At 36.4% G+C, this 58446-nt stretch overlaps 2 protein-coding genes across 11 annotated transcripts in view; both read left to right on the top strand.

Annotated features, from left to right (window-relative positions):
- The first annotated feature begins 417 nt into the window (after positions 1-417).
- LOC132112924 (dystrobrevin beta-like) lies at positions 418-43739 on the top strand. 4 transcript variants are annotated; one of them, XM_059520685.1, is made up of 21 exons: positions 418-735; positions 3587-3639; positions 3873-3940; positions 5566-5646; positions 5829-6042; positions 7414-7499; positions 8808-8962; positions 9085-9190; positions 9292-9458; positions 10581-10705; positions 24608-24682; positions 34898-34988; positions 35222-35307; positions 36379-36492; positions 37324-37420; positions 37590-37610; positions 39994-40153; positions 41280-41369; positions 41452-41505; positions 42395-42428; positions 42540-43739. In XM_059520685.1, exons 3-20 carry the CDS (start codon positions 3874-3876, stop codon positions 42406-42408), a joined length of 1803 nt encoding a protein of 600 aa, XP_059376668.1. In that variant the 5' UTR covers positions 418-735; positions 3587-3639; position 3873; the 3' UTR covers positions 42409-42428; positions 42540-43739. The 4 variants fall into 4 exon arrangements, with proteins under 4 accessions (XP_059376668.1, XP_059376666.1, XP_059376665.1 ...); XM_059520683.1 differs by lacking the exon at positions 24608-24682 and having other exon boundaries at positions 9088-9190; XM_059520682.1 differs by lacking the exon at positions 24608-24682 and having other exon boundaries at positions 419-735.
- A 5854-nt stretch (positions 43740-49593) lies between these two features.
- The window catches only part of dnmt3ab (DNA (cytosine-5-)-methyltransferase 3 alpha b), a 77777-nt gene continuing 68924 nt past the window's right edge, over positions 49594-58446 (top strand). Inside the window, exons 1-3 of one of the 7 annotated variants that reach the window (XM_059520677.1) lie at positions 49594-49846; positions 51831-52020; positions 54805-54909. In XM_059520677.1, coding sequence (XP_059376660.1) covers positions 51943-52020; positions 54805-54909 — 183 coding nt within the window. In that variant the 5' untranslated portion in view covers positions 49594-49846; positions 51831-51942. The remainder of the gene's footprint in view (positions 49847-51830; positions 52021-54804; positions 54910-58446) is intronic. The other 6 variants (XM_059520679.1, XM_059520676.1, XM_059520675.1 and 3 more) reach the window with 6 other exon arrangements.

The following is a 58446-nucleotide window of genomic DNA, read 5'->3' as shown; positions in this document are numbered from 1 at the left end:
ATTGTATTATTTGTCTGATGATGTTCAATTATCCATGTTTCAACCATAAATAACCAAAAAAAAAATTATTATTCCACATGAATCATGGTGATTTTGGCCTTTTCAGTGTCCCACAGTAGGAAGCTACAGACTTTCTCAGACGATTTGCACTAATATGTCTATAATTTATTTTAAGAATGCGTTATCTGCATTTTCTCTTTTCACATCCTGGGGTTTTTAAAATGGTATTGCGTGTGATTTAATGTTTTGGCTGCACATTGCAATATTTTAAAAAATCTGAAATGCAAAAAATGTCCCACCCTATAATAAGCATACACAGTATAGTCACTCCGCATATTTGACCAAGCATATTGCACTGCATTACATAAAACAAACGGCTAATAGCTTAGTAATAATCGTGCACACGAAGAACACTAGTGCTGCTCAGTGATGGGAAGGCAGGGGTGCTCTGCTGTCCTCTGCTGTTGGCTGGTGCTCAGAGAAGCGCTCGTGCTGCAGTTCCTACAAGACCCAATCAAACGGAACGCTAAGCACGGCACAAACAGGACGATGGGGGAGCGCAGCGCGAGCAAATTGCGGATTATTGGGTCGGTATTTGTCAACTTATATTAAAAACAGGTGAAACGAAAGAGAGGGATGATGAAGACGATACGCCAGGGATCGAGCGCGAGACCGTTGATCGCTCTCCTCAGATGCTGATGATGGTCGCGCGACCTGCGTGATTTCCTCCCGCTGGTAAGACCATCCGCTAATGATGCTTTCACATTCAGATGCACATACAAACACACGCAGTCAAACAGACGTGTCCTCAGAATATCATCTCACGGATCCAGCTGTATCTCTGCACCATATAGCATCTTATTTATTTAACACGCCAGGTACACAGGGAGTTAAATAAAGATAACATGGCCGATAACATGCATTAAGCGTAGATGCTGCCATTTAAACCAATTTAATATACACAGTGTGTATTTCCGTTGGTTAGTGTAAAATCCTCACGTTGAGCGAGTCTAGAGGTGCGGTATGTTACTTCTACCTTAGTGGGCCTTAAATTCACTTAGAAGTAGCCCTGCAACATGCGATTAGATGAGCAAATCTAACGAAACGATTTGTTGAAGCAAGAAGTCATAACGTCAGCAGTGTCTTTAACGGTAAGGAATGACATAATGCTCTCTAGCGGTGAACGAATCAGTGCTTTTGAGCGAATCTTTAAAGTGAACGAATCTTGTTCACTGAGTCGAATGTTTTGATTCACTGAAGTGTCTCCCGCTGCCTTCCTGTCATTAGGATCCAGTAGTAGCCTATCTAGTGTTAAGAACAGTTCATTACTAAACAAATACGCTGTTTAGCTGCTAGCTGAATTCGGAATAGCACTGTAAAACCTGCATTTGTTACCTGTCCATCTAAATTAAACCCATTAAATGTAGGCCTAGCTTTGTTTGCATAAGTGGTTGATTCAGTAATGTGAAATAGGCCTAATATTTTTCACTATAATAAAACCAGTGATTTTAGAAGTGCAACAGTTGGGTTCTGGAAGTAAAACTCATTACTCATTTTCTCAGTTGGGAAATTTATTTTTTAAGGATAACTTGCAAATCTTTCTGAATGCCTACATTGTTTATCAATGGCATATGCATTTGTTGAAGCCATCTGTGCTTTTAATTTTAGCTAATTTTTTAAATAAATGTTTAGCAGCAGAAATCATGTTGGAAAAACTACACTTCCCAAGATGCTGTAGGAAAACTATGCCAACAAGAGAATCAAATTGCCTCTGCAGGGAACGCCCTCTCCCATGAAACACCCTGAATTATGTAATAAAGATGGTTTTCCTGTGATTGTAAAATTCATATAGGGATAGCTCACCTAAAAATGAAGATTCTGTCATAAATTACTCCTGTAAAACCTTAATTCATCTTCGGAACACAAATTAAGAAATCTGAGAGCTTTCTGGCCCTCCCAAAGACAGGATCCTCCTAACACGATCAAGGCTCAGAAACATAGCAACGTGATTGTTACAAATGTATTGCCACCAAAGTATTTTCGTAGCTTTGTAAAATGACGGTTAAACCACTGATGTCACATGGATTATTCCAACGAGCTCCTTGCTACATTTCTGAGCCTTTATCATGTTAGGATCCTTGCTGTCTATGAGAAGGCCAGAAAGCTCTCAGATTTCATCAAAAATATCTTAATTTGTGTTCTGAAGATGAACGAAGGCCTTACGGGTTTGGAACGACACGAGGATGAGTAAATAATGACAGAATTTTCATTTTTAGGTGATCTGTCCCTTTAAATATTTTTTTTTTGTGCTTTTCACTAAGTTTAACATACATACATCGATTTATTTCACTAATTCCATTCAAAAAGTGAAACTTGTATATTATATTAATTCATTACACACAGACTGATATATTTCAAATTTCTTTTAATTTTGATGATTATAACTGACAACTAAGGAAAATCACAAATTAATTATTCTGTGTGTAATATACAAGTTTCACTTTTTGAATGGAATTAGTGAAATAAATCAACTTTTTGATGATATTCTAATTATATGACCAGCACCTGTATATTGTTTCTATGGACATAATCAACAAATTCATTTTATATTTCACCATTTGATTGTCTTTCGCAATGCTTCATGGGATTGTAGTTCTTTTCTTTACTAACGCGCTATAGTTCACAAATACTTTTTTTAAGTCTTAAAAAAAAAGTCTTAAATACTTTTTTGCTAAAAGTAAAAGTTTGTATCTTATGATTCACTTTGTAGCTAGTTGGCTTGTTTCATGGCTTATAATGCTTTAATGAAGACTTTTTTTAAAATCCCTGATAAAAATGTATAGAAAAAAAAGTGGACAGGCACTAATGCACTCTTTTCCGAGTTGATCTGCTGTTTTGAGTCTGTCACTGAATCAGTCACTTGATTTTCATAAATGCTCGTCAGTTTTGAGAAAATAGATGTGTATTGTTACTGAATCAGTAGTGAATGAATCAGAACAGATCATTGACGAAGTGAATCAAAGGATTCAAGTCACTGGGATTCCTAAAAATCCTTTCTCCTAATGGAAGCAGCAAGTAAATATGAGTTGACGGCTGATGTAACATTTTATGGTGAGGATGTAAGAACTACAATTACACAACAGTAAACAAAACTCTACACTTTACTGTAATATCCAGTATTATGTATATATTTTTACACTCATTACATTCAGAATCCGTTGTCTTCATGTGACTCCTTAGCGGCTCGTTTCTCATCTCTCTTGTCTCTGCTCATTACTTTGACTCACAGCCACATGCATGCATCTCCTTTTCCCACAGTCATTACACCCACTGCCTCTATGATGTGTCCTCTTCTTGTCACTATTAAGTGGCTCCTTAGCGGCTCTTGTTTCATTAGCTAACAGGATGCAGTCTGTGCAGACACTATTGTCATACATAATCAGCACTAGCACAGATCAAGAGAACTCGCATGCCCTTTTGTGAACGGGGGATTTATTCCAGGGTTTATTTTTGTATGTGTGTTGGCTGGATTGGGGGGAGGGGTATTTTCCCAGATGTCAACATCAAAATGTTTTTCCTCACATAGGAGCTTCCTGGTTCCTTTGCATCACCTTATCTGAGTCCCAGCCAACCCGGCAGGTCAGTAACAGAGTCTTAAGGAGCTCTCCGTGGACTGACGGTATGCACTTTGTGTTTGCAAAAGGTCATACAGGAGAGCTCTGAAAGTCTTGTTATTGTTTCTGTTTCTTTACGAAATATTTATAACATATTCAAATGCTATCTTGTGAGTTTTGCTGCTATTGTAAGTCGTGTCTTCGTAAAGAGGCCGTGGTTAAGCTGTGGTATTAAATGGACCTTTTTGTGTTGTGTAGAATGATTGAAGAGGGGAGTAAAAGCAGCAAGTCCATGGTGGAGAAGAGACAGCTCTTCATGGAGATGAGTGAGTTGCTTTCAGAGTTAACAACACTTTCTGCACAATGCACCACACACATACAGAGAGGCCTTGTCGAAATCTATTCGCCTTTCACTGCCACAGGGCGATAGACTGGCACAAACTAGTGTCTCTGGTTGGAAGGCAAAACTGATTTTGAGAAAACGGTAGAACTGGGTTGATGATGGTCCAAGTAAAACTGCAGTATAAAATGTCACAGTTGCTTTGTATGTTAAAAGTATTTTTGTGCATGTCATAAATTGCATTATTTTTGAAGGCATAGTTCACTCGAAAATACCTCATGTCGTTCTGTATGCCTTTTTTTTCTTCTGTGGGACCCACTTATTGGGCTGCTTTTATGTAACTTTGATGGTCACATTTACAGATTCTCTACAAACTTTTCATTGGTGAAATCAATGCAACCAAGAGTTTTACACATGGGTGAAAATTCTTCCATGCAGATTTTGCATGTGTTAAAGTTGGTAACGTGCATTGAACAACAGAAAGCTGCTTGATTTGAAAGTGACGTCTGTGTGAACTATGCTTTATATATTGCTACACTATACTGACAATAGACAATGTATCTTTTTTTGCCCATCATTTTTTGCTAATGAGACTAGACAGTGCTTTTATGGTGGGTCATTATTCATCATTTTGAAGCTTGACAGCAGGGATCCCTTTTATGAATAAAAGTTCTTTATTGGAATGTACTGTTTGGTTCCATCAAAGAACCTTTAATATCTGTGGAAACTTCTCATTGTGCAAAAGGTTTTTTATAGTACAAAAAGGTTCTTTAGATTATTCAAATGTTGTTTACAGAAGTTCTTTTAATAACTGTTCACTGAAAAGTTCTTCAGAGCACCCAAAATTATTCTTTTATGGCACTGCTGCAAAAAAAAAACCTTTTGGAAGTTTCATTTTTATGTGTTTATTTACTTTCTTTATGTAGACAAAAGCAGCTAGTACATTTTTCAGCATATCTGTGTAACTTTTAAATAAGAAAGTTATACATGTTTGGAACAACATGACGGTGAGTAAATAATAGGGGTGGAAGAAAATCATTGCGATACTGTATTTAGGATATGCACTACCAGAAAAAGTTGCTTTGCTTGAAATTGTGCGGTTTCACTCACTGGTATTTCAGTTTTTCTGTTCCCAATGCTCTGCAAGGGCATATTTATTTGCCGTTTGGAATGCAATGTAAATGTGATACATAAAACTCACTGCACTAGCATGTCAAAAATGCTTTTATAATGCAAAATTAATGTAAACACAAAACATCTGATATGTTAAAATAACTTTTTTGCATTAGTGTGAATGCAAACTATTAAACCTGCCACTGTTTATGTCATTAGTAATAAATGGTTTATATTCCCTTGAATGTTTTAAAGATATATTTGAGTTGATTACAATTCTTGCCAGGCACTGATTAGTTATATTAAAAAGTACTAAGTACTAAGTAATTTAATAAAAGTGCACTCAAGAATCGTTTTGGAATCAGATTGGAATCGGATGCCTAATATTCCCAACCCTAGTAAATAATGGCAAAATGTGAATTTTGGGGCGAACTTTAAAATATTTTAGGGACTTTGGAATGTGAGAGTAACAAAACAGATGCATGTCTTTTTCACCAGGGGCACAAAACTTTGATGTTATTCGCCTCTCAACGTATAGGACGGCATGTAAGCTACGATTTGTTCAGAAACGATGCAACCGTAAGTCATGCCTCCATTTATTTTAAAATAGCATTTTACATATTTGACACATATTTACATGTACGTGGTACAAAGTCACTTTGGTTGTATATCATGTCAATTTGTACTTGGATATGAAAAACAACTAAACATATCCATTCCGTATTTTTAATGATCTCACTGGTGTGCTTTTCCTGTCGTAGTTCATCTAGTGGACGTGTGGAACATGATCGAAGCTTTCCGTGACAATGGGTTGAGCACGTTAGACCACAACGCGGAGATTAATGTGTCACGTCTGGAGACCATTTTGTCTTCCATCTTCTACCAGCTCAACAAGCGGCTGCCCACCACCCACCAGATAAACGTGGACCAGTCTATCGGCTTGCTGCTAAACTTCATCGTGGCCACTTATGACAGGTGTGTTGTTAGTGAGGGAGATTTGTTTTTCTCTCAGGGGGTCCCTTGTGGCAGTATGTCCCTGCAAACCTGATGGCCTGTGAGTCATACAGTATGCATCGTGACAGGAGTGAGTGTTTGGAAGGCATAGGCTCTGTTCCAGAGCATAGTGAGCTGCCTACGGAGGCAGCATTTCAAGACACTGAAAATAGACTAATAAGGCTGAGGCTATAAAGCAACCTAATTATATTGCAATCACATTTACCGATTTGCATGCAAGATCCTGTCAGTTAAAAAAAATAAAAAAATACATATGTATATATATATACCGGTATGTATTCATTTTATCCAAAGCAACTTACAAATGAGGACAATACAAGCTATCACAACTAACAAAAGAGCAATAATATTTAAATGCTGTGACAAGTCTCTGTAATAGTAGCGTATGAGTCTCTCAGTAGTCCTCAGTGTGAAAAGAAATCATACAGTCATTGTTGGAAAGGGTTCAAATATGAAAAAAGATGCTGGAAAACCAAAGAATTTGTGGGAGCTGAAATATTTTTCTGACTGTAAAGTGAGTGTCCCCACAATAACAGGCTGGTGTAAAACCAATAAATCATTCATTAAAGAACATCATGCATGTTTACTGCACCAATGTTTACTTCAACAATACAACAAAATTCTTTTGCATAAACTTCACATACTTCTGAAAATCCAGAAGGTGATCTTGATAAGCCATCATTGTCACAGATGGCACAAAGAAATCTCAATTATGGTTTGCGAATATTATGTATATTTTTTTAAATATACGCTAACAAATCAACACCTAATGAAAATCAAGAAGTAACAAACCGTTACACACACACACACAAAAGATGGTGCACTGGTGACTGAATGAATGAAATTAATTGGTGAGTCAATTTTGAACTGGTTCATTTACATGAGTTGTTCAAACGAACCAGTTCACTAAAATGAATCACTAAAAATTAGCTAGAGGACATTTTAGCTTCCTATGCACAGTGTGACAAAAATGGTGATGCTTTTTGTCATGCTACACTTCTGCCTGTTGCAAAAAGTATCTAGCAACTGAAAAATGTACACTGTATACTGTAAAGAAAACAGGTAGAGAAATACATAGTTAATGTTAATCTACTTACTTTCTAAAACGAATAAAAACCAGGGAATAATGATAAGCTTTGGCTATGAGGTTGTGGGCCTTGTAACAATATCAACATTATGTACATGTTCTGTTTAAACATACATTTACAAAAGATTGTCTATAAGAGTACAACATTTGGTGTAGTCCAAACATTAAATGTAATTTACTGAATTCTTTTGGCTTGGGATTGCTATGACACAGCGTCTTCTGATAATGTGTTGTTTGTGCTTCAGTGAAGGCCATGGGAAGCTCACAGTGTTTGCTATGAAGGCAATGCTAGCTACGATGTGTGGCGGTAAAATACTGGACAAATTACGTTGTAAGTATCATGCCTATAATACAGCTATTCAGCAGTTATTTTACAAAGACACAATATATGTTTTCTGTCATAAAGTGGAGTTCATATGCTGAATAAGGCTTAACTGTTGTTGATTAGCATTGGATCAATGGAAGTAGTCATTTTGCTGTCTTCATTTTGCATAATAGTTACATTTTTCTCTGCTAAACTGTCAGTATTACTCCGTTTTAAAGACTGTAAGCTCATACAGTGTTTTAGAATTTGGAAAGTGTATTTAAGTCTATTTTAAATAGACAGGCTTTTATTTTAAAATAATATACAAAATGGGCTTTTATGCCGAAAGGTTTCACTGTGAGTTTGGCTCCCCCTTCTGTACATAAAGTGTATTGATCTCAAAATTACATACGTTTTCTTAATACTCATTTAAAGTTATTAAAAGCATCTCAGAACTAATAATAATAATAGTAATGTGTTTTCATCCCACAAGAGTCTTTTACCTGTATATGTAGACAGTTTTGGTCAGAATGCTTAGCATCATTTGATGAAAATACACCAATCAAATGTCAATTCATCACATCAGTTAGAATTTTTGTGTGTGTGTGTGTGTGTGTGTGTGTGTGTGTGTGTGTGAAATATTAATGCATTTTACCCAGATGTTTTCCATTTCATGTATTGTATTTATTTATTTAGGTCTTTTTTTTATCGCTCCACAACACTGTCATAATTTTATCATTCTTATTAATATTTATTATATATCCTCATGCATCATAAATAATATGTAAATTAAGCATTCATTCTGAACTGCTTTTAAATATTTATCTATGACATCCCAATTGAAAAATAAATATACTAAAATATATTTGAAATGCATTTATTTCATGCTAAGTATAATAAAGATACATTTACATGTTTCTGTACTTAAAAACAAAAAACCCTGCAATTGTATTTTTGGTAAACTAAACTTGTAAATTTAAGTTCTGCTAAACTAATTTTGTACTTAATGAACTTTAATTGTGTGGAAGAAGTGCTGAAGTGCATCTAAAGATATACTGAAGTATATTTGATTGTGCTAAAGTGGAGTATACTTCAGGTACACTTTAAATATCTTGTATGTAAAAACCAATATTATACAGAGATCATACAGTCCTTATTAATAGTGATATTAATACACATTTCAGGCATAATATTAAGACATTTTTAATTATATTTTCCTCAAGTGGTATGTCAAAACATGTTAACAGATTTGAACTATACTTAATGTGAAATAAATGTATTTTTAATATATGACTTTTTTACTAGGGATGACATAATCTCTTCTGTCTCTTTCAGACATATTTTCCCAGATATCAGACTCAAATGGGGTGATGGTCTTTGCCAAATTTGACCAGTTCCTGAGGGAAGTGTTGAAGCTCCCCACGGCGGTGTTCGAGGGGCCGTCCTTTGGCTACACCGAGCACTATACGAGAACATGCTTTCCTCAGCAGGTGAGTATACTAATCTGCTTCAGAGAGCAGCGAGAGTCCCTTTAAAACGATCAGGATCTCATTCAACCTGTCTGGAAGTCTTAGAGGCTTTCACTAAGAGCGTCTTATCTGTGCTTTGCCAGAAGAAGATCTTGCTGAATACGTTTTTGGATGTGTTGATGGCTGATCCACCCCCGCAGTGCCTCGTATGGCTACCTCTCATGCACCGACTCGCTAATGTAGAGAATGGTACGTGTTTTTATTTTTTATTTCACTGCATCTGGACACCTCGCTCACAAAATATGGCTAATTTAAAACCCGGTTTGTGCTTTTGTGCTTGTATCCCACAGTCTTCCATCCAGTGGAATGTTCTTATTGCCGGAGCGAGAGCATGATGGGTTTCCGCTACCGCTGCCAGCAGTGCCATGGCTACCAGCTTTGTCAGAGCTGCTTCTGGCGTGGTCATGCCAGCGGCCCCCACAGCAACCAGCACCAGATGAAGGAGCACTCCTCGTGGGTATGTACTGTAGCTAGCGTTAGTTCACCCAAAAATGGAAATCCAGCCTTCATTTACTCACCCTCATTTCATTCCAAACCTGTATTCATTTCTCTCTTCCACGAAACACAAAAGGAGATGTTATGTCCAATATTCAAGCTCATCTTTAGCTTATAATGAAAGTTAATGGTGATTTAATAATGCCCTAAAATGACAAAAAAAAACATAAAGGTACATGATTAAAATACTTATGTATTCATGTTCCTATATTATATTTATGTGTTCAGTGGCTTTGTTAGAGCAGAAGACCAGAACTAAAGTCATTAATCACAGTAGATCTCAATTATGCAGTCTAACGTTTGACAGTAATTCTTGTGCGAAGGAATTTCTGGACATGCTTTTTAAATATGAAATAATATTATTATTAATGATACATTTTAATCATATTTAATATACTGTTTTAATGTAATAATATAATAATACTAGGTAGAAATATATATATATGTGTGTGTGTGTGTGTGTGTATAAAAGTAATTATTACCCTCCCCCCTCCCCCCAAAAACCGCAATCATAAGGATTTTGAACAGTAGTGTATGTGTTCAGTTTCAAAATAGTTTGGCCATGAGTGAGTGATGGATGAGCAGCAAGTTTGTTTCCTGTTAAATGCCATTCTTCGCTAATTCAAGATTTCAAGGGGTTCGTGTTTTTCAACGAGTGAGTTATATTGATTACATTTTTAATACTCAAGCATTGTTCCAATGCTCAGTCTTATTGCTGGAAATCACAGCTCGGGAAACGATTCGCACCGCCTCCCAAATCCAATTATACGTTTCTTACCCTGTCGATAACAATTTTTTTCTAGCCACAGAGCAAGGATTTTGCTGAATCAAAGGAATGTTTCCATTAACTTGAAATGAAATGCATCACATATATCTCTCCATTAAATTATATAAAATGCTCTAGCTTCACATGGGAAGTATTTGTATATTTTTATGTACAGAATAAATGTGCATTAATTCCATTTTTATGCATCAAAACTGCATATATTTGAATTGCGTTTGATATTGTTAGTTAAGTACATGTAAGGTATTGTATTTAGTATATATTTTTAACCTTGCAGGATTTTTTTCACTCATTTTACAGAAGTCTCCAGCAAAGAAGCTCAGCCATGCCATCAGTAAATCTCTGGGCTGCATGCCGATGGGAGAGCCGCCTCACCCTGTGTTCCCAGAGGCAGCGGAAAGACCTCAGGACCTCGCACACACCACGTAAGAATGCTTATCCAATCACATTTCTCTCTGCTATCGCAGCTCTGTTTGACATACACATCCCAAACCATTAATTCACTGCATCTCTGAGTAACTTTGAACAAACAAGCTCCTATTTACTACAGTATAAGAACGTAAAGTTGATTCAGACAGCTTTAAAGTGTTACTGTCTCTCAATACTGTTTCTTTACATTTATATAACAGTCAGGTTGTATTTGTAATCACGTCCTCTTGTCTGAAATTCCACAGTATTTGTTTCTTATTTCTATAGCGAGAGCCAATATTGATCTGCAGATCTGTCAGGGGAAAGAAATGTAATTAGGTAATGCCAGGAAGAAAGATATTGTGTGTAGAAATATATGGGTACAGTTTTCTCGTTTACTGAATTATAAATATCAGGGAGCTGAATCAATCTTGCCAGACCTTCGATCTAAGGAACAGGCCCTGTTCTATAAGTACTTTCATTAACTGACGCATGAACTTGGGGATTGATGAAGACCATAAACTGCTGAACGTATGTGCCCTCCTCTGGAGGGAAAGTGTAGCAGATTTACTGTGTTCATTTATTTTGCTGATAAAGTACCAGTGTTATTTGATTATGAGCCATATAAAGTATTAACAGCTCGGATAACAATCGCATGATTTTATAATATCATGCTTGTGGTTTTTGAACTGAGTGAGGAATTGGACAGCAGTAAAGCAAGACTGCACCTCATGATAATTCATTTTAGTCTTAGTTTATTTCTTTTAAAGGGAATGTGGTTTTAATTTAGTCAATATTTTGTTATTCATCAATTTAAGTCTATGTTTATCATGACATATATTTTAATCAATGAAAATGTGCTAAATACCTATACTAAAATGTATTTGAAATACATTAATTTTGCGCTAAGTATACTACAAATACATTTACATATTTAGGTGCTAAATAAAAATACCATGCAATTGCACTTAATATCATCATCATCATTTTAATAAATTGAATTCCTGGGCTTCAATATTGAGCATTGATGATCGGCATTAAAATCTGACCTTTAGGGAAGACATGGCGCCAACATCACAGCACTCCAAACAAAGTGTATGGCACTGTTTATGAAGAGAAAAAATCGTGAAGTAAAAAATAAGATTTACCGGTCCCATGATAGATCCCATGCAGGCAGACGGTTTCCCGTGGGGCCTAAAATAATAACTAAAGTGCACAGTCATGCTCCAGTGGCATTTCTGAGTTGGCAGAGAATATCTGCCCCAAAACTGATGGAGTTTTAAATTTAAATGGAGGCCGCTGATACCTGAGGCGCATCCCCTCGAGGATCCCGCTCTGTACCCGTATAGAGATATACAAGCTCAGACCTTCCCTGTGACCCTTTCTGTCTGAAGCAAAGGATGGTGGATGACTGCTAACAAGACAACTGAACATATTTTTGGACTTTTCTTTATTTTTGAGTCACCTTAATCAATACCAAAATTGATTACTTTTTTAATGCACATAACATTCCTGGTCTTATTGAACGAGGTTGCACATCATTTAATTTTTTTACAAATGTTTTTAAATCGACTTTTGAACCTTTTCCCCCCAGCCGTCAATCACCATTCTGGTATAAAATGCATATTTTTACAATCTAATCAATTTCTGGTGGAAAAAAATTAAGTGTAGGGTGTAATTTTGTCCTGTTTGACTTATTATGCTGCATTACAAAAATAAATATGTTTGTGAATAACGCAACACCTTGTCTGTAGGGTTTACTGTCAACATTACAATTGCAATAATTAATTTCTGCTTCATAAACAATGATCTTGGACTTCTAGTGGCTTGGATGTAGAATCATGCAAGTTTCTAGCTATCTGACCCTCCAAGACAGCAATGTAACTGAAATGATCCCAGGTACAGAAACATAGTAAATACATTGGTAAAACAGGCCATGTGACATCAGAGGCTCAACTTCAGTTTTGCGATGACACGAGAATGAAACTAAACATTCTTCTCCCCCGAGTTACGTCTTCCGCCATTTTAGAGAGCATTATAATGCATATGCACGCTTTCCCCCGTAAACAACACTTATTACACAAATTACGTTCATTCGCGCACTTTCCCCCGAACGTAAACACTGATTATGTCCAATACGTTCTTGGGTACTCTCTAAAATGGTGGAAGATGTAACTCGGTGGAGAAAAGTTGTTAAATAAACTATTTTTGTTTTCTTTGCGATTAAAAAAAAATGTATTCTTGAAGCATCGCAAAACTGAAGTTGAGCCACTGATGTCGCATGAACAGTTTTACCGATGCATTTACTACGTTTGTGGACATAGGAACATTTCAATTGCGTTGCTGTCTATGGAGAGTCCGATAGCTCTCCGATTTCTTCAAAAATATCTTAATTTGTGTTCTGAAGATGAATGAAGATCTTAAGGGTTTGGAACAACATGAGGGTGATTAATTAATGACAGAATTTTCATATCGTGGTGAACTAACCCTTTAAGGGACATTCACACTTACACAAAACTTATGAAGCAGCAATTTTAATGCCAATTAATGCCAGTTTTTAAGTTGTCTGTTATTATTATTCCTATTATTGGCAAAATCTGTAGCATGAAATTTTTTGTGTTGACTTTGATGTTTTTTTTTTTTTAAGTAAAGTTATAGATAGTTAGCCTATATATTTTCTAAAGATCTTTAAATTTCAAGGTTCAAAGGCTCCACACATTTAATCTGTGCTTTTAAATTTTGGTTTACGAATACATGCAGATCTTGTACTTCGTATTCAAAATCTAAACTCCATTTGTTTTAAAACATGCATCCTGTTTCGTGCAAAATGTGAGATCCCTTGAGGCATATTTAAGATCAAATATGTATTTCAAATTGTGCTTAGATCTGTTTTAAATTGAATTATAAATGCAATTTTGCGTGTAAGTCAATGATGAAATAATACACACTTAATGATGAAATTGCCTCTTAACTCACCCGAAGGGCACATTTGCCAGCTCGTGTTCAGCTGCCAGCGTCGTCTATTTTTAGTTCCCAAATTCATATTGCTAAGCAATTAAAACTGCTCTTGAAATATCCCTTTGTACCACTCGAATAGCATCAGCTTCAAATAGTCCTTGTGTGAAAGACTTGTAGAAATGTATTTTCAAATAATGCTTCCTATTTAGGGATAAAGAGAGTAAGAGACTTTTGTAATGCTTGCTTTTATTGGCCATGCAACAATTAGAGATATGAAAGTGTTGAATTAGAATAGATGAATATCAGACCTTGATTACAATGCGGAGCACATTTTCACACATTTAAAGACATGAAATGGCATTCGCAACCCATTTAACTTCTGTAATGTGACATATTTCAGAATCAATCAGGATTTAAATGAGAAAATTATGTAAGTGGCAAGGAAAATCATTTCAGAGGTTGAGCAAGTTATCACATTTTGATTAAAGACTACAAAGACATACATTTTTCCCCTGTAATGCGCACAGATAAGTCATTTACAATAAGAGCATTAACATATTAAAAAGTAAGAAAGAGGTTCATTCTGAAAGTAAACATGTACTCTGAATACTCGATTCCTCCCCTTCTGTCACAAAAAGTCCTCTCAACTTATCTAAATGTAGTTTGAGGTGCCTGTGGGCCAAACGATCTCTCTTTAGTGCTAAATCAATCTCAGGCCTCCAGTGTTTGGTGTTTACTATGACTCTGGAATGTAACAATTCCACTTTTATGGACTCCAACAGATATTATAGTCAGTTTCATTGAGCGCTCCAGCCTGATCTCACAATCAAAACGTACATATTTTGACGTAAATTAAAACAGTCCAATACGTATGTGCCTTTACGTATTTACAGTGTCGTTTACGTATTATCTGGACGTAATTACAGGTTCGATACGTATCTAAATTTACGTAAAAACAACCTCAAATACGTACATATAGAACATGTTCTCTGACCAGTCAGTTATCCATAGAAATTTGCTCATGAAGCTGCTTTTCAATGCGTCTGTTACGGATCACTCGGGAGGCTGAGGAGTAACAGACAGAATGGTTTATTGAACAGACACAAGCAGAGGAGCAGGTAGTGTAGGGTGGAGTGAGGGATGGATCCGTGCAGGCTGGGTGAAGACGTCAGAGGAGAAAGGTGAACCACACACACGCACACTGGGGATCTGGATCTTCGGAGAATCGCTGGAGAGAGGTAAGTAGAAGAAGAGTTAGTCCTTAGAGTTAGCATACAGGTAAGACCTTGTCGGGAACGAGACCGGACATCGATTGAGTGCGTGTGTGTGGTTTTTATGGTGCTGTGGTGATTGGGTGGTGATGAGGATCAGGTGGATGTGCTTAGTATTCCGGTGAGGGCGTGCGTAGTGATTGCGTGGAGGTGGAACCTGGCGTGTTTGTAACAGTACTCCCCTCCCCACGGCCCGCTCCTGAGGGCCGAGGACCCCGACGACGTGGTGGACGTCCTCTTCCCCTGGGAGCTGGTCGGTCAGGATGATTGGAGTGGAAGATGTCGAGTAAGTTAGGATCCAGGACGTTGTTGCGTGGGACCCAGGAATGTTCCTCTGGACCGTATCCTTCCCAGTCCACTAGATATTCCAGTTGTCCACCACTCTGCCGGGAGTCCAGGATGTCACTCACTGCATAGGCTGCGCCGTGGTCTAGGAGGAGTGGAGGGGGGGCTTCCGTTTCGCCAGGTTCTGTGGAGGGAGAGACAGAAGGATGGTGAGGTTTAAGGAGAGACACATGGAATGTGGGGTGAATCCGGTATTCAGGGGGTAACTGGAGTTTGTACGTGACCGGATTGATCTGCTGGATGATGGTGAATGGGCCAATGAATCTGGGACTTAGCTTGCGGCAGGGCAGACGCAGGCGGATGTCCCGGGTGGACAGCCAGACCTTCTGACCGGGTTGGTACGTTGGGGCCTCTGATCGGCGAAGGTCGGCTGTCGTTCTACGTCTGCGTAAAGCCCGCTGGAGTTGGTGGTGTGCCGTGTCCCAGACCCTCTCTCTCTCCCAGAACCAGTAGTAGATGGCGGGGACATTCGAGGGTTCACCTGACCAGGGGAATAGAGGTGGTTGGTAGCCGAGTACGCACTGGAATGGAGTGAGTCCGGTGGTAGGTTGACGAAGGGATTTTTATGCGTACTCGGCCCACCCAAGGAACTGGTTCCAGGAGTTCTGGTGGCCATGACAGAAGATACGGAGGAAGCGTCCAATCTCCTGAACCTTCCTCTCCGTCTGCCCGTTTGACTGGGGATGGTACCCAGAGAACAGGCTGATGGCCACACCTAGGAGTGAGTGGAAAGCCTTCCATACCCGGGAGATGAACTGGGGGCCTCGGTCCGAGACGATATCCTCTGGGATGCCGAAGTACCTGAAGACATGATTAAATAACAGTTCAGCCGTTTCCATTGGCCGTGGGCAGACCCTTCAAAGAAAGAAGACGACTTTAGAATTTAGAAAATCTATCCACTATGACAAGAATGCAGGTATTGTTATCTGAAGGAGGAAGATCAGTTATGAAGTCCACCCCTAGGTGTGACCATGGGCGATTGGGAACGGGCAGAGGATGGAGCTTGCCTGATGGAAGATGGCGAGGGCTTTTGGATATGGCACAGCTTGTACATCCATTCACATACCTCCTGACATCCGAGGCCATGTTAGGCCACCAGAAGCGTTCCTTCAGCAACTAGAGGGTTTCATTGACCCCCGGATGACCAGTGCCAAGCGATGTGTGAGTGGAGTACGCCGTGTCCTGGGAATATACTGAAGTTCCGGTGGGCAACCCGGCGGGGTGTTGGTGGTAGGCTCGGTAGGAGGAAGGGTCACAGCGGACCAGGTAATAGGAGAGACGATGACTCTTTCTGGAAGAATGGTTTCCGGAGTTTTGGGATTCTCTTCGGGGGCGTAACACCTGGAGAGGGCGTCAGCCTTCACATTTTTCACCCCTGGGCGGTATGAGATAGTGAAATGGAAGCGGGTGAAGAGTAACGCCCAGCGGGCTTGTCTCGGATTTAATCTTTTGGCCACTCGAAGATACTCTAAGTTCTTATGATCTGTTAGGACCAGAAAGGGGTGGAACCTGGCGTGTTTGTAACAGCGTATCTGATTAATTTTTTTAATATTTATGTATATTTTCCCTTTTTATAATTTTTTTTGATAAATTTAAGATCCCTATACCCCACCCAAACCTAAACCTACCCATTTTATACAGAATGTTAAAAGAATAAAACATATAACATTAAAAACGTTATTTTGTGCCACTAACGTTAATCCTACACCTACCCCTAAACCTACCCATAACCATTTCTTAAAACTACACATACACGTTAATCATTTATTTTTTGCATCATTTATTGTAAATGATAATGAGTTCCAGTCGCAGTCCTCTCTGGAGGTAATAGTTTTTATAGGGTACAGAGCAGAATTTAATTTAAAGTCTTCTCTCCGTGAAGGCGTACTGGCGCAGTACTGATTCCAGATGTTTCAAAAGACGACATGTTGCAATCTGTGACAAATTAGGTGAGAACCAATCAGCGTTCGATATCAGTGCCATAAACCAAGTCGTGGAGCACTGGCGCTATTTTCAAATTCAAATCATAACGAGCGCGGGCTTTGACTGTGACGGTCGCTGTTGCTGAGAATTAAGATGAAGATGGATTGATAAAGGGCTGAATTTGGATATGTTCCTTGCAAACATCTGGATTCTAAAGATATGGAGTACAGCAAACAAATAAAATGGATGTGATTTGTAATTTTATGCTGTGCTTTTGTGTATCTATGGTTGTATTGTCAGTCATTGGATAGGAGAAAATCGCACAGCAAAATATTACAAAATGGTTAAACAATTACATAAATTGAATTCATTTTAAGGTTTCAAAGTGTAGTCTCGTTTAACATTATGTAATCCCCCGAAATGAGTTTGCAGCATGCACAGAAATGTTATTTCCTATTAAGTAGATGAGTAAACTGCTTTCAATAAAAACATGTATTGATATGACAATTAAATACAACAGATTTAAATAATTAAAGCCACGATTTTAATATTAATACATGGGAATTCATATACATTCACACTTTACGTTAGATTATTTATGTTTTTTTCACTGCTAACACGTAAGTATTTGTACGTTTTACTGCTATAAATACGTCAGAATTGTACGTTTTTATGTGCATGAAAACGTAAGTAAATGTACGTGTGGTAGAACCACAATTAACGTAAAAATACACATGTATTCTCATGAGATCACGTTGTCCGCTCAGACAGAGATTTATGCATTCTTATGTTGAGTATTGAAGGAAGTCGTTCTGCTGAGATAAATCTCATTGGTGTTGTCATAAATGCTTAATACATTGCTAATACATGTATTACTAACCTAGGCTCATTGGAAATACATGCATCTGCCTGCATTTTTGCAGAAAATCTACCTACTGCATGCATACAATTCACTTGTTTCTAGCTGAGCAATAGAGGCAGTAAAACACCAGCACATTTTATTCCTTTTTTTTAAGCAGTTCTTTGCAAAATACTGTTATGACTTCAAAACACTTTTACCATAGTGCAGCATTTATGAACTAAATAATTTTGACATTTGCATCACATAACCAGCTCCATATGTATGATTTTTCTGATGTACCTGTAGTAAACATGCTCAGTAGCGGACCTGGTATATTATTGCTATGCAGAGTCACGAGTCACTAAAAAAAGAGCTAAAAAAAAGAGCTAAGAGATTTATAAAATAGATGGTTTCTTCAGCAAATGCATGCATTTTTTTTTTTTTTTACTCATGTTTGATTATGTTTTTAATGTAGAGGTGGTATGTTATTTTCAAGTGCAACAGAGCATTACCCTTTAAGCTCTATCAAACTAAATTGCTATGATGCATGCAGTACAACATCCAACATAATAAAACATTTTAGATTCATGTTCATCTGTTTAAAGATAAATCTGAAAAGGCTTTTAGCACCACTAATTAAACCGGATTTCATCTTGAAAGTGTTGCAAAATATGCAAGTATTATAATTTTGCAGATATGTCGCTAGAATCACATATTTCAAATGAGGTTGCATATTACTATTGGTCACACTTTATGTATTTATTTATGACTCCAAACACTTTGGCATATATCTAATTTTCCTGGCAGATAATTTTTTTTATTTAAATTTCTAATGATTTCTATTATTTGATACTGTGTTGAAGAGCTACCGTATTTTCCGGACTATAAGTCGCACTTTTTTTCACAATTTGGCTGGTCCTGCGACTTATAGTCAGGTGCGACCTATTTATCAAAATTAATTTGACATGAACCAAGAGAAATGAACCAATAGAAAACATTACCGTCTCCAGCCGCGAGAGGGCGCTCTATGTTGCTCAGTGCGCCTGTAGTCTACACTGAAATCATAGAGCGCCCTCTCGCGGCTGTAGACGGTAATGTTTTCTCTTGGTTCTTGGTTCTAAATAAATGTGACTTATAGTCCAGTGCGACTTCTATATGTTTTTTTCCTCATCATGACGTATTTTTGGACTGATGCGACTTATACTCAGGTGTGACTTATAGTCCGAAAAATACGGTATATGTCATCATTTGCTTCAGTTTTGGTTAGAAACCGAAAACAAATCAGGATCCTCATTATTAGAGCTCTGCCCCGTCATGACCATCTCTTGCTCTTTGGGTAGCTGGCAGATCACTGTAAACATGTCTGACTGCCCGTTACTGCCCCTCACAATTGGTCAGCATAGTGTTCTTGTTGGCTTTGACCTCAAGGTGACATCCATCAACATGATACTCCACATCCCACTGTCAAAAGCTGCAGGCCGCCTCGTTCTGATTGGTCGTGGCAGAGTCAGAGAAAAGGAAAATCATGTCTGCTCAGCCCCGTGAATCAGACAGACACAGGAACTCTGTGGACAGCCTTGTTGTTGTTGTTTTAAATGAGATGAATTTCTATGATGAACTGCTGGAGTGTTGTTTTTCTGACAGCTAATGGCATATGAAAGCATGCCTTTCAATTCTTCTCCTGTTGGACAGATGGAGTTCTTTAGGACATGCTGAACCATAGGCAGGGACAGATGTCTGTGACTAATTTGCAGTGGATATAAATGAATCAAAATGGCGCAAATCATATCGTTTCTTGAACCGCTGACAGAATGTTTGTGGGTTGTATGTATGGTAAATAGGTCAGTGATTGACGCTCACAGATCTATTAAATCATTAGAAAAACAATTCATGAAAAAAAGGCTTGATTACACCTCTCTTATGATGAAAATATTCTTGAGTTATGGATTAAAATTTATTATAATGTTTTTGGGAGCATGAAAAAAAAAATGTAAAAACCATTTTAATTCAAAAATGTGTCACAACTTTCTACTTTTTTCAGTAGAAAAACTGATATCATATTATCTTGTAAAACACTCCAATAATCATGTCAGAAGTTTGATACTGAATTAGGATATTGAAGAAAATGATCATTATGAAGAAAAAATTATTATTCTAAAAACTAGTGTGGCATCGTGTTTACTTACTCTTTAAATATGATTCAAACTAAATATTTTTAAAATACTTCTTAGTTTGGGGGAAGAAATGTTGTTCCTTTTTCAACTATGATGTAAAAATCTGAAAAATGAAATATACCAATATGTTTTAAATCTTCTTTGTAGCAAGGTACTGTAGAAAGTCAATAAGGTCGATTTGATTAAATGTTTATTATTTTATTAAACTTGGTAACCAAATGTGCATATGCCGCTCCTCATTCTTTTATTTGCTTAATCAGCATGAATTAATGTAAAGTAGCAGAAATAGACACTGATATATAAACAGCCAAGGTCATATAGCACTGATGTTTCTCTGCAGATGTGCAGCGTGGGCCCTGAACCAGAGGCATAAACCGGCTGCATTTATAACTTTCAGCTGAGACGGGATATAATATGCTCCATATTTCTCCAGCTCAGGCTCTGTGAAAGTACTCACTTCCCTGTAATTAACCAGAGGAGAAGAGCGCCTGTGAACGGCCCTTGATGTAATTCATTTGACCTCATAAAAAAGATGTGAGCGTGATTTTTGCCTTCCTCTCTGCTGAGGACAGAACATCGGGATGAATAAATCTACATTCATAGCACGTCTGACATCTAAGACTTGTCAGTCTCTGGCTTTGAATCTAGAGGAGTTTGCTAATCAGAATTTAGGAGACGGATTCATCCTGGTTTGATCTGCTTGACGATTTTGAGTGGTTGGAGATTAGCTAAGATGTAGCATTTGAGGTTCAAATTAGAGCTGAAGAATCCCTATCTAGTGACTGAGAGTGATGGGTGGCACCTGTTAGCAGTGGGTTACATTTTTAGGATCATACTGCACCATATGCACATTGATTGGAGAGATATATTGAATTAGAATGGCATCAAAGTTTCCCATACACCCTTAATTTACCCCATAAATCTAGCATTGAGGACTGCAGTATGCTCTCTTAGGTGACTGTGCCTGAAGGATGGCTCAGGGTTGACTAGTTCATTAGTTTAATTTAGTAGATTTATTTTGTCTTTTTTTAAGAAGCTTGCAGAGTGTTTTTAGTGTGCTGTCAGTGTTAAAGGTTATTTTCTCCCATCTTTTTGATGCCAAGGATTCCAAATATGATCGTCTCCCTGGATCCCTACAGTACAAACAACTGCTTTTGCAAAAAAGAAATCAACAAAAAATTCACTAACAGCCTTATTCACACCTGAGACCCATTATACTTAGTAAACCTTGTCCAGTAAATGTACTCATTTGCTATACACACAAACGCACACACACACACTCGCGCACTCACACACACTTGCGCGCGCACACACACACACACACACACACAATGGTTTTCTGTTCTTTATCCATACTGCTTGCATTCACACATCAGCGCCAAAATGCCATATGCCAGGAATGACCTTTAAAGGGGTCAAACTGCCTATTTTATTATTTTGTACTGTTCTCTGTGGTCCACTTATAATGTCATCAAGATTTTTACATAAAAACAATCATAATTTTTAAGTAATAGGCTATTTTCTCTCCTGATTTGGCCCCTCTCATTTGAATAGGCCTGGCAGATTCTAGACTTGGAAGTGAACGCCCACTACATGTGATTGGCTAACAGTTGTGTATGTTTGACAGACTACATCCATCATAGATGGATGCTGCAGTGTTTAGTTTAAAAATGCAAAAACACATATCAAACAAATTGTAATGGCAGACAAAGCGATAGTGATCACATAATAAACACACTAATTAATTACTCACACTCGTGTAGTGTGACGTCGGATCCAATATATTTGGCACAGCATTGTCTTCTGGTATCAGTCTTTCTGAAAATCCAGCGTCAAAATGTACCTTGTTTGTAAACAAATCCGCAGTAAAATGGAGTGCACAAAGGACCAAGTTCTTACTGATGTGGTCTGGATCTTCATTAAAAATAAAGTTAATCCACTCTTTCCTAATGTTAGGATCAGAAGGAAAGCAATGCAAAGACGGTTTATCTGCAGCTTGGCACTGCATGGTGTCTTCTTGCATTTCTTTATCGTTTGGTTTCTGCACAGACATGTATAATTTACATTACATGCACGAATCTGTGAGCAGGGCTAAACAGGCAGTGATTGCAGGCATTGGTCTTCTTCGGCAGAGGTGGTGCATAGCCACACTATTACATCATAGAGTGGCACATTCAGTTTCTTTCCACAATGTAGATAATCGCTTTTCTTTGACACACAGGTTTACAGGTAAATGGCATGGAGTAACTACATGGGCTCTATCAAAACTTTGTGATAGGCTTGAAAAATGTATGGAAATGGCTGTATGAAGCATGTCTTAGGTGTCTAATTATGCAGAGCTAGCTCAGACAAACTGCCAACTAGTCAGTTTTGAAAATATCTAGATTTGCACTTAAAGTATTAGACTATTGTTTTTGTGTAGGCTGCACTGCGTTCAGTAATAGTGTTGTAAATGAAGCTCTCCGCTGGAAAAGAGGGAATTGTTTGCTCTGGATTAGGACTAATGTGGGCGGCTGGAAACAAAGATCAGAGAATTTGAAATATTCTTAGGGAAGAATATAGCATGTCTTTCTGAGTGGCTGAAAGTACTGTATGTGCATCTAAACAGAGGAGCTGGGAGGCTGGAATAGAGAGAGAGAGAGAGAGAGAGGGAAGAGGAGAGAGCAAGAGTGTGTCTTGATCGTCACCATGTCACGTGACTATCAGGTTTCCTTGGAGACAGCAACAGTGTTGTGCATTGAGATGCTCCTTCAGTTGAGCACAGAACAGGACAGGCAGCTGGACAGAGCGGTCACTGCTTACGTCTATCTGCTTGACAGACGGCAGCTCTTTGCCTTGCGGGAGGTGAGTGAGTAATTGCATAGAATTGCATAATTAGAAAATTAGTCTTTTGTGTTTTTAACATGCAGTTATAGTAAATGTCTAGCATTGTTGTTGTGGATTTGCTTGCCATGTGTTGGATCACTTTGCTCGATGCTGGTCACTATTTCCTTCAAGGTCTCAGAAGGATGCCACAGCTCGGCTGCTCGGATTGCAATATGAGGACCATTCACGAGTCGTGTGACATGATGCTTGCAGCCTCAGGAAACATTAACGTTAGGACGTCTCGGTAATGCTAATGCGCCGAACCTCTGAGCGACTCAACTAAGGAACGACATACTTTGGTTTTTTCCTTTCATTTAAAGAGATTGTGTTTTCGATTGCAGAAGACAAACACCTCAGATATTAGCAAGGTTCGTGGCAAAACCTGGGAATATCAGGGACGTTTTTAAATTATAATTTTCAGACTAGGAAGTCACTAAAAAGTTATGGAAATTTCTGTAGTTAATATAGATTTTTCAAGTTGTGCTAAAATCTGATATTGAAGCTAGCTATCCATTAATCATACATTTTCATTCAATTTTCATTCAATTATGGAAAATTTGTGAAAATGTATCAAACAACATAAAAGAACTAGATTAAAACAAATTGGTATAGAAACAGTTTTTACTCAGAAATTGGTAGCAAATTTCACAATTATTTACAAAGAAATTAATATCACATTGAATTAAACAAACATTTGAAGTAGAAAGAATGAGATTTAAAAAAAATTTTTTTTACAATTTCACAAAAAATTACAGTGTAATATAAGGAAGGGAAAGTTTTATTATTTTATTATACTATCCATTGATCATAAATAACTGGAAAAAGTATGGAAAACATTTGTGAAAATGCATCAAACCTACGGTTAAAAACGAAAAAAGAAACATGAAAGAAGGAGATTTAAAAATGTGGTATAGAAACCGTTTTCACTCAGAAACTGACTCAGGAAAAATGACAATGTAATATAAGGAAGGGGAGTTTTTAAGTTGGTGATTTCCTTTGAATGGGATTTTAACAAAAAAAGTGGGATTTCTCGAAATAAAGCAAGCATGAAGGTCAACCCCTAAACCTCAGCATCAGTGGGCTACAAGCAGATTGTATGAAAATGTACAGTTGACAAAAAGCGATTTATAACATCAAAATGATGGAATAACCCTTATGAAATGAAGCGAAAGGTCCTGTCATGTGTGTGTTTATGAGGACCAGATGGATCCCATGGCACTGTTTACTCACACAAATTACCTTCTGCAGTGTCACCCCCTCCTATTTCTCCCAGCCTTCTCGGATTTCTGTAGCTTTAATTAGAATTCCTCCAAACCCTTTTATGGTCTTGTTAACTTAATTAAGTTTGGGCAAATGGCATTAAATGAAAATGTGTGCATCTGGAAGGCGATTATGATGAGGTAGTTTAATGTGCGCTCAAATGGTGTACTTCAAAAATAACATCACTTCTTAGAGTGGTTTGATGTCCCTCGCGCTTGGAAAGCTTGGAGCGTAATCCGTAGGTTTGTGTCTAGGCTTGACTCAAACTCTGTGATTTTGCAGTCAGCTGAGGCCAGTGGCCAACGACATGAACGATACCATTCTCATTTCCTCCGGGGCGCCCACACCTTCAAAAAGGTAAGCGCTCCACACAGGCTTCTGTATGCATGCATGCTGATGGTGTGTGTGTGTGTGTGTGTGTTTTAAGCTCCTCCACTTAAGCCTGTTATGTAAAATAGCTTGTTTTGAAATTATGCTGCATGTGGATGAGTAGAAGATTGTAGCATCTTTCTCTGGGCAGAATATTTTCCATGTTTATTGCATCGCTTGCAGAATTAGGTTGAATGTTTGCCTTTCAAAGGCAGATGACTAAAAGCAGCGAATCGAGAAATTGTCCTGCTGTCTCCGAGCCCTCTGCGCTTCCCGAGCTGGGCTGCAGCCCAAGGTGATCCGGAAGATAAACTCTGATGGAACGAAAGCCTTATCTTGTAAATAGAGAGCTGGTCAGGTTGGCTTTTTCTGTTTTGTGCTGTTGACACTTGCCCAGGTTCCCAAGACAAATGCCTTTGTTTGTAGTCACATGGTCTTGGTTTAGGGTTCAGATTAGCTGAAAATGAAATTCCGTCATCATTTATTCATCCTCATGTCATTTTCTGAATCTTTCAAGACTCGAGACTTTCATTCTTCTATAGAAATACCAAAAAATACAAAAATTGAAGTTGAATGTTCTTGCTGCTCTTTTCCATAGAGTAAAAGTCAATTAGGACAGATTCAGTTTCACAAATTACAATAGAAAGAAGTACCATAAAAGTAATGTACTACTATATTTTGCATCTTCCGGTGCCATACAATAACTTCATTTGAGTAACAGAATGAAATTTAAGTTGTTATTCACTGAAAATCTTCCCAGCCATGGTGTTTTAGCATAGGGACCAATTCTCACTATTAACTAGTTGCTTGTTAGCATGATTATTATTAACATATTGGCTGTTTATTAGTATTTATAAAGCACATTTTCTGCATGTCCATAATATACGTCCCTAATCCTAAACTTAACAACTACCTTACTAACTATTAATAAGCAGCAAATAGGAGTGTGAGGCAAAATTAGTTTGTTTAGTATATAGTATAGTAGTTTATAGTATTATATAGTAGTATAGTTTTTTTTGATGGCGAGAACTGGACTTTAAATAAATTGTGAGCTCAGTTGTAGTTGGGAAAATGAAAATTGTCTGTCATATTTTACTCACTTGCATGTCGTTGCAAACCTTTATGACTTTCTTCTGTAGAAAATAAGATATTTTGAAATATTTATTTATTTATCCAACCAAAACTGATTGGTTATCAGAATTCGTCAAAAATATCTTTCTTTCAGAAGAAAGAAAGTACAGTACAAATAGTTTGGGATGAGATGAAGGTGAATACAATACATTTTTGGTGCAAATGTTCCTTTAAAATTGAGTGACATTCATGATGACTTAATTTATGTGACAGTTTGTGAAGAGAATAATGCTTAGATTTACGTGGTGAAAAAAAAGTAGAAAAGTTATTAGAGGTTGCTGTACATTCTTGTGGCAATTTCTCAAGCAAAGGTTTCAGCAGCTAAAAAATGATCATGCCATCACTCCAGTATTTCATAATGTGGCATTTATAAGAGATGGATTGATGCAGTGTGTGAATTACACACCAAACTTTCAGATGGAGTGACTTCAGGTGTGTTGGTATAGTTTATGTCTGTTGTACATTCTGACAAATTTGTAAAACATATATATGGTTTACACACAAAAAAAAACTTTTACCCTTTTTAACTTTTTAATATTTAGTTCATTTTTGTTTTTCTGTTTTTTTTCTTCATTATTTTTGTAAAAGGTTTAGTGATTTAGTAATTTTTATCAACTCTTTTCAATGTTTATATAGTTTTTATTTTTATCTCAGTGTTTCATTGGCAACTAGCTGGAATGAAAAAAGTTATTTCATCTAAAAGTAGCAATTTTGACTTCTTTTATATTCAGAGCTTCATTAGTGGAATCAGACCCTCTATACTCCCTCATACTGTAATTCGCACCCAGGTTTAATGAATTTCTTTCGAAAACATACCTACAGAAACCCACGGTTTATTGCATTACATTTTGTATTTTATTATACTGGTGAGCTCCGGTACAAACACTTCCATCAGCCGAAAATTCAGTCCCACTCTTTATAAGATCCACCATTCCCTGTTTTTTTACGGCTGCTGCCAAAGCAGCCCGTTCCTCGCAGGCTTTTAGTGTGCTGCATGCCTTCATTTGAACACATATTAGAAAGTAAGCCGCAACATTTGTTGTCATGTGTCAGGCCACTGACAGTACTTAACATCGGGTGAATACTAAAACACATCGAGTCTCGTGGCAGCAAATCACTTGAATGGAGCAGATGTGGCATGTTTTGCTCAGAGAGGGGTTGGTTTGTGTGTATTCTGCTCTAAATATAGCCCAGCGTCGAGGCAGGACTATGTACAGTTAACACTTCACCCTTCATGAAGTCCCTCCCTCACTGTAATGATCAGAGTCAGTCTATAAACAGCTGACTTTACTCCACTCTTTAACCTCAGGCGATTAAATGAAGTCTGTGGTGGAGGGAGATGTTTCCATCAATAATGTGCCACTGGTTATGAAATCAAAGACACAGACTGTCAGCCGCTCTGCTTGAACCTTACATTACAACACATTGTCTGTGTGAGTATGATGTCTATGCCTGCGGAGCCAAAAATGTATGCAGAATTATACTGCACTTAATTCTGATCTCGACTCTTGTTTACTGGAGTCTGCCAAAATGGAGATGTTAGGGACACAAGAAGTGCTCCTTAGCATTCTTATGTAATTACGCTGGCCACACTTGATTACGTTTGTCAGAGTCGTGATGATTTTAAGCAGTCAATACCAATACCGGTGAAATTGCGCCGATTACTAAAAGCATTCAGTCGAGAAATTGGCTGCTGTCTGTGAACCCTCGGTGCATCTCAGGCTGGGTTACAGCCCAAGGTGATCCGGTGATCGTTTATTTGCACGTGCTATCTGCATTGTTTTAGCTAAAGGAATTATGCAAATCAGGTAAAGCTGCAAGTGCATCAACAAAATCTGTAATGAATGCAATTCCCGATCTTTCATGCCAGTTATAAATTCTTTATTATATCGAGGATGCGGCAGACTCCTGTGATCTGGCAAAGACCACTTTACTGGGACTCCAGCACTATTTCAGTCCATTAAGCAGAGGTGGGTAGAGTACCCAAAAACTGTACTCAAGTAAAAGTAAAAGTACTTCTAGAAATATTTACTCAAGTAAAAGTAAAAGTACTAGTCTTGAATAGTTACTTGAGTAAGAGTAAAAGAGTATCGGATAAAAAATCTACTCAAGTAGTTAGTTACTAGTTACTTTGGGTCATATATACTGAGCCTATTTTTATTTAGATATATAGATAAAATGTATGTAATGTATGTGTGTGTGTATAAATGTATATATTTCATCAGCCTTTACTCCAATTTATGTAATTTATTATAAAACCTTGTCTGTTTACTTAAGTAACAGATATAGGTGTCATGCCATAACATATTTTTAATACGACTGACTTTATATTAAATGTGAATTTAACATTGAAAGTTAATGTGATATAAATATTGCAACTAATCTTTCATTGTTCAGAAAGAGAGCAAATAACATTTACATTATAAAAGATAATTTTCACTGACAGTATAGATTTCAATCACTCTAAGAAACTCCCATTAAAATCACTGAAACTGTTAACACTGTGAAATCAATATCTTAATTAAAGATTCGTACACACATCTGCAGAGGCGTCGTGCCCATTCAAAGTGAGGGGGCACGTGCCCCCTCAGATTTCTGAGCCAAGTGGATTTTAAATGCAGCTTCCAAACGAAAAAAAAAAAAAAATTGCAGAATAATATTTTTTATATATTTGATACAATCACAGCGGTGTGATTAGATCGTTCAGTGCACAGCATCAGCTGCTAAATTCAAATCTGCGTTCGCTGGCTGGCGCTGAGCCAGAGACAGACGCGTTCGTACAACGCTTCATGATAACCAATCAGAAACTATTCTGTTGCGCTTATGGATGCAATGGCCAATGAGAGACGTCCAGAAGAGTCATCACTGAAACGCGGTGTTTTGTTCACTTGCTCGCTGACTGAATTATTTAGCGAATTCTCTCATCAGAAACAACAAAAAGTGCAGATGTGCGTACGAATGTAAGTAAGATATTCGTTTCATAATGTAAAGTGCTTCAGTGATTTTAATGGGAGTTTTTGAGAGTGCCTGAACTCTGGCTAGACTGAATGAAAATGTTTTTTGATAATGTAAATGTTCTTTACTCTCTGTAAAATGAAAGTGTTAAAATAGGTATCTTACAATATTGTTATTAAAATTTACATTAAATGCAAATTCAGTCGTATTAAAAATATTTTATGGCATGATATGGCACTTAAGTAAAAAATCAGGTTTTTATGTGTAGTTAATAGATTACACTACATTTCCATATATTGATCAAATAACAATCTATAAATGTGCAAAACGCGTTTACCTACACATATTTGAGAAACGAGATATTTCCTGATATATTAAGCATGTTTGGAATTGTTTTGAATAAAAAGGAAAAAAAATAATAAAAAAATAAGCCTATATCAGTTATACAGTGCTTTCGTAGAATGACTTATAGTGCCCCCTCAAAAATCATGAATGCATGACGCCCCTGCACATCTGCACTTTGTTCCTGTGAGAGAATTCGCCAGAAAGAGGTATTCAGTCAGTGAGCGAGTGAAGGAAGCACCGGCATTTCAGCGATGACTCATCTGAACACCTCTGATTGGTCAATACTTTAATAAGCTCAAAAGAATCATGTGTGATTTGTTATAATACGCAGCGCTGTATAAACGCATCTATCTCTGGCTAAGCGCCAGCAAGCAATCACAGATCTGAATTTAGCAGCTGATAATTTGACTTGCTGAACGTACTTGCACAGGTGTGATTGTATTAAAATTAATAAAATCTTAATCGGCTATTTTTTGTCTTTTGGAAGCTGCATTCAACTTGACTCCCCTCTGTTATAAGCCACACACGTACAACAAACTAATGTCACAGTGGTATCGTGTACTGTAATCGAATGTAGTCCAAGTTATTACCTGTTAAACAGTAGACAGCACACGCGGTGTTCATCTAATAAGGATCTCCATCGCTAGCAAATAATAACCTTTGCAGATTTCAATTCAGTGCAGTTCCAGCCACGTTTTCAACGCTCTTTCTGTTCTTAAACGTTACAACTCAGCACGTGCGGCAGGGAACTGAACGACTCATTCAAACTGATTCATGAACCAATTCACTCGTTTGCCAACTGGTTTGATCAAGCCTTTGAACAGAATTGAATCAAAAGAATGAATCATTCACGAATGGGCATCGCTCATTGCCCAGAGAAAAGTAGACGGCGCGTTGGAATAAACTGAAGCATAATAACATTTATTGCATTAAGATAAAGTAACGAGAGGAGCGTCGCCCACAGTAACGAAGTAAAAGTACAGATTTTCCCCCCAAAATTTACTCCAGTAAGAGTAAAAGTACCCATCTTTAAATATACTCCGAAAAGTATTCGTTACCCCAAAAAATTACTCAAGTAAATGAAACGAAGTAAATGTAACTCGTTACTACCCACCTCTGCCATTAAGCAACGGGTTCGATTAAGTTGTGGGTGATTAGTGATTAAAATAACATTTTACACAAACACAAGGAAAATGTATTTATTATTATGAAGAACACACTCGTTCATTAAGAAAGTTTTATAAGTTTTATTATGTTTGGTTACATGACCCTTCAGAAATCATTCTAATATGCTGATTTGCAGATTTCCTTTATTATTTTGCTGCTTAATATTTTTATGTTAACCCTTTTTTTTTTTTGATGAAAAGAAAGTTGAACAGCATTTTTTTGAAATAGGAATCATTATCATTTTACAGTAAATGTCTTTACTTTCATTTTTAATTAATTTAATGTGTTCTTGCTGAATAAAAGTATTAGATTCTTAAAAAAAATCTAACTGACCCCAAACTTTTGGTAGAGAAATGCAGAAATGTCAGTGTGTGCCTGTGGAATTAAGTTTCAGTATTACTACAATGCTGTAAAAGTTTGGTTTTTAACATTTTTTTTTCTTTTAGATATATTATCTTCGTACTGAACTTTTCACAATGCTGATGTCTGCCATGCTGTAAGCCACTGATGATTTTGTTTGGACAGTAATGCAGTGCATTACAGCTTAATGAAGATGACTTTCCAAAATGACATTGCTCAAGCAATTTATAAAACAGACAGCTTTATCTACACTTGCACACTGTTACAAGATCATCATCTTGTTCCACTTCAGTAGTGACACTTGGAACAAACCTGGGACGTGAGCTGGGTGACACACAAGTCGTTGTGTGTGTGTGTGTGTGTGTCCTTGTTTATGCTACATGCATTGTAAGGACCAAATGTCCCCACAATGATAGTAAAACCTGAAATTTTTGACACTTGACCAGCCTGTGGTCCCAACGAGGGAAAGAAATGAATACAAATAGTAAATGATGTTTATCTGAGAGTGTAACAATGCAAACAGGTTTTCTGTAAGGGGTACAGTACGTTTTGGGTTAGGGGATAGAAAATCTTGTGTGTGTGTGTGTGTTTTGTGAAAGAAAAGGTAAAAAAAAAAAAAGAATTTTCTAACTTCTCAAACCTTCAGCAACAAGATTCTGTGTGAAACTTTGTGGGCCTCGAGCCTTCATAAGGAGTGTTTTTTCTCTGTCTAAGTCATTTTGGGTGTGATTGCGTGGCCTTATAGGAACATCAGAGCTGTAGGCGGGACAGTGAGCGCGAGCGAGTCTCTCTGCTGACGGTGCACCTCTTATTTACCGGGTCGGCCTTCAAGGACAAGTGGCCTTGTGTAGAATTTATCGTCTGCTGGGTCATGGCCAGTCTTGCTGCCAGGACAGAAATATCATTTTCCATTGGCTCCAAATGAGTTTTTAATTTGAAGTTAAGTGAGTATTGACCATCTGTCAGTGGATATGAAATCATAGACTCCAGCTCTATCACAGTCTCGCCGTACAGTGAGTGTTCATATGCTCTCCGTGTCCTTTATCCAGTTTTGGATTGGAAAGGCTCAAGAGTGTACTTTTTATTTTATAGAATGTAAAAGAATTAGATTTTCATGGCCATTGTATGTCTTCTCTCTGACCCTTACACTATTCTTAAGACTTAAACTATTCAAACTAATAACTATATGTACTAGTTTGTTAATATTTATCATGAATGGCTGATGTTCACACCGTCACTTCTAGTTACCATATATTATTTTATTTTGGCAATAAAGTTGAGGTGATGTGATCTGTTTTGATAGTATATTTCTTTTCTTTTTTTGGACTGTATAGAGGAAGCATGGAAACTATGGACCATACATTTTTAATTTTCCATAAGGGGCTGCACGTTTGGACGGTTAATTTTTTCACTTGTACTCATTTTGTGGCTGGTGAATCACACACATGGGCCTGTTTAGTTGCACTTTTTTATAAGCACAGGAAAATAACAAAATAATAATATTATATTTCTGAATTTATAATTAATAATGTAATAATTGGAATTCATTGTTTAATGTACTATTGCATAACATTTAGATTTGAGTAATTTTTAGTACTTCAAATGCAGTTTTAATAATTGAACATTTTAGTAGTAGTAGTAGTAGTAATAATGATAAATGATCATTACAATCATTATATATTATTTATCTTTTTTTTTATTTGAGTCATTTATTATTCGGAATAAAATGTATATATTTGGAATAACATTTTTTTCATAATTGCATATTACTGTAATGTTACATGTAATGTTGTGAAAGTAATAAATAATAGTCATTACTTTTAGTAATTTTTTATATTTCAAATGAATATTCTTGTAATATGTTGTGATAATAATAAAAATATTTCAAATGCAAATTTAATAAATGAATTTTGTTATAATTTCATAATGGACAATAAATAATTTGTATTGTTATTATTAACAGCAGTTGTAGTAGTAGGCTATTGTTGTTATTATTATATTATTTATAATTATTATATTTTAGTAATGTTTAATACTTCAAATACAGTTTCTAATACAATTGAATATTTTATAATGTTAAATATAATAATAACATTATTATTACTATTAATAAGTAAATATGATTACGTTTGCAGGTGTATATTTCAATTTAATAAATATGAGAAAGACTTTTTTTAGTCCCTTGCTTTAGTGCACATCATTTTAAACCTATTTGTCGAAAGTCATTTACGCATTTGCGTAAAGCTGTTTAATGAGAAAAAATGACCCAGAGCACCTTTAAGTGTCAGTATAAGGGTCTAACAGTCGCTGTCGGGTGCCATATCAACAAGTGGATCCTTCTCAGCGTGACACTGATTATTATAAACAGCATGTCTGTCTGTGCGATGTCTGGCATGAAAACATCCCTCTTAATGAATGACTCCGCTGAGACTGTGAGAGTTCAGGGAGGTCACGGCGGCGCGGCCTCAGACACTGACACAGCAACTCATTTATTATCCTATTGTATTATCAGACTGATGTAATATTTGTGTTACATTTGATTGATGAATGCGGCGTATGCAAGTTGATAAATGTGTGTTTCTGTGTGGTGTCTAACTCGCAGAATATACACATTCACACATATGCGCACGTAATTCACTCCTAATTGTAGTACACTTGAAGAAAAACATATGCTCCGTCATCTGCTCCAGCCATATGCCAAACCCTATAACATCAGAGCCAGCACACTACCAGAGCCTATGCATTCACTGCTCTGCATCCATTCAGACACAAGGGACCTGCTCTGAGGATCTTAGATGGATGAAAACGCTAAAACTGATATATTACAAATAATCGGATGTAATTATAAAAAAAATACATCTATATAAAATTGCTGAAATTATGTTTCAGCTCCTTTCAGGAAATTGGGGATATTCCTCTGGCTCAGTGGTAGAGCATTGTGTTAGCAGCGCAAAAGGTTGTGGGTTCAATGTGGAAGAAAATATAATAATCATAAATCCAGCTAAATACTTTTTTTTTTACTTTGTCTACAAAAAATGTATATAAAATTGTTAGTAAAAATTATTTACACAATATTTATTTAAAATTCACTCTAACAATTTAGAAATTCTATATTATATTATAACAATATTTACTCAAAATTGAAAAAATATATTATACATCTTGACTTTGTGTATATAAATATATAAAATTGCTGTAATTTAATGAACAATAAAAATATTTACTTAAAATAACAATATCCCAACATATATTTATTATATTATATAACAAATGTCTGTAAAAATGTCTGTAAAAATTAAAAAAACCTTTACAAAATATTAACTCAAGATTCACTACAAAATTTGAATAAAAATATTAGATAAGATGAGATGAAAATAGGATTGATAAAATATAATATTATTTTAATATTAAAATGTATATCATAAACTGTAGATTATGAATAGTTTATAGCTTTGGAAGCCATTATGTCAGAGTATTTATTATATTATATTATATTATATTATATTATATTATATTAAATTATATTATATTATATTATATTATATTATATTATATTATATTATATTATATTATATTATATTATATTATATTATATTATATTATATTATATTATATTATATTATATTATATTATATTATATTATATTATATTATATTATGTAAAGTGTTATAGTATTAAAATAGCTTTGGAAGCCATGATGTCAGAGTAGCTAATTATATTATATTATATTATATTATATTATATTATATTATATTATATTATATTATATTATATTATATTATATTATATTATATTATATTATATTATATTATATTATATTATATTATATTATATTATATTATATTATATTATATTATATTATATTATATTATATTATATTATATTATATTATATAAAGTGTAATAGTATTAAAATAGCTTTGGAAGCCATGATGTCAAAGTAGCTTGTTATGTTATGTTATGTTATGTTATATGTTATGTTATGTAAAGTATAATAGTTTTAAAATAAATGAAATGATGTATCATGGCTGTACTTAATCTGCTTTGAACTATGAGTATGAGTGTATATCTTCTATTTTTTAGAGTATCTTCCCCAAACCTGTTTCCTGACGCTCATCTATCATCTCAGATGTTTCATTAATCATGTTGATTTCTGGAACACACATCACGCTCCATCCCTCTCGTTGTCTCTCTTCTTCCTGCTGTTTGTATTTCTTCTCATTCTGTCTCTCCGTCTGGACTGTAGCACCCTTGAGAGTCCCAGCAGACTGGATGAAGAGCATCGTCTGATCGCGCGATACGCTGCTCGTCTGGCAGCAGAGGCCAGCAACTCCACCGTGAGACTCACTTCACAAACACACTCCTGTACTTTACAATGGAAGGAACAAACACCTTGTTGGTGACGTTTTCAGAGGACACTATTTTTACTTTGTGAAATGTATTGAAAATCAATAGCATTCATTTGTGTACATCTGGCTTTATGCGCCATATTTTTATATCTGTTCATTTATTGGCATCTTTATAATTAGTTTTGAGCCTAATCAGCGCTGCTTATTATTTTGTCTTTTAGCAATGCCCTCCATCTGATCTGAGTTTCAACTTTGATGCTAATAAGCAACAGAGACAGCTCATCGCAGAACTAGAGAATAAAAACAGGTGGGGTTTTAAACGGTTAAATGTTTCTTGCTATGCGATGGAACTACATTTCTTCAAGCTAAATGAAAATAAGTCATTATGTATTCATATTTACTGTCCCGTAAAAGAATAACAATAATTGAAATGCTGTAATCATGTAATATATTTAATTATTCAACCGATAAAAACATTAATGATTTAAATTAGATATTTTAATATTATTAAAAGTTATATTATACAGAAAATAGCGGTAATGATAATAATAATTATAATAATAATGGTTATACATTCAATTATTCAAACGAAAATACATTTCAATATTTAAATATTATTTACAATGAACACTTATTAATTTCAGTTAATAAAATCATATAATTATTATTATTAATATTATTTGAATATACTTGAATATTCAAACAATAAAATCATCATTAATTACATTTAACCAAATTATATAATGAAGATAATGATAATAATAATAATATTTAATTATTAAGCGGATAAAAACATTATTTAAATTCAATATTTAAATATTATTAAGAGTTAATTATATTATACAGAAATAGCAGTAATAATAATAATAGTTATGCTTTCAATTATTCAAACAAAAATAAATGTCAATATTTAAACATTATTTACAATTAATACTTATTAATTGCAGCTAATGAAATCATATAAATATTATTATTAATATTATTTTAATATACTTGAATATTCAAACAATAAAATGAGAATTAATTACATTTAACCAATTTATATAATGAAGATGATAATGATAATAATAATAATGTATTTAATTACTCAACCGATAAAAACATTACATATTTAAATTAAATACTTTACTGTTGTTATCAATTAAATGATTTAACAACCATAGTAATAATGCCTATTATTATTATTATGTATAGTTGTATAGTATATTGTTAATTTAAACATTGAATGTTTTATTAATAATAATAATTATTATTATTGTTATTATTAATATTATTGTTAAAGTCAAGAGTGATTAATGAGACTGTGTTTCATTACAGTTGAGTGCTTTCAGTAGGTGCCAGTGACGTTCATTTTGGTTTCTGTGTTTGGTGCATTAAGGGAGATACTGCAGGAAATCCAGCGTCTGCGTCTGGAACATGAACAGGCTTCTCAACCCACTCCAGAGAAAGCCCAGCAGAACCCCACTCTACTGGCAGAGCTACGACTGCTGCGGTACACACACACACACACACACACACACACACAAAACAACAGAATGCATGTAGTATTCGAGTTCAGATTTGTAAAGAGGAAGCGTTCAGTGCTAAATTACCCATAACTTCAGTTAACCAGAGTGTTTCACACCGTTTGAGGTTATTAGGAGCATAACAGGTTTTAAATGGACTGGGTGGGATTTCACTCCCTGTAGTCATTGTTCAAGTTATGTAGACGGAGTACCTTTTATAGGCACCAGAGGGCATGTAGGAGCCAAATTAGCTTTCTTAATGATATGTTGGTCTCATTAGATGAATGAATGAGCACATTTCCATTATGTTGTGTTTTTGACATCTTTGTTTTAGTTTCATGGAGATTTAGTCACATTATGTGCAGTCTGAGCAGTACGACTGTATGTATTTAATGAAAGATTTGAGTGGAAAGGGGTCATATTCTACATTTTTGTCATGATTTTTTTTATGTTATGTTAATCAGGATTTCATAATTTAGTTTTCAATTTTACCATTAGCCGTCATCATTTAAACCCGTTAAAGCTTTGTTTTCAGTACTGTATCTTTAAGAACGGCATATGCGAATATCTTGGTTCTGAAGTCGGTACCATTATAGCATGAGCCGTTTTTGCCACTTAGTTTTAATAAATTGTATGAGTGGGTTATGGAGGAAGCTTTGCATTATGAACATAGTACAAGGAGCTTTTTATTTCTAAAGAGCAAAGACAATCCTGTTTTCCATCATATGTGCCCTTTAAGGCGCGTATATTTGGCAGTCATTGATTTTTATGATTCATATGGTGATTCACTTATTCATTTTGTTTGTCATTTGGTTCAGGCACAGAAAAGACGAGTTGGAGAGGCGCATGTCGGCCCTTCAGGAGAGCAGGAGAGAACTGATGGTCCAGCTGGAAGGTCTCATGAGGCTGCTGAAGGTACAAAACTTGTTGGACAACAATTTGGCTCTTTATTTCCCTCGGCCTCGGCATGTATGAAAACTTCATTTGTTTGCTCTCTTTTTTTCTGCACCTTTCTATTCCCCACTGCGGTCTCTCTGACGTGTCTGCTTTCACTCACTGTCATCTCTCATCTTCTGGCTGACAGGATGAAGAGCAGAAACAGGCCGTAAGTGTTCAGTTCTGCAGTTCTAAAGTAAACATGCGGGGTCACAGCTGCAGAACTCTGAACTGACATATGTGCTGTGTATGGCTAAACAGGCATTTTCCAAAAAGTGATAGGTGAAAGATTAACAGGTTGCATAACGACGAAAAATTGAGAAGATCGCTGACAAAAATAAAACCTTCTGTCATTATTTACTCACTTTAACTTACTTTCTTCTGTGGCACTTATAATGAGATATTATAAAGAATGTTCAGGCTGCTCTTTTCCATGCAATGAAAATGAATGGGATTTTTTTCCAACCAAGCTCTGGAAACAATGAAAATGCTATAAATATACTTTGAAATCAGTTCATGACTCATTTGACTGCCATCATATAGCACTCACAGTGGATCTTAATTGTTTTAATTATCATCTGTGAATGTTATAATGACTTGACCGTCATATAACAGTCACAGCTAAGTTCATTTTAATTGATCTTAACTTTGCGCATATATATATATATATATTAGTGGTGGGCATAGATTAATTTTTTTAATCTAGACTAATTTTACTGTAATCTTGGAATTAATCTAGATTAAAATGGCTCATTTGAATTCTGCCAAAGGCATTCAGAATATGTGTGCTACCCAAATAAAATAATGACTAAAAGTAAGTCTTTGAGAACGGGTTTCTCAGGACACGTGGTGCATTAGACCAGGGGCTCATCTCCTGTTTCCAAAATGCATCACAAACTGCTTGAGAAAGCTGTAAACTAATTCCACATTGCACAAGGTGCAAACGACCTTACGCCTGTTTCACACATAATCCGTGTGCAGTGCGTATGCGTTTCGTATTTTTTTACGCACCCATGTTAATGGATTCAAGTGTTCACACGGTTGCGGTTCATCAGTGTGTTCCAGGAGCGGTGCGTCTGCAGCAGTGCAGCGATCGTTCATGTACCGTGTAGCGGACTGCAAACGTGTCCTGTGTGAAAGCATGAGTTCGTGCTGCTTCTGCACCACATACGTAACGCAAACGGACTGCATACGCACTGCAGACGGATTATGTGTGAAACAGGCGTGCGTCTTGTCGAGGTTTCCATTGGGAAAAGAAAAAAAAATTCCCTGAAGCAAACCGGCGGCTTCAGCTGCATCCATGTTAACACGTCACGTTTGATATGGTAATTTCACAGTAGGCATACACACAGGTTCGAAGACTCGTTCTCGCCCCCTACAGTGCAATTCGGTTAGGCATACATCCGTGCTAAAATATCAAGGTCAAAGCCATCATAGCTCGCATAGTATAGACCCAGCTCTCAACCCAACTTTAAGAATAGATTAACGGCAATATTTTTTTTATCGTCCGATAAGAGTCTCACCTTAACGCAGCACGTTAACGCCGATAACGGCCCACCACTAATATATATATATATATATATATATATATATATATATACACGTATGTACATTTTTTTTAATTAAATAGACACAAAATATTTACTCAGAATTATTTACAGATATTTGATTGTATTTTATCTTGTAATGCAATTTTTAGCAAATCTCAAAAAAGAATGTGCAATTTTAAGTCTGTGTACATTATAATACTGTAATGACTACATTCACAGTAGTTGCTTTATTTTTTTTATTTATTTAGACACAATTGCTTTGTTAGTCATTGGCTGTGACTTGAAAATTATTATCTGTATCTTAATGTATTTTAATAGAGGTGCATTCCTACTCTTTTCACTTTTGGACCATCAGTCCATTGTGTTCCACAAAAGAAAGAAAGTCATTTAGGCTTGAAATGATGTAATGGTAAGGAACTGTTTACAGAATTGATATTAAAAATGACTGAAAGGGGAAAGTTGCTTAATAAGAATAAAGCATGAGTTTATCTCGTGAGCTTATTGCAGACTGTCTCTGTGGGTGATCTCTGTCACGTCTGCTCCTCATAACGAGGACATGAAGCTCCCATTTCCAGTCAAGTCCCGCTGCTTTGTTCCTGTGACCCAGGGAGGGACGACAAGCCGCATGTGTCCCTGCCAAATATCAGAGACCTGCTCTCCTTTCATCAGGGCTAAGCACCTCACGTCTAATGTGACTGCAGTCTGGCCAGCCATCTGCTGCCTGGCAGTGGGCCACAGGCCCTGGGCCCAGCATCAATCTGTGGGACAGTGCGGCTCTTTTCTACCCTCCTTTTGCTTCTCTAATGGCATTTGCATGATGCTCAGTGAGCTCTCAGGCCAAAGATGTATGCACTACAACCTAAAGAAACAGATCAGATATGTATCAGCGTGTCTGCAGTTCTAGCTTTAGTGTTTTATGGGGAGCGAGGGACCAATGGAGGTTCAAGTTGTTATAAATCTACTGTCATTTTTGCGTTCTCCTTCCTCATCTCCCTCCTGCAGACTCAGACGGGGAGTTCGCCCCACTCATCTCCCAGCCACAGTGCCAGCTGCACCATGCCTATGCCCATCCGCTCCACCTCAGCCGGCTCGACCCCCACACACACGCCCCAGGACTGCCTGGCAGGGGTCGGAGATGACGTGCTGGATGCCTTCTCTCAGGGTGAGAAGTGTCAAACTTTGCATTGACTTTATCATCCACATAAGATGTTTGGAATATGTTTTTAAGACATTTTGAAGACATTTAGAAGATGATTAGAGGATGTTTAGAAGACGCTTAGAAGATGATTAGAGGATGTTTAGAAGACGCTTAGAAGATGATTAGAGGATGTTTAGAAGACGCTTAGAAAAAGATTAGAAAATATTTAGAAGATGTTTAGTAGATGTTTAGAAGATGAATAAATTTTCTTTAGAACTTTTTTTTAAAATGGTTAGAAGATTTATAGAAAATGTTAAGAACATGTTTGGAAGATGTTTAGAAGATGATTAGAAGAAGATTAGAAAATGTTTAGATGTTTGGAAGATGATTAGAATATGATTTAGAAGACGTTTGTAAGATGTTTAGAAGATGTTTAGAAGAAGATTAGAAATTTTTTATAAGATGTTTAGTAGATGTTTAGAAGATGAATAAAAGATCTTCAGAACGTTTTTAAAAATGGTTAGAAGATGTATAGAAAATGTTTAGGACATGATTAGAAAATGTTTACAATATGGTCAAAAGATGTTTAGAAAATGTTTAGAAGATGTATACTAGATGTGTGGAACATGTTTAGAGTAGCATTAGAAGATGTTTAGAATAGTTTTAGAAGATGATTACAAGATATTCATTACAAGTTTACAAGAGGATTAGAAGATGTTTAGGGGAAGAATGTCCAAACCAATCTTTTCTATAAAAAGGACAGGGGCTTTTAGTACTACAAAATACCATAAATGTAGTCTATACAACTGTTATTGACAATATTTTAAGACAGGGGTACCAAACTCAATTCCTGGAGCGCCGGAGCTCTGCAGAGTTTTGTTCCAAACCCTGCTCCAACACACATACCATGTAGTTTTCAAATAAGCCTGAAGAACTTGATTCGTTGGACCAGGTGTGTTTTAATTAGGGTTGAATCTAAACTCTGCAGGGCTCCGGCCCTCCAGGAATTGAGTTTGACACCCCTGGTCTTAGACATCTAATGCCATTTGATAGCTCTGAGTGAGGAACAGACAAAAATTTAAGTCGCTAAATTAATTTTGGATTGATATATTATAGCTCTGGATATTGTTTTTGCTCCTCTTTCATCCAGGTGTACCAAGAAATCTCCGTAATGATCTTTTAGTGGCTGCAGACTCCATCACAAACACTATGTCATCTCTAGTGAAGGAACTTCACTCAGGTACTCTTGTACACTCACTTCTCTCCCTTAAGTACTCACTTCGTGATTTGAGTGGTCACTTGAATGTTTGTAAATTTTGCAGTGGATGACGGTTTGGAGGAAGAAGAGTGTAACATGCGAAATGGAAGAGAGAAGGGTGAGTACCAAAGGCTTTTCTTGCCATTTTACCCTTATTTCTTACTTATTCCTTTACTTCTGTTCTCTCAGAATGACAACAGATGTAATAATTAAAACAGTAAAGGCCCAAAGTCCATTTCTCTTTTATTAACCTTCGAAGCTTTTATTAATAAGGATGCACGATATTGCACAGTACTGTGTGAGTTATTGACCAAAATTGATGATTTTATGTACAGTGTGTATATATATATATATATATATATATATATATATATATATATATTATTATTATTATTATTATTATTATTTTTTTTTTTTTTTATCATTTACAAATTTGCATACACTATCATTCAAAAGTTTCAACTAAAATATTAAGCATCATAAAAATAGAAAACAGTTTTTCGCATTACTGCTTTTATTGTATTTTACAAACAAATGAAGCCTAGACTTCTTTTAAAACATTTAAAACATTATTATTATTTTTTTAAGTAGTATATACAGTACATTGGCTGATGTTGTATATTTAATTTAATTTGTTGTCATCTAGTGCCCTTTTAAAATCTTTTAAAACCAAAATCTTAAAAACAAAAACACTGTTAATCTTCAGCAAAATGAATATCCATTTTCGTACTGTACATTATAATGTGATGCCTAAATTCACTTTTAGCAGTATATATATATATATTTATATATATATTTTATATATAGTAGTATAAATAATATAAATCTTAATTTATTGGTTCTTGGACATAGCATGACAATAATTATCAGATTACTGGAATTGTAATATCTGTGCATCCCTAATTATTTAGATATTAAACTTCCAAAGTCACCAGCTTATAGAATGTAGTCATTAGTTGACCGTAGTTTTTTCGGTTTGATTGAGGCCTCTTTTCTTTCTTTTCTAGCTGAGTCAGAGTAAAAGAATATAGAATATTTCATGTAAGTATAAATGAGTACATTGTCTAGTCCTGCCTTTAAAGTCAAAGTTTAAAGTGCAATGTACTTTGGAGCCATTATGACCCCCTAACCTTAAATTTGTGTTTTGTCCAGTGTCATCGCTGAAGCATTCTGGGAAAAGGCACTCCACCCCTTCATTCTAAGCCCCAGGAAACAACCAGCGGCATTAAAAGCTCTCTGGCATTCGCACATAGACAAATGCATGCTCTTCCCCAGCTGGGTTTCACTATGTGAATCACACCTTGCACAGAGCAAGTTGTATTTATTAGAAAGTATATAAATATAAATATATATATATATATATATATATATAAATCTAGCTCTATGTCTATCTGTATAAATCCATTGTTATCAAATTACCCATGAGAATGGCTTGCTTGTGCTTTCTTAAAAAACCTTTACGACTTTGTGATTACTACTCTCTGAAACGAACGCACTGTGCATCTTCATGACGTCACTCAAATGGATCTATGCTGTAGCTATTTTTCCAGATGTTCCCCACACAGGAAGCTTTTTTGTAAAACTGGTGATGATTTTTTTGTGTTTTAATGCATGGAGTGGCTCTACTGGATAGATGGAGATGGCTTGTATTTGCTCTGCATGTGACATTTATTCTGACCGACTCGAGTGATGCCTGCTCCGTCGCTCCTTGTAGTCTTCTGAACATCAATCTGCTGCTTCTGCATCACACGCATCCGAACCACCATATATCAGGGACGTCTCGTAGAGCTTGCAGTTTGTCTGGGATTTCCGCTACTGTGTTAAGTTTAGCCTGTCGTTGTGGCCGTTGTTTTAGCGCTTCGGTTATGCCTCTTAGTTTGGAATATCGCACATGTATCTCTCTGTATTTTTGGAGCGCATAAACGGACATTAATGGAATACGGATGTATGTTCCGTATATCCATAAACCAGCTTAACCAGCCATCTTTGAGTGCACACGTCTCTGTAAACGTTACTTCAAAAGCTTTATTGAGTTCAGTTATTGTGTGTACTCATGTAAAATAAATGAAACCAGTGCTCAGGGACTGTTGAGAGAGGAACGCAGTAGCAACGCTTGTGAACAAATGGCTGGAATTTACTTTGACACCACAAAGGTCAAATGTCAAAGATTAGCACAGGTCATAAAATCTTTATGGAGTGTGGAAAGCAAAATCGTTGTATGGAAACCCGTCTCAGCCACATGAGAAAAAAATGCTTTGTTAATTCGTAATTATGACATAAAAATTTTAAATGATGACATACTAAGTCATAATTATAAGATAAAAAGTCAAAACTATGCAATAAATAGTCAAAATTATAGTCAAAACTGAGATAAAAAAGCATAATTGTCATAAAAGCATAAAAATTATAAAAGCAAAAAAGCACAAAAAAAATCAGACATGAAAAACAACTGACATAAAAAGTTCTGTCATAAAAGATTTTTTTTTTTAAATCTAAATTATAACAAAATTAACATACCAAGTCATAGTTAAGAGATAAAAGTCAAAATAATGACAAAAAGTTAAAACTGAGATAAAATGGTCAAAATTATGACATACTAAGTGATAAATATAAAATACAAGTCGAAAGTATGAGATAAAAATGTTATGTGACTTCAACTGAAAAAGTCTAAATTGTGAAATATTGTCATAATTAAGAGATAAAACGTTACAGTTATGAAAGCCAAAATTATGAGAAAAAGTGATGACTGACAAATGTTTGAATTTTTTTTCTCAAAATTTCTGCTTTTTGAATTTTTTCGAATTATCTCATAATTATGACTTTATTTATTTTGGCATTTAATGTTATAATTATGATTAACAAAAGTGTAATTTTTCTTTCTTATGTGACAGAAATGGCTTGCATGGTGTGTTAGGAAGAAGACATGCTTTATGGTCGTGAGGAATTATTATAAGTATGTAATTGTGTTATACTTGTGATTTGTTCTTCGTTAGTTTGGTTTCAAATAAGAAATAATAACCACTATTTAAAAAAAGAAAAAAAAAAACGTTTTGTTTGACTGCTAACATTTGAATGTTAAATTAGATAAATCCATTGAGCAACAGCTTAAAGTGAGTTTTGGTGTAGAATATTAAGATTCTTTGACATTTATGAGGGGCATTAGATGAAATGATTCATTCACTGTTTATTACTTTTCTAAAATGCTTGTAATTCTGTATAAGGGAGTCTTTTAAATGGCTAATATGAACAGTGAGGTCTCACTTACACTGGAAAAAGTGTTGCTTTTGTTATAGTGAGTGCAATCATATATATGGTAAATGGACTGCATTTATATAGCGCTTTCAACAGACCACATGGCCATCCAAAGCGCTTTACAATTTGCCTCACATTCACCCATTCACACACAGACTGCGGTGTCAGCCATTCAAGGCGCCATCCAGCTCATCGGGAGCAGCTTAGGTTAGATGTCTTGCTCAAGGACACCTCGACACTTGGTCAGGTGGAGCCAGGGATTAAACCACCAACCTTCCCGTTTGTAGACATCCTACATGAACCACTGAGCCACTGCCGCTATATATTTGCATTTTGAAATCAGATTTTAAATATCATAATGCTTGCTCTGTGTTTCAAAGAAAGGAATATGCAGTGTAGTCTGGAATTTATTGTTATTGTTTAAGCTTGGACGAGAACGTTCGAAATACTCTCAGAGGGCAAGTTTGATTATGTTCCAACATTTGCTACAAATATGAATGCAATCTTCTAATGTAGGTGTGTGCCTAGATGTACTGTATAAAGTGTTGTATAAAATAAAACATTCTGCACATGTGCAAGTCAGCCTTTAGATAGGAGTTTTATTATGTGACTTAGTTGGAATGCAGTCATTATTTATCTGTGATCTTTGAAAAAAAAATATTGTTCTGCCTTTAAATGTTGTGCCAAACTGTTTGCCAACCTGTAGTGCGTCCTTTAGGTATTTGTTCTGTGTATTTGTGCGTGTTAAACCACAATTTATTGATTACGGATTTACCGAAGCAGTCCACCGAGAGGGTAACTAATAACCTTAAATGGTTGAAACACAATACAGTTTAAGCGGAAGGAACCCTGCTTGAAATCAATTGCAAGCGTCATTGCGAATTTATATGTTACAGATGGGCCTCCAACGGAGAACCTCCTATGTTATCAAAGTTAGACGAAACAAAAGATCAAAAACGAAATTCGCAACATCAGGTTTTCATTTCTTTGGCAACTCGTGATTTTATTGTGATTTAAAATTCCAAACTGTCAGTTGAAGCTACAAACACTGTTTTATTATTTCATTTGGTGGTTTTGCTGCTGTATACAATCTTTGATTGCAATGGTTTACGTCCATATTTGTGTTTACGTCACCCCTATGTCTTTTTGTATACTATTAAAGTGTAAAATATATGAAAAAAAAACTTGTGTGTGTCCACGGAATAATATATCATAGTTTCATCAAGGGGATCCTGTGATGACGGGGCCACCCATAAAAATTGAAATGTGAATTTAAGCAGCGCCATGATTGAGTTACAAAATCAGCGTATGAGTTATTTTCCCGTTATGCCGTGGACAACCATGAAAACTGTACCTTTCCTAACTCCTTAATCTCATGTCATTCCAAGTCAATATGACTTGCTGTGTTTGTAGTGCAGCACAGAAGTAAAAGTTAGACAGAGTCACTTGTATTGTGTGCAAAAAAGATGCAATTAAAGCAGTTTTTTACCCAGTATGAAAACATGACAAACATAAGACAATTTAAAGGGACAGCCCCACACAAAAATGAAAATTCTGTCATCATTTACTCACTTTCAAATTGTTCCAAACCAGAATGCGTTTCTTTCTTCTGTTGGACACAAAAAATTATATTTTTACAAATGTTTTAACCAAACAGTTGACAGCAGCCATTGACTTCCATGGCAATGACTACTTTTATTTAATTTTTGTTCAGCAAAAGAATATCAGTAAATTAATATAGGTTTGAAATAACTTGAGAGTGAGTAAATGATGACAGGAATTACATTTTTGGGTGAACTATCCATTAAACTGTCTCATGTTTGCCATGTTTTCATATTGGGTGAACTATATATCATCTACAGTCGTGGCCAAAAGTTTTGAGAATTACATAAATATTAGTTTTCAAAAAGTTTGCTGCTAAACTGCTTTAAGATCTTTGTTTCAGTTGTTTCTGTGATGTACTGAAATATAATTACAAGCACTTCATATGTTTCAAAGGCTTTTATCGACAATTACATGACATTTATGCAAAGAGTATTTGCAGTGTTGTCCCTTCTTTTTCAGGACCTCTGCAATTCGACTGGGCATGCTCTCAATCAACTTCTGGGCCAAATCCTGACTGATAGCAACCCATTCTTTCATTATCACTTCTTGGAGTTTGTCAGAATTAGTGGGTTTTTGTTTGTCCACCTGCCTCTTGAGGATTGACCACAAGTTCTCAATGGGATTAAGATCTGGGGAGTTTCCAGGCCATGGACCCAAAATTTCAACATTCTGGTACCCGAGCCACTTAGTTATCACTTTTGCCTCATGGCACGGTGCTCCATCGTGCTGGAAAATGCATTGTTCTTCACCAAACTGTTGTTGGATTGTTGGAAGAAGTTGCTGTTGGAGGGTGTTTTGGTACCATTCTTTATTCATGGCTGTGTTTTTGGGCAGAATTGTGAGTGAGCCCACTCCCTTGGATGAGAAGCAACCCCACACATGAATGGTGTCAGGATGCTTTACTGTTGGCATGACACAGGACTGATGGTAGCGCTCACCTTTTCTTCTCCGGACAAGCCTTTTTCCAGATGCCCCAAACAATCGGAAAGGAGCTTCATCGGAGAATATGACTTTGCCCCAGTCCTCAGCAGTCCATTCCCTATACTTTATGTAGAAGATCAATCTGTCCCTGATGTTTTTTTTGGAGAGAAGTGGCTTCTTTGCTGCCCTTCTTGACACCAGGCCATCTTCCAAAATTCAGCCTGACATAATGATCTCCAGCCTTGTGCTCGTCAACATTCTCACCTGAGTTAACAAGACGATTACTGAAATGATCTCAGCAGGTCCTTTAATGACAGCAATGAAATGCAGTGGAAAGGTTTTTTTGGGATTAAGTTAATTTTCATGGCAAACAAGGACTATGCAATTCATCTGATCACTCTTCATAACATTCTGGAGTATATGCAAATTGCTATTATAAAAACTTAAGCAGCAACTTTTCCAATTTCCAATATTTATGTAATTCTCAAAACTTTTGGCCACGACTGTAGGATGGTTGAGTTCACTCAGGTTTACTGAAAATAAACGTCCTGAAATTTCAATGGACTCTGTTTAATAACAGACCTTATAAATCACTTTTAAAGCAAGTCTATGCACTTGAAACGAATGCCCTGTAGCAGCTACAGTAGTTATGCAAGTACAGCTGCTACATCTATAAATAGTTTAATTTTTTTCTCTTTTTTTTTAACACAAATCAAGCTAAACCATTTTTTTTCAGGCATATTCAAAGCTAATGTGTAAATGAGATGATGTACAGAGCCCCACAATTTATTAATGAATTAATGAATTCCCTGAATAATCTTTACATTGTGGTCACATTGTACTAATTTGTTCCCCGAATTTATTAATATGTGCCCCTTAGTTAAATGAACACAGTTTAACTAAAATAAAATGGGTGGCATAATGTTTTTTTTTTTTATTTATTCCCACATGTTACTCCAGGGTTCTGAAGTGATGCCTTCAATTCGTCTAAAAAAAAAAAAAAAAACAAGTGTGCGGACATATAAAAAATCCAACCACATTCTGTTGATGTATGAACATATATGACAGTAGCCTACAAAAAGTCAGTCGCAATGAATCTGAATTAGTGAGACAGACCACATGACCGCTGTACCACCTGACCACTGCATATTCATGTGCTACAGCTCTGATCAAAATGTCACGTTTTTGTTATCTCGAAATTACAGTAACTACGACACGGCATGAACGCAGCTATAAATCCGAGTAATGCTGTGCTCGCGCCATGTCGTAATTACCGTAATTTTGAGATGAAAACACATTCACCCTGTATTGTAATTATGAGATAACAACTTGAAAAAAAGTGTTTACATCCTCAGAGAACTCATAATTACAACTTGTGAACTGGGTGTTTTCTAAAGGCTACGGCTTGTACCACATGACCGCTGCATCTCCCGGAGAACCAGAGTAAAAATGGCGGCCCTTACAGTAGTAATATGTAATTAAGCAGTTATTTTTGTAATATTTATGTTTTAAAATTGACCTTTGCCAATGTAGATGTCTTCGTACAAAAGTAATGTGAATATAAACGAAAGACATGCAGCAAAAAGTTAGATATCTTGGCTATCCATGTAACAACAAAGACTGTAGAATACTGTAATTTCACAATTACGGTAAATAATGCAAAGATCATGCCATTTTGTAATTAACGTAATTCCGGTGTTGACAACATTTCAAGTTTAACTCAGTGCTGTTAACATCCTCGGATTGCGGACTATCCATTTCTATAGTGACCATATGAATCCACATGAAAGTATGTTACGTAAGAAATATTACGAAATAAGTGCTTAATTATATTTTACTCTTTAAGGTGCCACCATTTTGCTCTGGTTCCAAGTGAGGTGCAATGGTCACGTGGTACAGGCTGTAGCTCTCAGAAAACTCCCGGTTCACAAGTTGTAATTACGAGTTCTATGAGGACGTGAATACTTTTTTTCAAGTTGGTATGTCGTAATAACGATAAATAGGATATGGCCTGAACGCACTTAATGCAGCGAGTTGAGGGATGGGATGAGTACGAGGAGTGTTTTTTACAAGTTGGAATCTCATATTTGCGACATAGCGTGAACACACCTAACACCTTAAATTATCAAAAAAGACAAAAATGTAGAACGTGTCTTGATTGGATGTTGAGTGGGCGTTGATTTAAAAATTGAAGGCTGATTTGCAGGGGCGTGGTTTAAATAAGCGGACTAAATGATTGAAGAAGTCCTGCCTACAGTTCATCTCCAGAGAAGAGACCGTCACTCTCTCAATGGAAGATCCAATTCTGACATTTTGATAGAATTTGTAATAAATTAATTAATCAATAAACAAAACATACAAAGCTAAATCGTTCGCCATAAGATCTGCAATATGCATTTGAAAAATAGATAGGATGATTTCATGCTTTTAAGGAAGACGTGTATGATGATGATGCCTCTTTCTGTGAAGCAATCGCACTCCCCGTAAGCGGCAGTCTCTAGGACCCGCGGAGCCGCTGTCGGAGAGGAGCGGAGCGGCCTCTGCAGTCACTGAGAGCCGAGCATCTGGAGGAGAGCTGGCCGGCTGGGGAGGTGGTGGAGGACGGGGAGAGCGAAGCAGAAGGAGGATCCGGGAGTCAGCGAAAACAAAAAAGGGGTCAGGCCTGGAACTTGGCGAAGCGGGTAATTAACACTGCGTTGCACTTGTCTAGAACCTAAAGCCTCCATCGAAATAAGTCTCCGCCGTGGGGCTGGCTGTTTTTCGGGGCGATACGGAGGGGGGCGGCTCGATGTGGCCAGAGGTTTTTCCTGCTCGTACAGATGTGCGACTTAATACAGCATGATGTGCTCTTGAACTTGATGAGCGCTCATTTGTAGCTCCTCGCAAGCGTAGCGTCCGTACACTCGATTTGAGAAACAATGGCTTTGTTTCAAAAACTAACGAGCTGCCTCTAGTTGCACAGGTTTTTTGATAATCATTCTGTTCCGCAAGCGCTTATGATGCACAAAAATGCCACAAGACACACTGAAGGTGACTGAAAGTGGTGTCTAGGTAGGCAGCTCACCTAGGGGTCACATTTAAGCCGCCTTGGCCTGTTGGAAATGACTGTCCGAATAAAGGCCGAATAATCCGAGTAGGCGGATGATTAAAAGAGCTTTTGTGCAGTTACAGACTATGATGGACACGTGATCAATTAACACCTTGTGATTGGATACCTGTGACACATCTCACCGGTTATTGAATATTAATGACTCTGGCCATTACCCTTGTATTTATGGATTGTACTGTGGAGGCCAGAGTTTACTAAAATACCAACGTTACAGTTATTGTTAGAACTATGAAATTATAATAAATTAATATGGGATGTCCAGTTTCAAGAGTTTTCCTTCGTTTTACTAAAACTAGCAATATCAAGTTACCTCATTTTAGTCACTACACTATAATGTGTATGCAGAAACTACTGTATGGTTATGATATTAAAAAAATTATGGATAGTTCACCCAGAAATGAAAATACTGACATTTACTCACCCTACTGTCATTCACAACTTCACAAGCCAGTGGCACTATTATATTAATATATATTATATAATACATACTATTATATATGTCTTCTGAAGCCATATACAGTAAGTTTGTAGGAACAGATGATTGTATTCTAAAATCCCATACATAATAACATTTTATGTGTATTCATTTTTTACAAGAGGTATAAGGTCAAATGATGTTTGACGACATAAATGTCAAAATTCATAATCAATAAATTGTGGTTTAACACAAATACACAGAACAAACACCTAAAGGATGCACTACATCCTAATAATTATGGTAGTGCATCCTTTAGGTGAAAAAATATGTTTACTTGATTGAGATTTCAGAGTCAACAGTTTAAATTTTGGTTTGGTTCACAAAGAAAGTTATTTGATTTTTGGATGTAGCACACATAATTTAGATGACTTTTATGATGCTTTTTGTCATTTTTAGAGCTTTATAGCCTCTAGTCACCATTTACTTTCACTGGCTGGAAAAGAGCAGCATGCACATTCTGCTAAACCTCTTCTTTAGTTTTTTTTTTCCACTGGAAGAAAATAAATTGTTTGAGTTTGGAATGAAATTAGAGTAAGCAAAGATTATACATTTTTTGGTTGAACTAAAAATGATAATTTATTGACCTCCAAATCAAATTTCATGGGACTTTGGTGTCCTATGTACTTGTAGAGAAAGCACACTGAAGCACCAATATATGGGAGTGAAGAATAAAATGTACAGATTCCTTTAAAACTGCTCTGAGGGAGAAAATAGGAAATACCATAAAGCGAGGAGTTCATATTTCACCCCAGAGAAGGATTTTCATGCAGCAGTTGGAGAATGCATACATTTTGAGTCAGCTCATCAATACCTTATTTTCTGGTGTATTAGACTGAAAATGTACATGTTATTAACGTCGATTTCTCATCCACGACCTGAATGTGACGTCTTATTCCCTAATATCTGCATACACTTCAATGTTTTAATTACTTAACAGACATTAAGAAGTGCAGTTCCTCTTATAAGTTTTTCACTTATTTGAAGGCAACTTTTTATTATTAAAGAATGATTGTGTTATTCTAATCTTCTGGATGTGTTCGAGTGCTGCTTCCTCTGATTATGGTGTTCCTTTTCACAGGGGATCCTAAAGAAGGAGGGCCATCACCCCCCCCCCCCACACTTTTTTGTTCTTTACATTTTTTTTATTATCTTTTTCGACTTTTGCTTTGTGAACAGTCACTCATTTGGCGATGCCGTCCAACACAGTCACCACCGCCGCCGCATTTAAGAGCTCCGACTTCAGCTGTGACACCAACGGAAATCAAATGGTAAGAGGTTAATGAGTCTCTGGACATTTTTAAGTTCGGTCTGTTGTGTACTCCCTGAAATAAGGCTAGTTACCATCAGTGAAATGTGTTGTGTTTGGAAATGCCTATGCTAACTTTGTATATACAGCGATTAGAATTTTATAAATACTCTTTAGCTTTGAAAATAAAACGTCAGTGTGTCTTTTAACTGAAACCTTCGCTATATTTAGCTACATTTATGCCGATGAAAATGGTTGTTCCCATGATTTGAAAAGAGGTGGTGACATCTTATAAATGCAACATGGAATCCTTAAATTAATATGAATGATTTTGACAGTGAGTTACTCACCCTCATGTCGTTCCAAACATGGATGACTTTATTCTTCTGCGGGACATTAGAAGAAAATATTTTGAAGGACCAAAAAGTTTTGGCCGCTTCCAAAATGTCTCAAAGTATCTTCTTTCATGTTTCACGGAATAACATTTTTAGGTGAACTGTCCCTTTAACTCTCTCCTCAAATCCATCACTACAATATTTCATTCAGTTTATCATTTTAGTTTGACATGATTCATTTCCACAGCAGTGACTTGCGGGGCTATCGAGTGTCAGCGTAGAGAGAACATAATAAGTAAACACGAGTGAATTGTTATCAGAGATAGTGTCTGCTCTGTTTCGTACGGGCGTTTAGTGACGTGGGTGTTGTCTTGTGTAGGAGAGGCTCCAGTTCGACTGATTTACGGGGGAATTCATTCTTCCCCACCCCTGCACCCATGGACCCGGCTACGCTCGTAGTCCTGTTGCTTGGCAACAGTTCATGCCTTAAATATCCGGCTGCCGACAGAAATAGAGCAAAGATGTAGACAGTGTTACTGAGTTCATACAAGGCAACGCCGATTTCTGTGCACACCCTTTGTTTTTTGTTTGTTTATTTGTATCATAATGAGAACATTGTGTGAGGGTTTATTTAGTCATAAAATGTGGAAAGACCATCACAAGAAAAGAGCAATGCTAACTCTCCAGAACTCTGCATATTTTAAGTAAAAAGATATATATATATATAAAAATATATAAAACATAAATATACATCATATTTTAAATATATATATATATATATATATACATAAAAAACTTTATTTGAATGTAATTGTATATTTTTAGGTAACTTGAGATGCTATTTGTACTCTGCTTTATATCAGTGTCATTATGCATTAACAATAAGGCATTCCATTGGTGTCCCGCCATCTTTCCGCCATGCTTGACTTCTCAGTAGTCATGGCAGACGGGGACAGCATCCTCTTTAGCATTCTGATTTAGAGCCGGTGGTTTGATTCATCCCAGCCCTGAAGCTGCTACATTAGGATCATCTTTTCTCTCCCGTCCACCCTAGGGTGCTTGGCTGGACGAAGAGTGGCTATTGTTGAGGAGGGAAGACACAGTTGTGTTAAACAAAGAGAAAGTGAATGAGGGGAGAGAATGAACCACTGAGTGTCTTTGTAAGTGTGTCAGGAGAGAGCCCAGAGAGTACGGGATCTCTCCACGGCTGTATCACCCCACACTTAAGCTCGGCTAAAAGAACGATGCCAGTCAAACACTGGCTTTTCTCATTAGCTAAACAACCTTGGCGTGAAAGATAGTGATATTTCAAGTTCTCGCACTTGTTGTGTTTACTGGAATGTTTTGGTGTGTAAAGGTTTAGAATACATATTGTAAAAAAAAAAAACTAACGCTGAATTGATTTTAATATTCCATCCAATATTGATAAGCTGATTATTATTTTCACGTTACAACCAAAACCTTTGGACTGTAGTGTAAATATCCAATAATCGTTGATAGCAATTGATATCTAATAATTGCACATTTGAAAAATTCTCATTATAAACCAATGGGCCCTATTATACACCCGGCGCAATACGATGTAAGGCACGGCGCAAGTGTTTTTGCTAGTTTCAGCCTGACGCAGTTCTCAATTTATCGTCCTGCATCACGTTGTTTAAATAGTAAATGCATTTGCGTCCATTTATGCGCCCATGTGCGAGCTGGTATAAATAAGAGGTGTGTTTAGGCGCATTTTTGTCGCTTTGCTATTTTGAGGAGCTGAAAATAGACTCCACCATAGACCAACTCAAACCTAGTCTATCTTGCGCAATGTTTTTTAAAGTTTTATTTAAAGAGCATGTTAATAATATGCACCGATAGGTGTATGCACAACGTGTATAAACGTTGCTTATTACACACAGGGACGCGCAGCAGTGCACAAACATTTTTTAAAAATGAAAAATTACATTCCACCATGTAAATAGCAAATCTGCCAAGGTGCGAGAGCAAATGTCTTTTAAAAGGGATGGGAGATGAGACTCTGATTGGTTTATTGCACAGTACGCCCAAAAAAACACCCAGTACTCATTAAGAGAATAGAGACAACCCGTTTAGACCATTCGCTCAGGCGCGCCAACCGTTTTCCCGTCGTTAAACTAGCAAAAGTGAATTTGGACACTTCCTGAGTGCACCTTCCGCTTTAGACCATGAGCTTAGATCATTAAAATAGGGCCCAAAAACTGATAGGGTGCGGCTAAATCAGTGAATTTAAAATTAAATAGTAATTAATAGTAATTAAGTAGCTGCAGTTTATATATATATATATATATATGTATATATTCAAAATGTTTTGGAATGGAACTAAAACTCTATTTTTTCTTTATTATCCATCGATCTCAAAATGGCTAAATGCCTGAGAGCTTGAATATGAGCCAGTAAGGACTTTGGTTAAGTAATAATGTTTAATTGATGTTCATATTTCTGTTTAGAATGAGAACTCTAGAACGGACACCGTGATTATTGATGAGATGCCTTCGCTCTGCACTCCTGTCCGCAAGGTTGGACGGCCTGGCCGCAAACGCAAGCACATCCCCGTGAGTATCCTAGAGACTGAGCTCTCAACACTCAACCAAACCACAACACACCCAGCTTCCCTTGGGATTCGGTTTATTTTCATTTATCCACCAGGCGCTAGTCTTGCGCAGTGGTAGGGAATGGGTAAATAGGCAAACATGTGGTTGTTGGTAATGACATGGGGCCACCAGGCACATTTCTTCAAACTGATCAAACCTGAGAATTTAACCTGGTGGACAACAAAACACACAAAGACTCCTATAGACTTGAAGGAGAGACCTGAGCATTATTTTGACTTGGGCCTGGCAAAATCCTAACAACCCCATAGCAAAGAACTAAAAACCACTTGTGACCGACAATAACACCTCAGCATGGTGTTGACAAGTTTGGTGTGGACAGTAATTTTAGTCACGATCTTACTGTCTGAGACCATAAAGGGTTTCTATTGTCATAGAGGAAAAATGTGAGTTTTCTACGAATGTACAATCCCTGGCTGTTCAAAATAGACATAGTCCACTAAATTACATCATATTTTCCCCCAAATTATTGTAAATGTACATACTGACTTCACCCTAGGCTGGATGATTGCATATTGTGCATTTTTCAGTAATACGTTTGTCTTTTTGTGGTATGAATAAAGTCTATGTTTTGTTGTACTTTATTTTACAGTGTGTGTACTTTGATGTTTGTACAATATACTTACCTCTGGCCCTTGGGTACTGTTATATAGGTAACTATATGATTTATGGTTAGCTTTAGTGGTAGGTTAAGGGTTAGTACCTAGTTATTGAAATCACCTGCTTTTTCAACAATGAATTGTGGCTACAATTTACCGTAAAATTTGGTATAAAACACTACACACAACTGACTTGTCTATCTCTTTCAGATCACATGGTATAATCTATCATACATTTAAAAAGTCATACAGTGCATAGTGAGCTTCAATGTTTGTGTTCTTGCTTGTTTTGCACCTTCCTGACAAACCACTCAGGGCCATTGTTAGGTTGGAGGCCAATTGGGAAATGTTAACCCGCGTCCTGGGACCCCAATGAAGTCCTCTATACTGCACTACAAAGGCAAAAGACCTTAACTCGCTAGAGTTTAAAACTAAGAAAAACAACTTTCCAGACAAATTAGTAAACAATTACTTAAACAATTAGATGTTTAAGTAATGAAAATTATCTATATTAAAAAATTGTGAGCTCAAACTTGATTTTTACCTCTCTTTTGAAGTTAATGTACTCTGCCTTTGCATTGTCTGCAAAACGTGAGAAGTCACACCAAGGCATTTAGTAATGTGACTGTATTAAGGTTTTTTTTTTGACCGTAACAAGCTGACTAAAAGTGCGAATGCCGTGGATACCAATTTATTTGCTATGCTCAGTAACGTAAAAGAATGCTAGAAATTTTATATTAAGTTGTATGAAATAGCATAACCTAAAATAATGACTTGTGAATTGATGAGAATGCCAGCAGCAGGAATAATGCTCAGAATGCTTGTGGATTCAACTTCTCCAATGACGTTTATCCATGGCGTGGATTTTACGGAGTTAAGAAAAGGTAGGATATGGATTTAATTGTGAACTGTTAGTAGGCTATTGATTTTATGATTGAGCATGCTAGCTACAGCATTCAAGTCCTCACGCGTCCAACTAGAAGTGACAGCCTGGTGTTACGGTTGTGTCCAACGAAAGCAGACGAAGGCAAACGGTTGCAAAACCAATAATCATGTTTTAATTCAAAGAAGCACAAGACACACACAACTCAACTTAAAGTAGAATGGACAAAGGCTAAGGGGAGAACTGAGAGTATTTAAGGGGGAGCAAACAGAAATGTAAAAAGTTAATTAATCAAACACAGGTGAATGAAATGATAATTAGGCGTAAAACTAGGTCACGGGGAATCTGCATCACTTTTTAAAGGTTATTCACGATTACATATTGCTGCCAAGGTATCTAGTCTTTACAGTGCTTTGTTATATGGAGCTGATTGGTAGATTGCGATCTATCTAATTCGTTTGTCTACACCGTAATTAAAATGCGGCAGACTTTAATGGACAGTAAAATAAAGGCAGAACAACGTAACATCATATTGATGCGAGGGCTAAACAAAGTCAGAACGCCGTAACTCAATTTGAGGGTTCCAAACTAAGTAAAAGAGCCGTAACTGGTGTTATACGGTGGTTTGCCTTGGTTTCTACGGGGCTTTTCGAAGTTATGGTTGAGACGCACATTATTTTCTCAGAAAAACAACTTATTCATTACTTATTCACATGATCTTGAATGTCCCAAAAATATCAATAACTCATTTTCGATGAAAATCAAAGTTACGGTCTTTTGCCTTTGCATGGCAGTATAGATTAGCCTACTCACTGGGCCCTAGAGAAAAGTCATGAAACCTTTGTCGTGGGCCCTGTAAATATTAGGGATTGAATTATGGAATTAAGTGAATTCATTTCCATGTCCAGTCCCTCGTAAACATCCCTCTTCTCCAGAGCCAGTATTCCTTTTTTTTTTTTTTTATATAATCCCAGCTCTTGCATAATTATTTCAAAGAGGGCATGTCAGGGCATGTGGATGTTCGGTTGCCCCACATCCTCTCCTGCCTTCCCCTGAGGACATTTTTGATTGTATTATCCTCCTATCCCATTCCCTCAACAGGTAATTTTGGTCCTGTGAGGAAAGCAATGTCTTACTCTGTGAAATGTAAGCCACGTGAAGACAGATAGAATAATGTTTGAGTCATCTCTCATAGAGGTGCTGACTGCTGATGTGGAGGACTTTGTTAGCACTCTATGTTTGACTGCCTCGCTGAAATGTCCTGGAATTGTGAAGCTGTCTGAGGAAGACCAGGCTTTAAATGACATATCAAGAGCGATGACCGGAACTTTGAAATTCAGCTCTATTTTTGATCTTGAATGGTAGGCATTGTTTTCCTTTATTCTTATTTCCAAACTTTAGTGCAGCATATACACATGGAGGGATTTGTTTCTAGGTCACATAAGGAAGGTGCTAATATGAAAGCAAACCACATTGTTTAGATCACTGGACTGCAGCCAGCACCATTGTTTCATGGTTTTCCGGGCATCTCTGTGTTCGGTTGGACTTAAGGGCATGCATTTTCCATGCAAAACGTGTCATTGTAAAGCTTGGGTGAGGTTGGAAGTTGCTTTGTGGTTGAGAGGGTATTGCTCTTAAAGGGATAATTCATCCAAAAATATAAATTCTGTCATCTATGACTCACCCTCATGTTGTTCCAAACCTGTACTTCCTGTCTTTTGTGGAACATAAAAGAAGATATTTGTAAAAAGATTATTATATATTTTTTGGACTATACAGTGGAAGTCAATGGGCGCCAAAACTGTTTGCTTGCCAGCATTCTTCAGAATGTCTTCTTTTATATTCCACAGAAGAAAGGACATAATACAAGTTTGTGTAAATGACAGACTTCTCATTTTTGAGCAAACAATCCCTTTAATGCTTACCAAGACCCCAGACTGAAATAAATAAATAAAAAGATTTGTGTGTGTGTGTGTGTGTGTGTAACAATAAAGTCAA

Source organism: Carassius carassius, chromosome 32 (assembly GCF_963082965.1).
Source record: "Carassius carassius chromosome 32, fCarCar2.1, whole genome shotgun sequence".
Lineage (NCBI taxonomy): Eukaryota > Metazoa > Chordata > Actinopteri > Cypriniformes > Cyprinidae > Carassius > Carassius carassius.
The sequence above is the reverse complement of the archived record's forward strand: the minus strand, read 5'-3'. Positions and strand labels throughout refer to the sequence as shown.

Excerpts from the sequence above, each read along its gene's own strand:
- LOC132112924 (XM_059520685.1), top strand. The coding sequence starts at position 3,874 with ATGATTGAAGAGGGGAGTAAAAGCAGCAAGTCCATGGTGGAGAAGAGA. Across the intron at positions 6,043-7,413 it reads ATCGTGGCCACTTATGACAG|TGAAGGCCATGGGAAGCTCA; the intron begins GTGTGTTGTTAG and ends TTTGTGCTTCAG. Across the intron at positions 40,154-41,279 it reads GCTGGATGCCTTCTCTCAGG|GTGTACCAAGAAATCTCCGT; the intron begins GTGAGAAGTGTC and ends TCTTTCATCCAG.